The sequence below is a fragment of the Pseudopodoces humilis genome, chromosome 1 (genome assembly GCF_049639895.1).
Source record: "Pseudopodoces humilis isolate 2021_Gansu_Grassland_sample_001 chromosome 1, ASM4963989v1, whole genome shotgun sequence".
Classification (NCBI taxonomy): Eukaryota; Metazoa; Chordata; class Aves; order Passeriformes; family Paridae; genus Pseudopodoces; species Pseudopodoces humilis.
The window spans coordinates 95432406-95504494 of NC_142200.1; the positions used below are offsets into that span (position 1 = coordinate 95432406).

General features: G+C 38.7%; 1 protein-coding gene across 2 annotated transcripts; it reads left to right on the plus strand.

Moving 5' to 3' along the window:
• The first annotated feature begins 10220 nt into the window (after positions 1-10220).
• RAMP3 (receptor activity modifying protein 3) lies at positions 10221-50157 on the plus strand. 2 transcript variants are annotated; one of them, XM_005525224.3, is made up of 4 exons: positions 10221-10373; positions 27132-27161; positions 30018-30150; positions 48628-50157. In XM_005525224.3, exons 1-4 carry the CDS (start codon positions 10322-10324, stop codon positions 48881-48883), a joined length of 471 nt encoding a protein of 156 aa, XP_005525281.1. In that variant the 5' UTR covers positions 10221-10321; the 3' UTR covers positions 48884-50157. The 2 variants fall into 2 exon arrangements, with proteins under 2 accessions (XP_005525281.1, XP_087922461.1); XM_088066335.1 differs by lacking the exons at positions 10221-10373; positions 27132-27161 and adding an exon at positions 29440-29531.
• Positions 50158-72089: the final 21932 nt, after the last annotated feature.

Consider the following 72089-nt stretch of genomic DNA (forward strand, 5'->3'; position numbering starts at 1 on the left):
AATGTGGGTGGAATAATGCGTGAGGTTTTAGCATTGAAGCTCAGGAAGATGGTGGACATTTATTCCAAGCCAGTAACTTAAATGGGTCAGATGATTTTAAGTCAGTGGTGTTAATGGTCTTACCTGAAAGCACTACTATGTAGAACATAATGCAGCAGAGGCTGCTCAACCACATGCTTTGATCTGATTTTATTACACTACAGCTTACCTTCATGCTATTTATGTTCAGAAATACTCATTTAATGGAAAAATTTAAATACATACATTTCAGTTACTTTTCAGTTAACTTTTCAATACTTAGAGAATAAAATAAATAAAATAATAAATAAAAGAAATAATAAATTATAATAAACAAATACGTTTTATTATAGATAATATATTTTATTAAAACAAATAATAGTAAATAAAGTAAATAAATACAATAATTAAATAATAAATATGTGTTAAGTTTTTTTCTCTGTGTATTTCAGTTGCCATCAAATTGGTTTCAGCTGAGCCTAAGATTCAGTCCAGTGGAGCTCCCAATAGAAAGGCACATGTACTTGTCCTTGAGCCTGTTTCTGTGAACACAGTCCAGGTTAACCTCTCCTTCTCCTATCTCCATTAGATTAACCTATTTATGCTAAGCCCATTTTGATAAAACCAGGCAAGGGAGTGGCTGCATATTTAGCTGGCCTGGTAGATTTGGAAGAAAATGTAAACCAGTGTAATCTTTTTTTGCCTTCCCAGAGCTACAGGCACCATGCACAAGAAATGAAAACTCCTCAATCAGGGTTTATCTCCAGCACACATGGGAATCCGGAAACCCACTTTCCTCACCGTACTTTGACTGTATTAGAAAAACCACCTACCTTGCAGCAACCCTGCTTGATCCTCCTGTTCCTGGGGCATCTCTGAACACATGCAGAGGAAGAATCGAACAACACCTCTGCTCTGCTGAGGTCAGAACTTCTTTTGAGCAATTTGGCTGGGGCCCAGCTTCATTCTTAATTGCAGAGAGGGGCCAGTTAACATGCTGCCTCTTGGGGCATGTCTGCTGCATGGCCTCCCCTGGGTGGGAGAGCAGAGCAGAGGGGCTGAGGAGACCTCAACAGGCAGCTTGGGTATGTAATGACACCACACCTGACCAAAACTGCAGTGACTTCTGAGCTCTTTTGGCTCTTACAGTCAGGAAAGCCTTGATTTTTCTCCATATCCTTTGTTTGGGAATTAGGAGGCCTAATGTACAAATGTAAGTGTACAAAATTACCAGCAAAAGGCAGAGTCGTGAAGGGCTTTGAAGGATCTTTAAAGCGAAGAAAGAAATTTGAAAGAAACAACTGTAGGCAATGGGATTTTCTTAATGTGATGAGATGGTGGGGGTGCCTGGCACCGATGGCAAAAGTGTTTATGGTGAATTAATAGAGGATGTGACAGAATGAGAGCTCTAGCTGCATGGACAGTCACACCTCAGGGAAGGGGAGAGGAAGGCACGAAAAAGATCAACATTTTGATTTGTGAGCTTAAAGATGAGCTTAAATTTGTAAGTGGCATTTTGGAAACCGAAATTGCCACTTTTACATCAGATCTGTCCTGTTGTTACCTGTGTTATTAAAAGAGATGGCTTTATAAGTAATTGTTTAATCACTGTATATGATTAATTCTGCCATTTCTTTGCAGGCGACTGCAGGAATGGCATTTCAGGCTGTTGCCACGGGGTGTCTCTCCCTGGCAGAGCATGGCATCCTTTCTGCTCTGACCCACATCCTCTGCCCTCCGATAATTACTTTCTCTTATCTGATGAAGAAAATTCTCTTCAAAGGATTTCTTTGATTAAGGAAATTCATTAATATGATGTCTAGATAATATTAATGCTTTCCTGCTTAAGTCTCCTCACTTACTGTTTGAACAGCACACTATTCCATAGTTTCTTAAGGAAGATCAGCATCTTTGGAGTTTAATGGAAGCTCTACTATCAATCAATTAACATTTTTTAGGTTACAGGGAAAAAAAATATTTGAGAAAAGTAAATCTATGTGTTATTATTGCAGAAAACATCCCTGCCCATCTTTTACACGTGCAGATGTAATCCATGGGAGTGTTTACCTGAAGAACAATCTCCCACTTGGACTTTCTGGGCTCATCTCGCAAACTCTCATATTCGTACTCAGCAAAAAGGACAAATCGAAGAGATGTTCAGGAAATTAAGGTCCTCTAGACGCTACCAGCAGCAGCTAAAAGGTGTGATTGTGAGCATTTCCCACCAGATGGCTCCCGAGGTTCAGGGGTGATGCAGTGCCAAGCACACAAACAGGATGTGGTTCGTGACCAGCAATTCTATCGTGTCATAAACCACTCCTGCAATGAACAGCAGAGTTATAACTTCAGCCCAGACCCCACTGACGATCAGCACCACCACAGAGAGCATGTGCATGAAGAACAGTGTTCTGTAATGCGCCTGTGGGCACACATGCAGGGAACAAATGAAACTACATGGTGACCAGCAACAATTAAACCAGTTCAATGGTTCCTTAAAGTAATTTGTTTTAGCAAGCTCTGATCAAATCTGTTGTTATCTCAATCCTCCGGGCGCTAAATTGGGCACCAAAAATGCCTCTTGTGGTTTAACCCCCGTCAGCAAGTACGAGCCATGCAGCTGCTGCCTCGTTGCCCTCACCCAATGGAAAGAGAATTGCAAAGAAGAGGCAAAGCTCATGGGTTGAGATGAGAACAATTTAATAATTGAAACAAAATAAAATATACTACTGCTTCTACTGACAATTGTAATGGAAAAGAGAGACAAGGAGCAATAAAACCTAATTGAAACGAGTGATGCACAACACCATTGCTCACCACCTACTGACTGACTCCCAACCCCCCTCCCAGCAGCAATTGGCCCCTCCCAGCCAACTTCCCCCAGTTTAAAAACTGCACATGATGTTCTGTGGTCTGCAATATCCCTTTGGCCAGTTTGGGTCAGCTGTCCTGGCCATGCTCCCTCCCTTGTGCAGCTCCTCACTGGCAGAGCACAGGAAGCTGAAAAGCCCCTGGCTCAGGATAAGCAGTGCTGAGCAATGACTGAGCCATCGGTGGGTTATCCATATCAATCTTACATTCAATCCAAAGCACAGCACTGTAGCAGCTAAGAAGAAAATTAACTCTATCCCAGCTGAATCCAGGACAGATCCTTTTATTTATTTCTTCCAGAAAGGAAGAAATATGATAAGGAATCTGTTAAAGGAAATTTATTCATTTAAGAAATTAACTTTCTGTCTCAAACTATGAACCCAGCTTTCATCACAAACCCAGTCATAGGCTTTATTCATAAATAAATGGATCAGTCATAATTCTTTATTCAGAATTAGAATAGCAGTGTTCTGAAGAGTGGACAAAAAATTAACAGTGATGGTTCTGATAGAGGAAGAGTTGGGACATACAGATAGAAGACAGAGCACATTTGAAATACTAATACTTGGAGGTAGTACTATCTTTTAAAAGTAGTTGCCTAATTTACAGTGTAAACAGTTTTTTTGTTAAATATTTAGGATTATTTTTCCCCCCAACATGCACTTTAAGCACTTTTGGGGAATTTTAATTATGTAATATTAAAATTGTTTTTGTTCTGGGTTTTTCTGTTTGGAGTTGGTTTTGAAATTCACATTGAATTGAACCCTTAGTATATGATTAAGGTAAATGACACTCTTGCAACAGCAGAGCAAAAAACCCTACCTTTGATGTGTTCAACACTGACTTTACTGTGAACTTGAAATCTTGGTCTGACTTTTGGGCTGGGGGAGATTTCATATTTTCTGATAGGTCTCCCTTCCTCTAGTGCAGCATTGTACTATGCCTGTTAAGATCAAGCAGTAAATTCCACCTGAAATCACTGAGTTGCAACTCAGTAGCTGATACGGTAGTTGGAAATGGCAAGTGTGATGTGGGCCAGTGGTACAGTACCTGCTGTCCTGTCATCCACTTACATCCTTCCTCTGATTTAGAAATCTCTGGAGACAATGACAAAGATAGCTCACCTTTGGAATATTTTATATCTGCGTCTACCAACAAAATAGCTGTCTATGTCAGTTAATCTAGATTATTTAAAGCACTTTTGCTCATCTATATTATTTGTTCACTCCCCTTACATGGGAAGATTTAGTGTCTAGTAAATTTGTTATGGGAGCTGTTGTAATCTCATTTTTTTTGTTTTTGATCTTTTCTAAATATAAAGCAAAAAGAAATGACAGTAAGAAGAGATCCTGAGTAAGATTTAACTGATAATTCCATGAGATGGAGATCATTCTACTATTAGAGTCAAAAATAGTGAGAGATGTTCACAGAAAATCAATTAAATATGAAGGGCTATATATTCTGAAAAGTGAAATTTTTGATGAACAAAGCCTTTCATAAAAAGTAAACATTTGAAAAGATAATATTTCCTTTCTTCTATCATTTATACTTTCATTTGAGGATTGATATTATTTAATGTTAAGTAAGGCATAAACATATATACTTTACTTTTCTTAATAATAGGAATTTCCTTAAAATTCAAGTTGGTTCTCTGTGAATCAGAGATTGAGCACACCTGTCCCTGCAGCCTACACAACTGTTTGATATAGGGCAAAGATAGTGAGTGCTACCAGGATAAATCATCAACCCACTCTTCCCACCTGTGTCCTGTTATTATTTTTCTCCTTCCCCAGATTTTTGAGAAACATAATTTTTTTTTTCAAATGAGAGCTACAGTCACTTGTCACACTGAGATACTCCCTGTCATTTGAGGTCAGCAGAACCTAAGCAGATGCTCTCCTTTCTGCAAGTGCAATAAACTCAAATAAACCTTTAATTGATGCACTCGTAAATGCAAACAGTAGTTTCATTCCTTTGTGGGGGAAATAATTGCTCTCCTTTACTGAGATCATTTGAAGGGAATCCCAAGACATGAAAGTATGTGGTCAAACAGTGGGATAACCTTTGTGAATGGACACATTTGCAAACCCTGGATAGATTTATGAAAGAGACGGAAAACACAAGCAACGGTGTCTCTAAAACACCACCTTTCTTTCCTTCCTTCTCCTTTTTAAATGCCAGCGACAATCAGTGATCAGCTCTTCAGGCACACTGACAACAAATTATCTCCAGATTTCTCATTAATAAGTGAAAGTATTTACTGTGCATTTCTTCCCAGTCAGGAGTAAGGGAGGTAGTACTAATAAAGTGAATGCATGATCAATGGGGAGCTCTCTGGGTCTTCTCCTCAAGTAATGGAAGCTGAGGCTCTGCACCATGGCACTCCGAGGGAAATTGGTCTAGTGGAACTGCACGAGGCAATGTTTGTGCTTGCTTTCACATTTTATACAATTTGTAGCAAATGCTGTGAGATGTGTCAGTGAAAGAGGTGCGAGTGCTCTGTGCATGAGCTGGGGTTGCCTTGGGCCTGTAAAGATGACAAGATTAAAATAGGATGATTTGTTATGTTAGGAAGATGTGTGAATGCAATAGCAGGTTGAACTCAGCCTTAATGAAAACATGTTATGACTTATTTTTTATTTTAGATTTTACTTTAGAGGGACAACTATACTAAGAATTAGGACTGGATAATTAGAAACAAATGAATTAGCACTCAGTTTGTGCCACCAAATAACATTATATTTACCATAGTAATATCTTCCATTTTATATAATGCTGCATTTTTCCATGGAATGGAGATTTATGGAATTTCTCATTTAAGAAGTGTCCTAGGATCTGTCTTGCTCAGCCTTTGCTCAGTCATTCATGCACCTGGGAAGGACAATTAGTCTTTTTTCATGTTAGGAGATGCTGGTTCAGATCTGCACTGATCAGAGCCCACCTGTGGAATCAGATATCCTGTGCTCAGACTGAACTTGAAGAGGCTTTGCTGCTTTCTCTTGCAGTAGGTTTATGTTGCTATCTCACCAGTAAAGTGATCCTTGAATGTTCCTTCAGATATATGTCAGCCTTCAGCTCTGTATGATTTTGTATGCAAATAAATTCTAACAGTGTTATTATTTCTAAAAGGAAAAAAACCCCTCTAAAACCTAATGGTGTGTGTTTCCTCTTCTTTTCTTGTATCTTTCTCCCTGATTTCCCAAGCTGAGTTATTTCTCAGAGACACAACCATCTATGGGAGACAGTCTATATATTCTTTCCTGGCATTTTCCAAACTGCTCAGCCAGCCTGTCACGAAAAACAAAATTAATTTCTGAGTAGAAAATCAGGGCCGCTAGAACATAAATGACAGTGAGGTGCTTAAAATCCTTTAAATTAGTTTTGGCTTTATTTAGTCTTGAAGGAATAGAGCATTGTGTGCCTTTTGCTTATGTTTACATTCACATTAAAAATGAAGGCATGATTTGTTTCCCATTCCCATACCAAATTACAAAAATATTCTGTTATAACAAAGCTTCTGGCTGGTGTCGAAAAAGAATAGCTGTGCACAACAGGAAGAGAAGATTGCAGTGTGCATGACATACAGTCACCAGTGGTCTTGGGATACTCTTTTTGGTAAAAGAACAATGGATAAGAATGAGCTAGACATCCCAGTTCCTACAGATTTGCACTTGGTTCCTTTTATGGGAGCGTTTTGCAACGCTGGCTGTAAAACAAGGGGTGGGTGCTGTGGTGGAGGATCCATGACTGGGGAGCTTCTCTCCAGAGAGAGAGGGAAGAGGCATTTGCCATCACGCCATAAAACCTGTCTGCTTTCCCTTGCCATGCATCATGACACTTGTGAAATTTTCAATTTTGATTTGGTAGGTGTTGGTGTTGATGTCACAGGGTACAGAAGTTCCTTGTTTTTTGTTTTTTGTTTTTTTTTTGTTAATCATGCCAATTTACTGCACTAGAAACTAGTATGGAAACAAAGTAATTGAATATTCCACTTCCTTCAAACAAAGTCCACATGCTGTGCCGTGGGAAGGCTGTCATGTCAGAGCAAAATAAGAGGTGCTTAGAGGTCTTAGTGGTGCTAAATATTCACAGCTCAGCACTTTTGAAATAGAGTGCAATGTGGAACATGTTAACACTCCCTAGATGCTTTGCTCCGAACATGGAAACCCTGCTGAAATCACAGAGCGCATCCATACATGGCTTAAATTTTAAGCTTTAGAAGTCTGGCAAGATATTTGAGTGCTTCTGTATTCCATGAGTGTTGTTGTGTAAAAAAGTCTAAGATCTTTACATAAAAAAAATTGTTCTTTTTTCTCCTCCTTCTCATCAAGTAATATAGGCATAAAGAGTTTAAGCTCATCAGATCTGACTGATTTAAACTGAATTTGGGTATTATGTGCAGTCAATAAACCACAGTGGGGCCTTTAAGTCATAGGAAGAAGGTGTTTTTTAACTGGGGTGGGTGTGGTTTATCATGTTTTTACATTTCCCATATTGATGGTAAAAAGAGAGGAATTATTTTAATAACCTGCAGATCCTTTTTTATTTTTATTTTTTTAATATCTGGAGCAGGAATGGCATGCTTCTAGGAGCACTAAATAGGAAGGATGACCTACTTTAGTTTAAAACCACAGGCGAACTGAACCTACTTTTTCAAACCTCAGTACAGCAAGCAATCCCATTAAAACATGGTCTTGAAATCTTAATGTGTCTTTTATACAAAATTGCTGTGCTAGGAAGAGGTGAAGAAAGCTTTCATCTGACACTGGGCAAAGTCTCTCCATACAGGCAAGCAGCCTCTCTCTCTGGGCCAGTTCTTGAAGTGACAAGGAAAGACAATGTTGTTTTCCGTAGTGTAATGTCCTCAGCTTTTTCTTAATTTATTATTTTTTCAGTTTCTGTTGAATCAGTTGAACTCTGGAGCAGGAAAGTTTATTATCTTACCATTCTGAACACTTAATAATACCTGTCCTGGGCAGCTTGACTTCTTCCATCTCTTCTCACCATGGACTCCTCAGGAACTTTCCATACTGAAACAACTACCTACCTGTCTGTCACTATACTTTCTTTTACTCAGTGTCTTGTTAGCAGGCTTAATCATTTTAAAAAATACCTGAAGTAATGTGATTGCAGCACTGTCTTCAGGGTACCTGAGAAGGTGTCAGTGTGATCACTGGAGGTTGTATGTCTGAAAATTAAAACAGACTATGGTTCTGAAGTCACTGTTAGTGTGTGTGTTGGGGATTAGGACTCAGAGTTTTGTACAGCAAAGGGCATTTATAATTATTTCTTATTTGAAGGTGAATTGGATTTCTGTTGCTGGTGTAGGTACATGACGCTACTGAGGCAGACTTGCAGAACAAAAAGGTTGCTTACAGTCATTCTGGAGTGACTCTGTTTGCATTACTGCAATACAAGGGGGGTGGGGGGAGTGGGCAGTCTTACTGAAAAACTGCAAACAGCCTAAGTATTTGAACCATCTTCCTGTTAGTTCTAATAACATTTTGTTCAAATGTGAATCAGACTTACTCATTTTAGACCACATTGCTGAGGGTATCACCTAGCATAGCTGGCTTGTGATCCAATGCAAGATGCTGCATTACTGCATTTACCTATAAATTCTGTCTATTTGTTCTACCTGAGATATACTGCACCTTCAAACTATGTGCTGCAAGCACAAAATGGGAAGTGCTTGCTGAATCTTGAGACTTGGAAGAAGTAACATTCACTTTGCTAGTTTTTCATCCGAAACAGGCAAAGAAGACAAATTAATTGATGTAAAATACCTGTCAGCATTGTCTCCATGTGTGTTACAAAAAAAGCTGCCTTTATACTGTATAATATACAGTACTTTTAAAACATTCTGAACGTATAATATTGCACATAAAGCATGATACCTAACCTCCTGGAGATCAGTCTAAATTATTGAAAATACTAACTGTATTTTTAGATTTGCAAGAAACAGAATTTGTGATGGGAATCAAGATCTTACTCTTAGGAAGGATGCTATAGATGGTATAACAAGTCTGTGGTGTGTGTGTGCCTTCACGCTTGTCACTTCGCTGCAGTTCCTTCTGGCAGGGGCAGCTTGCAAACTCTCCTTACAAAGCAGAAATGGCAGCCCCTCTGCTGAAGGATGATCTCCCTGAGCTATGGTTTATTTATGGTTTATGGCATTTTACAAGATTTGCTTCCAGCTAAGTGGAAGAAGCGGCACACAAGTGATAGGAGGTTCATTCTAACTGACACACTCAAATGTCTGCAGAGCTGCTTCAGCACTGCATTCCCAGCCTTCTCTGTGGTTTCCAAAGTTTTCCATTTCCTCCAGCCTCCATAACAGCACAAATCAAAGGTTGTGTACTGAAAACAGTGGTTACAAAGGCACATGCAATGCATAATTCTGCTCCTGTGCTGGGGTCCCACTCTCCAAAAGTGTTTGGAAGCATACAAGCTAGACAAGTATACAATGTGAACAACCTGACTGATACCTAAGAATATCCTTTAATCTTGTGTGTGGCTTGAAAATCTCTTGAAATTTTATGGTATATTTGACCTTCAGTAATGGCAGTGATTTAATAGTCTACTAAAAGGCAGTTATTGGGGTGGTGTGTCTGTGTACTCAGAAGACTCTGGGTCTTTGTTACTGAGCAATACTATTATTTTTTTGGTAAGAAAAGTTGCCTTTAGCAGCTTCCCAGTCTGGTGTTTCTTGATGGAGATGCTAATTTCCTAGAGAGAGAGCTCCACGAAAACAGCCTTTAAATATTGATGAAAATCAGGAGCTGTACCATCTCTGAAAAGAGACAGGCAAAGATGAAATAGCAACATAAAAATACACTTAGCATCTGAGAACTCAGGCTGCTCTGGGTCCGTGTGGGGTCAGGCCAGCTCGCTGCCCATGTTCAGCTGTAAATATTGAGCACGCCAACACGCCGGTGCCCTGCAAGGGCTGCAGGTGGGCTAACACAGGTGGCCCTCCAGCTCCTCATGCCTTCACCCCCACCACCAGGATGTTGTGATAGGAGGGGAGAAGTTGCTCTCGTTCCCGGGGCAAGGGGTAAAGAGTCCCTGAATCCCTCGGACACTTAAGACTCGTGCAGGGTAGGTGCCCTCCCCCTCGGACGCCACACAGCCCGGCGGGCCGGCAGCGGCCCCGCTCCCGCCGCGGCTGCCGGAGGAGCGGGCGGCACGGCCGCGCACGGAGCGCTCTCACACGTGCCGGGCCCGGGTCCGCCCCTCCGGCGCTGGGAGCACCCGGGGGCGGGCGAGCTGCTCCCCTGCGCGCCCGCCCCCGCCGCTGGACGCCGAGGCATGAAGAGGAGCGTCCCCGGCGGGCGGGCTGAGGCGGCTTCGGGCCCTGTGCGGCTGCGGACCGGCCGCCCCATGCGGGCTCCGTCCCCCGCGGCCGCTCGCCGCCGCTGCCGCCCGCTCCGGGATGGAGGCGCAGGGCAGCCGCCGGCGGCAGCTCCCGGTCCTGCTGCTCTGGGGTAAGTGGCTGGCGGGGCTGGCCGGGGGCGTCCCGGCGGTGTGCGGTGGGGCTCGCCGCTACCGCCCCGGGACTGCTGCACCGGGAGCGGCCGAGCATCCTCCTGTGTGCGCCGTCCCCGAGGGCGCTGCTTTCTGCCGGGGCGTGGGGCCGAAGTTCGGGGAAGGTGGGAGCGCCCTCACTGTGAGCATCCCTTTGCGAGGGGGTCTCCGGGCGTCCCTTGCCGAGGGGTGACACAGCGGGGATCGCCTTCCCTCCGCGGCTCTCCATCCCGAGCAGAGAGGCGGCTTCGCAGCGGGAGCGTTCCGGGCGCGCCGGGCGGGCGCAGCCTCGGGGCGGCTGGTGGTGCCCTTCAGCACCCACATCGCCGAGGGGAGTCCCCGAACAGGGCGCCCAGGCCCCGGGAAAAACGATCTCAAACTTCTAGCGTTATGCAGGCTTTCCCTCTTGGATCCCGCATGGATTCTGGGGAGGTGTGTTTGGCTGTTGGGGAAGGTATTTTCCCTGCCGACTGAAAGGCTGATTACTGTTAGAGTAGTTGAGTTCCAAGCACGTAGTTATCAAGCACAGGTATCCTTCAGATCTTTCACTTAGAGTGCCTCGGCTGCTAGAAAAGCTGTTTTATTGTTCCTTGTCAGGTAGATTGTTTTAGGGCTCTCAGATTTAATGTGTTGCAGTCATCTAAAGTTGCCAGAGGTCGGCTCTGATCGTCTTCACTCAATAGTAAACTAAGAGATGTAGTTGATTTCTTTGTGAGTCACACTTAAGGGACAAAAATAAAGGCCTTTAGAAGATGTATCTGAGGACTTCAGAACTTTGTTTGCTATTTTAGACCCCTTCCAAAGTAAAAAGCTGGTAAACACTGCACTTATTCCTAGGGAAAGACCCACAAACAAATGGACAGTGTTCAGTAGCATCATCATTAGCTGGTCTGTCAAAAGAATGTCACAGGCACAAGCTTCTGATTCTCTGTGGCTTGTGGACTTCTAAAATTTTACCTCAGCTTCTCAGGTTTCTGTTATTCCTTAGCTGAAAAGGAATAAAAAGGTGGCCAACACTTGTCTTGACACATGAGAGATTTATGCAGTCTTGAACTTAGGGAACTAGACAATAATCTTTCTGTTTGGGAAGATATCTTAATGTTACTGTGATTTTTGCAAAGCAAAATTGCCCACTGGACATTTATTTTCAGGGATTTACTAGAGTGAAGGACAGTGTCCCTGTGGCTCAGGAAGCTACAGAAGGACATTTTTTACCAGAGAGGCACAGATAAATGAATTATGCTAGACATTTTAACTCTGCTAGTTCCCTTTCTAATAGAATAACACACAGACAAAGGTTTTAAGAATATCTGTTAACTGATAATGCATTACTTTTGCTTGGAATTGGAAAGGGTATAATCAAGAACTGATGAAATGAGACTGATTTCCTAGTAGAAAAACCATAGAGTTCTAGGATGTGAAATCAGTTTTTTTTAATAAGAAAAGCCTAAAGTGGTAGAAAACTATATTTGTTCTTTGGGAATACAAACACAGTTTAAAACCAGTTATTTTGGAAGAATTTTTTCTTTAATTGAACAGTCATTCCTAATGGCTTCTTTTGATTAGGCAGAGAGCTGTGACCTCTGTCATTAAGGTGAAACCACCAATCCTCATTGTTGAGCTCACTGAAGGCAGTGGGAAGCCCATCTGGGTGGGGTGTGGGACTGTACTTCTGTAACCTCAGACCACTCCTTTCTGTCTCTTTCTGCCTAGGACTCTTGACACACAGTTTCTATGCATAACTACCTGTTGTGTTGTCTTTAGTGAGGATGGCAAAAAAAGGCAGTGTGTTGACTAAGTGATTGTAGAAGAAGTTGGATTTGCCAAGTGTGGAGTGTATCACAGAGTGCATCAGCTGAGGTACTTGGTACACAAGCATGTGCTCATTGCTATGAAGTGCTGATAAGCATCCAGATGGGGAAGAGCGGGAAACACCAGCTGTCAGGTGAATCCCTCTGATTTGCTTAGCACAACTGTAGATACTTAGAAGACGCCGACTGTGGAATCAAAGCACCTAAGAAATAATCTAAGAAATAATGTTGTATTTACCGTCATGCTAAATTCTCTTACTCTAACTCTGTGTATGGAAACTGAGGTAAGAAGAAACGTTAGGGCCTGACCAAGACTTTTCAGCAGACAAAGTGGGTTTTTTACACAGGTCATTGTTTTGGAGTCTCTGCCCAAACGTTTCTCCTTCATTATTTACATAACACCTGCATTTCAGTGGTACTATTTATATTTGTGTTAAAAGATGCTACCAGAGTAAAGCTGGGTACTTTTAAATACCCATATCAAGAGAGATGGTGTGATCCTTATCTGGAGCAGCTCTTGTATGCAGATTTCAAAGATTGTTAGTAGGCTTTTGCATTTCATAATCTTGTTTTCACAGGGGTTGGCCAAGCTTAGTGCTTTGGTCAGACGTGAGCAGCTGGACAGTTGGAAACACCTGGGTCCCAATTATATTTTTACTTTCTGTTTTAAAGGCTGCAGCTCATCTGCAAACAATAATGAGAAAGCTGTGTATAAAAGTCCAAATTCTGTAAGGTCCTGAGCTCCCCTTGTGTGAAACATGGCCTATGTAAGTCCTGGAGAGTTTAGATTCCAATGATGGAAAAAAAAAAAAATACCCAACAGGAAACAATTTTAGCGGGTTAAAGTTTGAAAACCAAATCAAGGGTGGTTTTTTTTTTTTTTTTCATTATTTTCTTATGACTATCATGCTGTTCTGCAGCTGCAAAGGGTGGAACAAAGAAAGGGAATACTGTCGTAGGAGTTCTGAGTTTAATAGACCCAGGCGAGCGTGTGTGTATGTAAAACAAATAAACCTTTGCAAAACAGAACATCTTATTCTGAGACAGACCACAGAGTTCTAACTAAAACACTTCTCTACCAAAATGATGCCTCATTTTCTAAAGATTTTCCACACTAGGCAAGCGGGAAAACAGGCAGCAGACCCCACCAACATCCATTCTGAAAGCAAAGCATCTGGTATAAATGCAGCCTGTGTTCCCATTTGCTGTAGGATCCAGGCATTCTTCTCACCTCCCTTCACCCTGGTTGTGTCTCCTGATTCTTTTATTCGGGAAGGTGTCACTTCTTTCCTTTGATCTACACGTGCAACAGGGGACAGGTTCATGCCAGCTCCCTTGAGAGGGTGAATGGCAGGACTGTCCCTGTGGAGGCAAGTGGACTGCAGGTGGTAGCACAGAACATCGAATGTTTGGTCCCAGCCCTCAGGAGGAATGGCACTCCGTTCTTGAAGGTAGCTCCAGGCTGAAAGTATGGAGGAGAAAACGGGATTTTAAACCCTGATTTACAGCAATGAGATCTAACCCTGGAAAACATTTAGCTAGTAAACTCTTGCTTCTAAATTAGTAAGATCTCGCTATCTACATCCTGATTAAGGTTTTAAATACCTTCGGTGTCTCAGGGCTTTGCCTATAGGTTTATTTTGCCTGTGAGGCAAATCACAAGAGACTAGAAAGTGGAGACAGAATTTTACGTTGAGATAGACAGGTACTGCTGTAGGTGCAGATACACACAAACTGCATGATATGAAGGAAAGGGTCTTGAGCTGGGCTCAAGGGGAGCTATGGGAGGTTTTGTCAGTTGAGTTGTGTTTAAGCATTGCACCACCAGTAGCTTTTGTACCGTTTGTGTTTCAGTTTCTCCCACCTATCTGCTGGTAACTGAGATGATTCATGGCTTGAATTGCAGACAAATGAATCAATTTCCAGTTTGCCTTACCAAGGGGAAAAATGCAAGGAGTGGTCCCTTACAAAACACCATTTGCTACCATCTGTGTCTTGGCTATTGAAATTAGTACTTGAGAGACGCATGAAGAAAGCAAACTGTGCTTTCATTTAGGGCTCAGAGAGATTAATTTTCACAAGCATAATGAAACCTGTTTCAATTCGCACCCTTTTAGTTTAGTGAAAGCTGTCACATGAACCATTTTATTTCAGAACCGAATTTTAGAAGTGTATTATTTTGTGTTTTATGGAAACAGCCTGTCTTTTCTAAAATAAGAATCACTTCACAGTCAGGCTTGCATTGAGATAAACTGGAGAATATAAATGGAAAAAAAGTGACATTATTTTAATGTGAATATATATGTAGAGCAGCCTGAAAGCTGCTTGAAGGACTCTTAGGTCTTCTGTGGAAATGTGCAAGTATGAGGAAAGAAAGCAGAAGCAAAGTGGAATAGGAGAAAGGCATCCTTTCAGAAGTTTTTAGGCTTAATCTCCTTGCCTATGTTGGCTTCCTTGAAACCAGTCTGAAAAGAGAAAACAACTTTTTTTCCTTGCTAAAAACCTCAAAAGAAAATCCAGTGGCACTTTTAGAAATGATCCAAAGGATAGAGAGGATCCCTTGTTGTCTACAGAGCGGCTTAACATGATCTATCATATTGTCTTGGACAAGGGGCATGCCTGCATAACAGCCCTTGGCCTCAGTTTGTCTCCAGGAATACAGAATTTTGCCTGTATGGAGACAGATTGATGGCCTTCTGCAGATGGGGTGTCACTTTCTTCCCCATGCTCTGAGCCAGGGGGATTCTCACCTGAAGAGGAAGATGTGGTAGGCACTGCTGAGATCCTAGCAGAGCACCAGGCTGATGAAAGCACATCTATTTTGCATCTGACCAGATTAAGCTGGCTAAGCAAAGGACTGTGCAGAAGCACTGGGCCCTACAATAAAACATCTGTCTTAGGATTTTCACACTCTAATAAATGTGACTAATTTGCCTCTATATTGCAGAGCATTATCTGTGGGCAGTGTCAGAATAAGTAGTGTAATTAACACTGGCCTGTAATGACTGTCACTTATTGTGTGAAATTATTTTGTTTCCAAACATCACAACTGACAGATTCCTTTTGTGTCCAGAGATTCCTTTTGCATCCTTTTGTGTCTCATGCTAGAGACTCTAGTTGTTATGAAATACTATTGCATTGTTGTTGTCTCAAAATATGTAGTTTGAGATTTGGCAGGGTGTGCAGCCTTCTTCTGTAAGCAGAAAGGGGAAGAGATTTTACAGCTGCTATAAAATGTTTTGAAGAGATGGGGCGATACTGGAATAGGAAATGGAACCTTTTGAAAGTCGTTCAAGTGGTCATCAATAGGACACAAAGCTCAGGTTTCTTCTCAGACTTCAGCACTTGGACTTAAGCTTTGATCTGTAGTCATCTCTTTTGCTCGTGCTCTGTGACTGGAGAGTGTCCTCAGGGCTGTTCTCCTGATGAGGAGTGTGAAGGGCACTCGGGTGCTTGCACTTGGTGGTGTCTGAAGAGCTGTGGCTGTCTCTGGGATACCCAGACATGTCTTCTGTAGCTCTGGGGTGGAGGTGGCCCTTTGCTCGAAGGGGACCTCATCTTTCACATCAGGGCTTTGCTGTTTGGTAGCCACGTGGGGCTGTGGGAGAGATTTTCTCTTCATGATTGTTTTTGACAAATGGCTACAAGTGTCTTTCCACATGTCTTCAAGTTCATGAGCTGTTCCAGCTTTACTCCTCAAGGATCAACATGTACCAAGAACATGACATGTCCTATTTAATATTAGAAGAGGTTTCTCTAAATGTATTTAGCAATGTGCATTGTAAACTTAAAACGAAAAAGAATTAAGCTTATGTTTTCAAGAGAAATAGGAAAAGTAAATTTGTTTTGGCTTTCAGTGAAGAGATGCTCAAAGCCTTTATTTCCATGGAGTCATCAACTGTCACTCAATATGTGTGAAACCTCCTCTATTGCTGTTTTATATTTAGAAAGCAGATCAATATTTAGTTTTTTTATAAGCTATGTCTGTACTTCTACAATGCTAATGCAAAGTCAGAACTTATTGTATCGTGTTAAAAAATAATGTAAATCTCTTATTTTTGACCAGTAAACCTAGACAGATTTGCATTCAGGTGTGGTAACATTTGCCATTAGTAAATGTGGCTGCTGAACATACTTGCAGGGCTATGTTTGGGGTGGGAATTTTTTACCATGAAACAGTGATGCACAACAAAGTAGAGATAATATTGCTGGAATAGCCATTGGTTGAATTTCTATTTAACTGGCTCCAGTGTAAAACCAGAAGCAGCAAATAAACGAGAGCATTGCAAAGTAAAGGTCAAAAGAAAATTAAGCTCCTCAAAATACTTGTTTGTATTGTAAAATGTTTTCTTTCTGTATTTTAAGATTTTTGGAAGGAAATCTCTTTTCTTAGATTTAAATATTTTTCAAAATGGGGAGAGGAATCTCTGTGAAGTAATGTGACATTTTAGACTTCCTATTTTCCGTAAGTTTTAGTTAAAGTAGGTTCTAACTCCTCTTTGTCTTACCTTTCTGATGGAGCAGTACAGAACAGGTGGAATGTGCACTGCAACACCATAAGGGTGCTTGATGCTATATGGCTCATGCTGTTCCATGCCAAATATGCCTGTGCAAAATTCAGGTTTTCTTTTCCTTCCAGCTACTTCATACTTTATCGTGTAGTGATTTAGAAAACAAAAACTTGTCAAAGAAATAAAAAGTGCTGGTAGGAACAGTGTAAGAGAAACACCTCTTGTAGGAAATGGGGGATTCTTGCAGTCTTGAAATGTACACTGGAAATCTTTATGAAGAATATCTGTCTTGAGTAGATGTTCTAAGCTTGGTCCAGAAATTATTGTAAGACCTTCTTTACCTCATTTTACAAAAGATCTGGAAGATGTGAGGCATTCCTTCTGGTGTCAGTGTACCACTCCTCAGCTGTATACATAAATTAAACTCTTTGTAACTTCATGAGTAAAAGTATTGCTGACACATTTGCAAACTAGAGGGAAGGGAGTACTTCATTCTTATCTACTCTCCTCTCTACTTATTTCTTGCATGAGGATTTTCCTCATGCTTTAGGCAAAAAAGTTTCACTGCCATATGGGAGCAATGCCACAGAAAATACCAGCCTTAGAACATCTCTGAGCCTGTCAAAACAGGCAGATTTAGCTAACCTGCTTTGCAGGCCCGCTGATAGTGTTGGAGCTAAACAAACCCTGATCTGTAGATGAATAGAGAATAACCAATATTGTTCAATCTGCGGTTGGCCAAGGCCAGGCCCATCAGTGGCAGTGGGAACACTTTTGGGATTACATAGTTGAGATGAGGGAAAAAAACCTGCTGCAGAGCAGCAGCTGCAAGTATGGAGTGAGAACATGTGTGAGAAGCAGCTCTGGTGGGTGCAGAAGATGGGGGAGGAGGTGTTGCAGGAGCCAGAGTTGAAATTCCCCTGGCTGAGGACCAGGGTGAGGCAGCTGTGCCCCTGCAGCCCCTGGAGGACCATGTGATAGCAGAGATTCACCTACAGCCCCTGGAGGGCCCCATTCCTAAACATGTGGATGCCCAAAGGAGGCTGTGACCTTGTGGGAAGTTTGCAGGCTCCTGGCAGGACCTGAGGCCCAGTGGAAGCACCCACGCTGGTGCAGTTGATGAAGAGCTGCAGCCTGTGGGGATGACTCGTGTTGGAGAAGTTTGTGGAGGGCTGTGTCCTGTGGAAGGGATACAGCACTGGAGTAGGGGAAGAGTGTGAGGAGTCATCCTCTTGAGGAGGGAGGAGTGACAGAGACCATGTATGATGAACTGACTGCAGTGCCCATTCCCCATCCCCCTGAACTACTCCAGAAGGAGGAGGTAGAGAAATTAGAAATTAAATTAGGCTTGGGAAGAAGAAAGAGGTAGGGGAAAGGTATGTTAAAAATTGGTTTATTTCTCATTACCCTACTCTGATTTTTGTTGGCAGTAAATTAAATTAATTTTACCACGTTTAGGCTCAAAGCCCATGATGGGGACTGTTAAGTGATTTCTCCCTGTCCTTGACCCATGAGCTTTTCATTACGTTTTCTATCCTCCTTTCCAGCTGAGGAGGGCTGTAATAGAGTGGCTTGATAGGTACCTGGTGGAATGAATTAAGTAATTTCCTGTGTCAGAATCCATTGCTTTGCAGTTTCCTATATACACCTAGGAAAAATCATGATGTGCAGGGATCATGGTGCTATGTAAGGATCTGTTTTCAGTGTCTTATTCCTTGGAGCAAGGGTACTGTTGTAAAAAGCTGCTCACACCTACTGTGAGCAGGTACATATACAGCAGTGTAAGTAGACATGTGGAGCTTTGAAATTTTGTTAGTGTTTCGTTGTTCTTGTGAGTTTTTCATGCAACATGTAATTTAAAATATTCTGTGATCATGTAGGTAGAGTATCCAGGGCTCTGGAACCCTGGTAGTCAAGCTGGGATGCTGAAGAAAAACAACCCACATTTGGATGGTCAGGCCAACTTAATATTTCATAGTAGGCATAGAATTGAAAGAAAACATGACTTCAGTGGAATCCTATTGGTGTAATGCCTCCACATGGTATATAACAGCATTAGGAATCTGAGAGGAGTACATGCAGCATCAAGAGAAGGTGGATGTGCAGGATGGGAATTTTTGTCATCTGGTCAGAAAAAGAAAAAATAATTTTCCCAGGCCTTCTATGAGTGTAGTATCTTGATTTAAATGTTCTGCCTGTCAAGGGAAGAAGGAACTTGAAATGTCTTCGAGCATCCCATGGTTTTAAACACTTCCTCAGGAGGGAGTGTGCAGTGACCCTTGTCTGTGAAATCTTCATGGGTCATTTCCCCTTCCCAAGTTATTAAAAAAAAATAGAAAAGGAAAAAAAAAAAAGATTGCTTGGCTTCTGTTTCAGTCTACCTCACAGGAGCAAACTGGACCCTCTATTGGCCTTGAGGGACTGGTGTTTCACACTCTTTCACAGGTGGAATAAAGTCTGTATTGTGCTGACTTTTTTCCTTACTGTAGGAAACCTTACATGACATCAGATTTTGTGTTTTCCTGCCTTTTTGGCTAATGACAAGCATCTGGGTTGCAATAATGCAATTAGCCATTAGATCAAATATGTGCTTCCTGGTAATCAGGTGATACAGTGTCAAGCTGAGGACCTGGATGCAGATGGCCAACTTCAGGGGCTGTCACAGTTCTCATGTGGTCTGGGGTGTGTGTTTCTCAACAGTAGTTGCAAGCTATCTCACTGTTGAGGGCAGTGAATCAGAGTTATGTTGTTTCATTAGGTGATGTACCTTTCCCATATAAATTGCACAGCCAACACATTTCACAATTATCTTTTGGGCAGAGAGATTATGTTCCTCAGTTCCTTTGGTAACGTTTTTTGAGAGGAGATAGTGGTGAAATAGGTACTGGCACCAGAGTGCCGCTAGCTCACACTTTAGTTAAGACTTCTGCTGGTTTCTGCTTGTGACCTTAGACAGATTTCTTACGAGTTCTGTCATTATTTCCATAGTTCATGTTAAATGGAGACCTCAGTAGCAGTACCTCACAAGGCTGTAGTGAACCTAAAATAGAGATGTTTAGGGGGTGAAAAAAAGATTTTTCACTTCCATTTGCTTGAAGTGTATTTATCTGTAGTCATAAATCATGAAGAGCTATGGTCTGGTTGTTCTAGATCCTACACACTTCTGTGACAACTACTGTATGCAGAGGGTCAGAAGACCAGGTCTTGCAAGCAGAAGTTAGATGAAAACAAAGAGCACAAAGCCTTTGGCAGGCCCACAGATACATGGTCTTTGCCTTACATCCTAGGTAACACACACAGAAATTCAGTGAATTTGGGTTTGTTCGGAATGTTGTGCTTGCCTCTGCTGACCACAGGCACCTCCTGATGTGTGCAGTCATCTGGAACTCTCTTCCTTCCACCTTACATCCCAGAATAACCTGAGCTGGAAGGGACTCACAAGGATCGTTGAAGTCCAACTCCTGGCCTTGCATAGGACAGCCCCAAGAATCACACTGTGTACCTGAGGGTATTGTCCAAATGCTTATTGAACTCTTTTAGCCTTGATACTGTGACCACTTCCTGGGTGAGCCTGTTTCAGTGCCCAGCCATCCTCTAGGTAAAGAACCTTTTCCTAATAACCAACCTAAATCTTCCCTAACACAGCTTCAGGCCATTCCCTCAGGTCCTGTCACTGAGCACCGCAGAGAAGAGATCAGTGCCAGACCTTCCGTTTCCACTAATGAGGAAGTTGTAGACCACAGTGAGCTCTCTCCTCATTCTCCTCCAGGCTGAGCAAGCCAAGTGACCTAAGCAGCTCCTCGTGTGGCTTCACCTCACCATCTGGACTTCAGCAAAGCCTTTGACACTGACTCCCATAGCATGCTCCCAGAGAAGCTGGCAGCCCAAAGCTTGGACAGGACTACTCTTTGCTGGGTTAAGAATGGCTGGATGGCTGGGCCCAGAGAGTGGTGGTGAATAGTGTTGCAGCCAGTTGGTATCTGGTTCTAGTGGGATTCCCCAGGGATCAGTGTTTGTCCCAGTTTAATATCTCTAATGATGATCTGGATGAGGGGATCAAGTCCACACTTAGTGAATTTGTGGGACACCAAGTTGGGTGCAAATGTTGATCTGCTGGAGGACAGAAAGGCTCTGCAGAGGGATCTGGACTGGGTGGATCAATAAGTCTGAGGTTCAACAAGGCCAAGTGTCCTACACTTTGGCCATGACAATCTCATGCAGCACTGCAGGGTGGGGGCAGAGAGGCTGGTAAACTGCCTGGTGGAAAAGAACCCAGGGCTGCTGGTCAGCAGCTGAACATGAGCCAGAATGGCTGAGAAGGCCAGTAGCATTCTGGCCTTTATCAGAAGTGGTGTGGCCAGCAGGAGTAGGGAAACGATTCTCCCCCTGTATACAGCACTGTTGAGACCACACCTTGAGTGCTGTGTGCAGTTTTGGGCCTCTCACTTCAAGAAGGACATTGAAGTGCTAGAATGAGTCCAGAGGAGGGTAGTGGAGCTGATGAAGGGTCAGAGGGTAAGTCCTGGGTGGACTGGCTGAAGTTGCTGGGGTGTTGAGCCTTGAGAAAGGGAGGCTGAAGAGAGACCATACCACTCTCTGTAGCTGCCTGAAAGGAGGATGTAGCCAGGAGGGGCAGTCTCTTCTCCCAGGTAATCAGTGACAGGACAAGAGGACACAGTCTTCAGCTGCACTGGGGAGGCTGAGGTTGGATGTTAGGAAGAATTTCTTCACAGCAAGGGTGATTTGATATTGGAATGGGCTGCTCAGGGAGATGGTGGAGTCACCGTCTTCTGTCCCTGGAAGAGTTTGGGAAAAGACTGGACATGGCATTAAGTGCTCTGGTCTAGTTGACAAGGTCGTAGGTTGTACTCAATAATCTCAGAGGTCTTTTCCAATCTAACTGATTCTGTGATATCATATTGCAGCCTTTCTTTGGATGCTTTCTAATAGCTTAATGTATTTTTTATGTTGCGGCACTCAAAGCTACGCACAGGACTTGAGGTGAGGCCGCAGCAGCACAGAGTAGAGTGGAACAATCACCCCCCTGGACTGGCTGGTGATGCTATGCTTGTTGCTAAATATCATCTTTAAGCTGTTTCTAATGCCACAGATTTTTTTTCTAGCCTAGAAACAAATGTACTGCTCTTGCCCTTCATCGGTTTTACTTTCTGGAAGAATAGATCTCGAGTCAAGGATCACATTTGTGTATGCCACTTTTGTAAAAGTGCAAAAAAAGTTTTCTTCAAGCAATTCTGCTCTTGCAGTATTTAGTTTATTCACTGTCTGAAAGTCACTGGCTATAAAAAAAAAGTATTTTACATTTCAGTTACATACTGTTTTGTCAAAAATGTAACGGGACAGAAAAGGCTTGAAGAAAACACTTAAATTTCAGACTGAGTCATGCAAGTTCCAGTGCAGAACTTATTGTACAGCTGAGAAATCCCTTCACAAGTTAGTTGTTGAACTGGTATGTTTAATTATTTACTTTATAAATGATTAATTAATAATAAAGGAATATGATATTTAAAATACTGGTTATATATTTATTTAAATAGAGCATATCTGTTTCAAAGCAGTAGAAAACCCATCCAACACTTCTGGAAGTAGACAGACTGTTCAGGAATTCTGTTACATTATTAATATGCTGCCAGCAGTGATTTAAGAACTTCAAAAAATAATGTAAAGGAATTGTCCTTTACATTGTCCTATACAATTTTTATTGCTACTCTGAAAGATTCTTAGTTGAAGCATGAGTTCAGAATGATGGTCACATTTTCTTGCAGTCACTGAAAGCTGGGGAACTCTGTCTCTGCAGGAGGAAGATTCTAATGTCCAAAATAGTTAACAGTCTGAAATTACCTTCACAATTTAAAAACAATAGTGTAGTGTCTCAAACTGTGATAAGCATTGAGCTGACCTTTTAGTTTTAGGTATTATATTTCTATGACTATATATGCATCTTCCATACTATTGATACAGGGGGAGAAAAAGAACATTAAAAAAGATTCAGCATCAAAGCAGGAGATAGTGCAAAGCTGAGTTCCATGTTATGCTAGCTCTCAAGAAAACTTCTTGAACCCAGAGACAGATCAGTGCACCCTGCCAACAGGTTTACCTTGCTCCTGCCACTCCATATGCTGAGACACGTTTTTTTCTGGGCCAGTTTTGAATGCAAGTGTAACACTTCTTTCAAGTACTATATTTATTGCAAGCTTCTGTTTATTCCTGGCATCCTTCCTTTGTGCTGAGTTCCTGTCTCTGTGAACTTTAGTTGCCTCATTTCCTTGGTTGCCTTCACACTGTGTGATGTTGTTCTTGTGTCCTGTCCCGGTCCCCCTCTCCCCATCCCACTTCTCTTAAGAAGTGTCAAAAGGACAGCTGGTAGCCAAGAACAAAAGATGACCTTCTGAGCCATGTATATTGTGCAGAAGGTTATTTAAAGAGAGACAGGTGGTTTAGTTTTTGTACCAATAGCGTTATTTTTCCTTTCCTTCCACTTTTATAGTGGCCTCTGGGCTTTCCCATCAAGTTGTAGGATTTCTTAGCCTATTCAGTCGTGTTTTGGCCATGTACATTTGACTTGACCCCAGTAGGGGAGTTTTAGAAAAGGCTTTGGAAGGCAGCCATGTGATGCTTGTGTTAGCTCATCTTGTCCTTCTGTATTCAGACAGACCCTAGTGAAATGAATCTCTTAAAACTGTGAATGCCCAGGAAACAGATAATAAAGAAACTCTATGCCAATTGTTTGTTTTTTTTGATGTAGTAAGATGCCTCTTGACATTGTGTGAGAGCATGGGAGAAGTAATTTCCACAGAGAATTTCTTTTGCATTAGATACCCTGTAGTGTCTGCATTCCTGCTAGAGCCCCTGTAATGTATGACTTGGAGTTTGCATAAAAGATTGTTGAATTTAACATGATCTTTAACAGTACCTGTGCAACAAGTAGCTTTATTCAGCATCTAAATACCAGGAGAAACACTAGACTGCTGTAAGTTTGGCTTATTCAGTATTTAAAATCAGGTTTATAAAAAAATGTGGGTGTTGAGATTTGATCAGTATGACAAAATTATATAGCTATATATATAGATTATATTAATAATAGTGTATTTATCTCTCACCTGTGCACAAATCATATGTGCATGATTGCAGAGCAGCAGTTCCCATTTCAAACTCTTATTTTACTTGCTTTTTTGGACTATATAACTATATATATATATATAACTATATAACTGTCAGGACAGTTCTTGCACTGTAATGTGCTGCTGTCAGTGGAACTTCAAGTTCTGCATAAAGGCAGCTGTTTGTACATAACTTCCAGTGGAGATCTATCCTGATGTAGATAAAGATTAAATGATGGTAATTGGCAGGATTGCATTTAAAAAGAGATACAGAGGTAGGTTCTTTACATGAGGTTTAACTTGAGGTCCTTATATGTTCTTTTTGCTTTTGAAAATTATGATTGATACAAATGATGTTTTGAATAAACATCACAAATTTTGAAGAATATGCACAGTATTACATTGCTGTAATTGCTGGTTAAAAGGTGCATACAGCAGTTTTATCTGTTAAAATAATAATTATTCTGAGAAAGTATGGGAGCCACTCAAAATATCTTACTATACTATCAGTAATAGCATCTTGAAGAAACATTCAGACAAGAGAAAATTGTAACAGTTCACTCAAACATTTGCACAAGATTTTCAGAATCGTTCCTAAAACATGTTTGGAGAAAGGTGGAGTAGAGAGAACACATAGCAATTCATATGCCACTTCAGATTTATTGAAGTAGTTTCAAGACAGACATTTAGTGCTTCTTTTAAGCCTCTGTGAAAAATATCAGTGAATAATAACAGTATAGAAGGAAAATAAACATTGAGAAATATTTTTCCATTTCCCAGAGAAAGCTTATATACCTGACAAAATTACAGGACAGTTACCCTGTCATGTATCCCAGTTGTGAATTTACATATGGCTCTGAATCTCATTTTGAACTCTCTTCTTAGTGTCAGAATGCTGTCTTTTTGCAAAAGGAGAGTAGATAATGAGAGGTTATAGTGAAGGTCTAGGATGAGATTTTTCATATACAAAATCTTGAAGAAGATTGTGAATAAAAAAATTGAGTTTTTTCCTCAATTTCCTTATTTTCTATTACTTTCTCCTACTTTATATTCTCTTTTTCTTTCCAAAAGCTCTTCAGTGCTATTTTTCCTCATCCTTCATTTGATGATACTTTGTTTCACCTCTTGCTCTGGCTCTAACCTGGTTGTTCCCTTCCCATCTGATTCAGCTGACGCTAGGGATGATCACACATGCTGCTACTGTGTATGGAGACAAAAAAGTGAGCAGCTAGTTCAGGCAGCTAGTACAGTTAAGCTGAACCCCTTTTCTCTCCATAAATGTTAGCTGAGGTAGGAGGGTATGCCAACTGTTTTATTTTGGGGTCTTGGTAACACCTTTCAACACTGACCCATTTTGCTTCTTCTGTGAATCTTCTAATGAGAGGTGTCATTGCATCAGCCTTTCCAGAAAAAAAAGCTAAGCTTGCCCCATCTTACGAGAGCTACTGGAACATTTTTATGGAAACTATCATGGCCAGCATTCTGTAGTCTCCTGATTAAATCTTTGTTATGAGTTGAGTATCTCAGAGGAAAGAAAATAGTTGGGTGGTGTAGGGTAATCTGATTGGCTGTTTTACCCTTCTCTGAAGGTATGTGGGCTCTTTTGGTTGAGAATAGGTGAAAAACATCCTGTGTTACTTTGCTATGAGCAGATCAAAAATTGCAAAAAACACATTTTCTTGTGGGCAGGAGGATTTGTGAGGACTAACCTGTAAGCTTACGTTCAGTATTTGGCTTTTCACTGACTTCCTCACTGATACTTGGGGCAGTCTGGTTCTTTCTAGTTATAAACCCTGTATTTGTATTGCTGTGGTTTTGTGAGGATTACTGCAGCCAAAACTATGAAAGATTTAGAGCATAGTGATAGGAATTGATAGAATAAGAGCTGCAGGTGCAGTCTGTGATCTTCCAGGGTAGTACCTGGGGTAACTATGTGCGCCCTACACAGTTTACCCAGAATGGGTGGGTTTGGGTTCTTTTAATGTGATCTTCAGTCTTCTGCGGTCAGTAAGGCACATTTTCAAATGAGGATTCAAGAAAAACCTACCCAGGGAATCAAGTATATTTATTAGTCCATCTGCTAATAGCCTGGAAAGAAGAATGCTCTATTTGTGAAAGAGATTCAGCCATCATAGTGTGTTATGGAGTTTCATCTCTGTGTGTTTGGATGCAGGACAATTTTCCGATGTGTGGATTCCTGCTCTTCACAGTACATTCTGGCTCATTAGTAACTAAGACAGAGATTAATGCTTTTCTGGAAGAAAAATATGTTCCTTAGAAGTATCTAAATTCTTCTTGCATGCATGTACACAGTAATTTTCGGTTAACTCTGCTGACAGCTTGGTATATCCCAGTGACCGTGGTGTAGATTAATGACTGGCACTGATACTCTGCTATGTATATCTTGATTCATTTTGCTGGGGTGCCATGTATGAACAGGGAGGCACCCATCTGTGTGAAATCATTCATTTAATTTCTGATGTGAGGTTAACTCTATAAAGATTTGTCAGCAATTTTTATTTTTCAGTGAGACATCAAAAATAATTAAAGCCATGTCCCCGTTAGCTGTTAAAAAATCCTGGGTGGGGCTGGAGCTGTGCAAGCACAGTGGGCTTCTGTGAATTTCATCCATCTGAATATACTGCAAATCACTAATCAGAGGGCTTCTTCCGTTGGTATAGTCTGTTTCCATTTAGATGCTCTTCTGACATACCTGTGTTAGTGTAACTTCTGCATAAGAAGCTTATAGGTTTTGATTGTAATGTTTTTCAAAAATGTGTGACTTCACTGTGCAAAAGCTGGAGACTTAAACACAAATATACTTTTAATGAGGAGAGTACACACTTATTGTTGGATTTTTTTTCAATTGAAGGATTTTTTTTCTCTACTGTTAGAATGTACAGTACACCTATATTTTGAGTGTATGTGTTATCTGATTGAACTTTTTCAGCCTTAAGAAGCTTGAAGTAAAAAATTGCCTTGTCCCTAATCCTTAATATTAGAAATGAGAGGAAGGAGTGGTATATACAGACCCATAACAAGTCCCACTCAGCCATTTAAAGGATAGATAAAAAGGAATTTAAAAACAATGTTCTCTAAATGCTCATTATTTCATTCAGACACACTCTTTAAGAAAACTGGAACTAATGTTTGAATAAGCATTTTGAATATTCTGTTGAAACGTAGTTATCCTCTGCTTGGCTTGTAGTTGCACTAATCCTTTTATATAAGAGTGTGGAGGTATCTAATTAATCTCTTTTTTTTTTTTTCCCTCCTAGTTAATGGTCTAATGACACTTGGATTCGCAGGTGAGTTTTACTTCAAAAATTCAGACTTCTGTTTCTGTTTTGCTAATGGTTGGCATTTGAGAAACACTTCCATCCTATCTCATCTCATTTAGTCAACTGTCATGCATTTTTCTCAACTGGTTTTTGTCCTTGGCTGTATGCAAAGAGAGTGTTGTAATGTTTTGTAAAGGTTGTTCTCAATAGTGATGGTGAAACTGCAGAATTATCCATGATTTTGAACTCTTTTGGTCAGGGATTTAGACAGAAACTCTCATGTCATCAGATTGCGCTCAAGTGACTCTGATAGAAGTTTTTTTGATATGACCCTGCAAAACATTGAAGTTTTAAATACAGACAACCAAAAATACCGAGGGCGTGGAAAATCCGTTCAAACACGCTGCTGGAAAGGGGCTGGAGTAAATTGTCAGCACACGTGACGTAGTGGAAGAAAAACTTACACTCTGTTTGATTTGGTTATAAATCAAATGATGGCTGGCTGTTTAGAATACCCTGTCAGAAAAAACAGCTTTGTGTAACTTTTGTTAAAGCATCAGTGCAGGATTTAAGTTGCGAGCTAAGCAACTTTCATATCTGATTTTGAGTTCTGTGCAGCTTTAGCATTCATCTGCAGGTCTAGCTGTGGAATGTGTAACTGGTAACTACTGTAGCTGCCAGATGAATTGACAGAACACTTAACTAGGCAGGATCCATGTTACCATGTTAACTTCCCATGGATAAAATTATGCTGGTAATCTTCACCATTTCTATCACTGGTGATTAATTGTTGTTCTGCCTTTTTGCCAACATGGATGAAGGCTTCATGTCAGCTGTAAGACAACTGAGAGTCAGACACGATGAAGGAGCAAGGATTAGGTCCCAGTGAATGAGCCATACACCTGGAGAGGTTTGTGGTCTGTAGGAAGTTGTAAACTTATGGTTTCAGGTGCAGCATAGGCTGTCCCATTATGGCCCTGATGCTCTTGGGAAATATGTGAAAGCAAAGTGTTTATTTGGCCAAGATGAGATGGTTATTTGTCATACAGCATCGCAGAGAGAGTGACCACCAGCTAAGGAGTCAGTTGTGATGGCTGGAGTTAAATTACAAGGTGCTACTGCCCAGGCTCCAAAGGAGCCAGCTCCTTCCTGGGTGAAATGATCTTCACTCAAGCCTGTTTTACAATCACATGCCTTATTCCAAATGGAGATACTCAAACTTCTGAGTGATGGCTGGTTTATGAAGTGAAGCCTGAGACCAGTCAGCTTGCCTTAGAGTTTGGGTTTTCTTTACTAGATAGTACGAGATGGGGCCATAAGGACTTCTCTTCTTCCCAAGCAAAGTCCTGCACTATTTTGACCTCAGTTGGCCACGAGCAATGTGTTTGGCTGTCACCACATAAAATTAGAACCACCAGATCTTTTCAGCAGTGGTAGGATCCTGCTTTCAAAGTAACTAATAGAAGCAAAAGAAATACCTCCTCTTCCTGGTGTAAATATGTTCTCTGTGAATTTTTTTTTTAGAATTAAATTATCTGTTCTCCTTGGATTTATTCTTAAAAAAACTCTTCCTGTAGAGTTCTCGGGGGATTCCCTGATATACCAGTTTTATTAGGGTTGCAGTTTTGTTCAGGTAAATACATTTCTTGGATTTCGAGTTCTGTGAAGGGAAAAAAGGCCATAGTTTTTTTTTCTGATTAATTTAATTTCGGCATTTGTATTAAAGATGTTTATATACATATATTTACTGGTAATATTCAGTAATTTTTTTATACAGAAGAATGGTCAAAATAGTGGCATCTATAGAGGTAAAGCAAGAAATGTTTAATGGCTTGATCGAAACAAAATGTTTCAAGCTTATCAAAATCAATCACATTAGTCTGAAGAGAATTTTTTCAGAATTTCAGTTTTATAAGAAATATCAAAATATTATCTTTGTACTCCAACGCAGGCATGTGCTGGGTGGGAAAAACATTTGACTGACAAAATATACTGGAGTTGCCATTATAGGTTAAAAAGTTACAGGCTTGCTCAAGTCAAGGTTAACTCTTCTTTGCAAGTAGCTATACACTGTAATTTCAGTATCTGATAATTGTAGATAGTTCCACCCCTCTTGGTGAAGAAATTTTTCCCAATATCCAATCTAAACTTCAACTGGCTCTACAACTTTGAGCTCTTCTGTCGCTTGTTACTCGGGAGAAGAGACCGACCCCCACTACAGCCTCCGTTCAGGAAGTTCTAGAGAGCAATAAGGTCTCCCCTGAGCCTTCTTTTCTCCACACTAAACAACCCCAAGGTCCCTCAGCTGCTCCTCACAGGACCTGATCTCTGGACAATTCCTTTAGTGGCTATACTGAATGAAAAGCTGCAACTGTAGAAATCCACCCCCTTTAGCTGGTAAGACATACAAATACTTCCAATGTTAAAGTAGTTTCACAGTAGTATAATTAGTTGAATTATATTTATTATTGATATTATTATTGAATTAATTATATTAATTGTGATGTATCTGTGTAAGCATGAAAAGTGCTTTCTACACTGAAATGTGGGATTTGGAGATCCAGTTAGCTTTTAACTAAAAATGCAAATGGGTGGTAATGAGTTAGCATGAGTAAGATTAGAAAAGTGATTAAATAGGTTCCTCTATGCTAGGTTTAAAAGGCAGTACTATATATGGTAATCTTTAGTTTTTTATACCAAGTTATGTTTTTAACATAGTTATGTAAATACGCGTTTTGTCTGTTTTCTAAAGTTGCTTAGAAAATTAAATGCTAACCTTATGAGAATGTAAGTGGCAAGTTGGACTCTGTGAACAAATTTGAGTGATGTGTTTGTGCTTCTATTTCAGTGTTTGTGATTAAAGGTGGTTCTGACGTTTCCTAGGTGCACGTCAACAGACTGAGCTGTGCAATGAATCTCTCATGTTAGAAAAGTTGCCTGCCTGTGGAAAATCCTTTGAAGAGATGATGAAGAAAGTGGACTCAAGAAAGTGGTGCAACCTGACAGAATTTATCATGTAAGAGTTAGTTTTGGTTTTAACAGCTCTCCTATAATGCATAAAAATATTTCTGTTCCAGAAAATAAAAACCCTGTGTATTTTGTTGCCACTGGCAGAGGGCTAAGCTGTTAAGCCTTGCAGTAAGGCCATGTGCACACAGAGACACCCAGCTCTTAACTCAAGCAGCATGCAAAATAGTCCACTTTAATGAAAACTAACCAATGGGCTATTTAATACTAGCTGCTATTGTGTTACCTCAGACAGTTGTGTTTACATTTAATCTATATTTCTGTGCCTTTTAAGCAAATGTTCCCTAAGTAATTTATTTTTTTGTGAAGCCGCTAAAGCGATAATGCTTTCAGAGTCATGCTGTTCTCTCTCTTGACAGCAGTGCAGTTCTCTCCTCTGATTTCCTTCTCTTCAGTAAGATGACACTGTTTCAGAAATTCACCTCACGTGAAATCCAAATTTAAAGTGATTTGTCCTATTGAACCTGCTGTCATATGTTTCTTTGCCTGCCAGCTAGCATGGAGAGAGTGAGCACCACCCATTCTGCTTGGATGTCTAAAATATGGCAAGACTGACAGCAGTGAGGGTGTCATTATTATTCTTTAATCTCTTTTCCTGTTCTGTAGTTACTGGAGATATTTAAACATCTCTCTATAAAGCTGCACACTTCAAATTCTGATCTGGAGAAAACTCACAGGGTTTGTGAAATTGGTGGCATTTTTGGCTTTATGGAGCATCTGCTTCTTAAGACCATGTCTGCTCATGCATAATGCCTGGCTTTCGGAAGCGCTGAGTACCCTCTACATCAACTGAAATCAGAGGAAACTGCAGGTGTTCAGCACTTCAGGAAACAAGACTCAAGTGAGCTAGAGCTGGTATGGTACAAGCCAGCCTGAAGCAGAGCATCTTCCTGCATTTGAAACTGTGCTGGTGCTGTTTCTGGAGACTGCTGTGGAGGCAGAGTTAGCCCCAAGCCAGCTGTCACCACACCTGTTAAGTTATAGTGTCACTGAGCCCCAGGTATCTTCTCTTAGGATCATTGGTCTTGTGTCCTGTTTAGTGTTGTGTCATGTGATACAAGACTTTAACTAGCTCCTCACCAATGTTATCAGCAGATAATGGAATGCTGGACTGCAGTGCTGTGTTGCAGCTGTTCCCCATGACTCCCTTAGTGCCAACAGCTGTGTTGAAATGCCCCGCCTTTTGATAATGTTTCGTAATCTGACAGCATGTTATCAATTTATTATTATTACTATTATTATTATTATTAACATTAATATTAATATTAATATTATTAGTAGTACTATGCTATTCCTTAGCGCATTTATTGGCAAACCTTGGTGACTTTAAAAGCATCCAGTCTGTTAAAAGGTAGATGCTTAAATCTTATGGCACTGGAGTGAAAGATGCACTCATGCAGCTCTCTCCAGCTGTGGGGAAGAGCAAGAGAAGGCTAGCTCTCCTAAACCAGCTTGCAGAAATTGTAGTCAAATCTGACAGGGAAACACTTCTGTATACACTTTGTGTATACAAAGAAAAAATCTTTGCAGTGCTGGTACTGCTGAATTTAACAAATACCTGTACGTTATGGAGCAATAAATTTAATTTTATAACTCATCTAGGTACAAGATGTTCTATTTTTTTTTAACAAAATACTGTATTTTTTTCTCTATTTTATCTTCATTACAATTGTTTTAGAATTATAAGATTTCTTTGCTGATAGCTGGTTTGAATTGATAAGTGACCTCTACTAATGGGATTACTTGAAAAGTAAAGTGAAAAATACGTATAGAGGCCAAGGTAAAAGACTGTGCCTTTATTAATGCAGGTGAAAAAACAGGCAGCTTTTTGCAAGACCTTTTCCTGACTATTAATTAGAGTTAAGAATCCACTTTGATTTTATCCTTTCCGGTTGTGCACTTCATTTGGTTTAATTTTCATTCCCTGTACAAGACAATTTTTCTGAAAAAGTTGGTCAGTCTGAGGCTTTGCTCGTTTTTCCTCAAAAGCAGTACCAGAAGAATTCAAGGCTCTTACAGAAGAAAAATCTTCTACATTTTTACATAATACACATTTTCTAAAAAAAACCTTATTTTTTATGCATCAAGTTCTACTTCAGAAGAGAGTAGCAGGAGGAATTTGTTTTGAAATTTATCTCCTGAATCAAGGATTAATCAAGCATTAGATATCTGATTACAAACTTATTATAAGGGTTCATTGCACTGAAGAAGCAGCAAATAGCAAATGTGCATCTACCTTTAAGATTTTTACTCTTTTGAGAGTAGACATTGTTATTTGATGTCATGCATTCTGGGAGAAGCATATAGAATCACAGAATGTCCTGGGTTGGAAGTGGCTGTAAAGTTCCCCTAGTTCCAGCCCCCCTGCTGTGGTCAGGGACAAGTACAGGCTGATTTAGTCCAGCTCATTAGAGGAGCCCTGAGAGATGGGACAGAAACACTTACTTTGGAGTAATCTGACAAATTAATGAAAAACTGGCATATCTAGCCATGAGCACTTAAAATTCAGATGTTCAAACCTGGTAGTATTAGTTTGTGCTGCTTTTATATCTAGCCTCCAGCAGTAACAGTTAATCAGCCTGGATCAGATAGTGGGTTAAAACTGTGAGTTTTGCATGAAGGAAACTGTTTCTTCACGGAGTAACTTCTACATGGTGCTCTTAGAAATAAATCTTTGTAGTTTATATTGAAATGTAACACTTAATGGAAATCTGCTAATTTTCTAAATTCCTTGTTTCATGGAGGCATTTTAGCACTTCATTGTAATTGGCTGTCCTTTGGTTGTGGGATTGTAAATAGCAATTATCTGTAGTGCTTCACCATTTGGCTAGGCATTTGTGAGAGAATTTGCAGTGACTCCAATTTGCTGTAACCTAATTAAACCGAAAGATTTTCTGACATTGCTGATATTCTTAACAAACTTGTGTTCTTTAAAAAGCAGCCTTTTCACCGATTTTGAACAGACCAGCCTTCTGTGTGTGGCAGCTGGTTCTGCAAACCAATATGAGAGTTTTAGCCTCCACAGTCGATACTGTTCTTGCTGGGAATGTAAGAGGATCACATATAAACAGTAAATTTTCAGATGAAGTTTTAATGAAGTTTAATATTTTTTTAATAGAAGCACTATTAGATGAAAGTATAATTTTTGCATATTTCTGTGAGGATTCACTGTTAGTTAGGGTACAGGTACTCTGGGTCAAATTGTCCAAAGGTATTTGAAAGCTTAAATACGATGAGGGTTCATGTGGTGGGTTTCAGTGGTTCTAGCTTGGACATCAGAATATGAAGGCCAACCACAAACATCTTACAAGAAAGGCAAAACCTTCAGTATACAGACATGGGTATTCATTGACAGAAGAGCAGGAGTTTGCCTAGTCACAGTTTTGGTGAGGCCTTTAGATTATTAAGAGAGAGCTCTGAAGATGAAAATACGATGAGGTTGTTTAAAAGATTCAAAGTTATGGTACATGGCAAGTGATTAAGCAGAGACTAAAGTGTGGGTGAAAGCTATATGTGGAATTAACAAAAGCAAATATACTTTTCATCTGCCAGAAGACTGGAAATTGCAGGAAAGTTTTTATTTTTCTTGTAATATTTCTGTTATGTCTACTTATAGTAACATGTATGTTTATAGTGCTGCATTACATATAATAACTATGCATTATATTTCTGTATTATCTTCTTAATATTTAGCAACTAGAGCTGAATATGTAAAATCAACTACTGTCCACAAGCCAAAATTCATTATTAACAGTCAGACTTTTTTTTAGTGTGCTGTGATAAATCCTGATGTGGGACTGCAGTTGAGAGGCCAGGTATGACTAATTCCTGAAGCAAGTGGCCAGATGAAGATGGGAGTGCCCAGAGCTGTCTTACATGAACCTGGAAAAATGTTCTTTATTGTAATTGCTTAGATTACTTTCTATTCTTAGTTCATGAAACAGTTTTTCAAATACTTCTAACTGGATCCTGGAAACAATTTAGCTAGAACAAACAGTCTCTAAACAAATCTGTGTGTGTCTCCTAGGCCTAACCCCTATGGAAATGCGGGACCAAAATGTACTAAAGATGATTTTTAGTGTCTGGTTAAGCTTTTGGCCTGTTCCTAAGCACCAGTCTTCTCTCTTCTGCATCACCATTTTCCAAATATTTCTGAGTGTAGTTACCAGCATTTCAGTAGTTTTGAGGCCAGAGAGATGGCTGTGGCCATGTCTGCACTGTTGCACAGCACAGGCCATGCAATCTACCCAGTAGTCACTATTCTAAACCCTGTAAGAGTGAGTGAGTACATTATGGAAAGGCATCAAAACTTCATTTAAAAGATGGGTATTGATCCATCACGTCTATAAACAGATTGTGTCATCTGGTACAGGTGAGGCACTCTTACTTCAGGCCAATAGTAGTGTTGCAGCACTCGTCTCACAAGTGTCTAGGGTTGCATACTTGCTACTTTGGGAGCTCCCAGTCAGTCATTCTGTTTTTACTAGCCAGGGGATAGCTGTGGGTTAGAGTCCAAGGGTGAAATAGCAATTTATTTTGGAAGAGACTTCTAGCGAAGTAGTGCATTTAACACATGTCAGATCTGGATTTTCTGTTTGAGAAAAAGAACTGATTGTAACACACTTCTTCCTCCAATCCCAACATTTCTTTTACCTGTTTTCGCAGCTCTAGGAGTTCCTAATTTGCTGTGGGGCAGTGGCCGTGTGACATTGCTCTACGGCATCTGGAAGATGTTAAAAGTCTAAATTTTCAGATGCTTTAAATTTCAGTTCATAGCAGAATAGGAGAGGGCGAATTTTTTCTGTAACAGTACATCTGCAGCAGATGTAGGTTCATTGCAGGTATGTGTGTACCTGACAAAATTCCCTGCTTTGCTGTGTGCAAGGTCCAAGGTCTGTGTCCACTGTAAATAATAATTTTTTTTTCAGTTCAGCCTTAGTGTAGTTTTCCCATATCACTTTACATGAAATATTAATTCTATAAACAGTTTCAGTCCCATTGAAGATGATGAGGGAGTCCACCCATGTTCTGTACAGATGCTGAGAATTTGAAAAAAGTTTTAAAGAAAAATATCTGTATGACTAAATTTGATGTAATTTGGAAAAGTGACCCTGTTGCTCAATTTTAAAGTCAGTGGGAGTTTTGCCTGTTACAGTTTGGCCCAACTAAGCTAACTGTAAAAGTGCCTAGTTTTTAAAGAAACTTAGTAAAATATTACATAAAATAAAGCCAGATCACATTGAGATCAATGGGAAGGCAAACTCTGGAAGAAACCTGTGCAGCCCAAATTGAAATGATATGCCCACACTTGGTGAAGCTTGGAACTAAGAACCTCTGCTGGGTGAGTGGGCATTTAAGAACCCTCAAAAGGGAGTAATTTTCTTGGTTGGTTATCTAAGTTTTTTCATCTTCCCCACTGACTGCTGCAGGAAGCCTGATACAGACACGGATCAGTGATTGCTGACCAGCTGCTAATGACAAAACTTCTACAGAAGAGGAGTGAATTGTGAAAACATTAGAATTGCTGTGTGGTTTGGGTTGGAAGGGACCTTAAAGATCATTTGGTTCCAAGCTGTGGACAGGGATATCCTCTGCTAGACCAGATTCCTCAAAGCCTCATGCAACCTGTCCCTGAACACTTCCAGAGATGGGGCTTTTCTGGGAAACCTGTTTTAGGTAGTAAAAAATTTCTTTCCAATGTCTAATCCAAACCTTCTCTTTTTCAGTTTAGAGCCATTCCCCCTTGTTCTGTCACTACTGTCCCTCTCAGCACTCTTTAGTCCCCTTTAGGTACTGAAAGGTGCTGTAAGAACTTTACAAATTCTCTTCTACAGGCTTAACAACCCTAAATATCTTAGTCTGTCTTCAGAGGAGAGATGCTTCTTTTAATTTACCTTTTGCAAAATAGGGAATGTTCCTTTTGCAAAATAGGAAATGTTTGAGTGACCAGCACATGTAATTTTAGATCTAGAGCAGTACTGATCAAAGGGAGTCCCACCCTTCCTCATTTGTGTCATGTAGGAAGGGGGTATCTGTATTTGTGTTGGGATTCATATCCCTATAGACAGACTTGTACATTGGTTATGGTTTACCTTGGGCAAAGTCATGGTAAGAATGCTGCAAATCACAAATGTGTTTGCACAGTAAAAGGTCATTGTATTGCCTGGTCTTTGGGTAATTTTCTGCAGTGGTGTTGCCTGAAGTTCTGTATGCGTCTGAAGAGTAGTATCTTATTTTCCCTGAAGATCTAGATAAAAAGGGTGATAAAAATCCCACAGTTAGACAGCTGCAAGTCCTCCCAGTTTTGTTGGTACAGATTTTATAGAAGAAAATATTCTTTGTCAGTTTAGTGTCTCTGTGAAGGAAGGTTGAGTAAACCTGCACTTTGTGTTGCCTCATTGTGCCAGTGTAGCTGATTTACAGTTTAGTGTTCAGTGGGGTATAGAAAAAGGACTGATGTGGTAGATGCCAGCATTTGGTCTTCGTTGGTAGGATTGTCTTCTTTTGAGCTTCTCATACAGATACAGTTACTGCTTTTTGTTAAGCTCTGAGTGAAAGCTGAGAAGATGATGCTTATATTTAATCTTTTTTACCTGTATATTTCTTTCATCTCTTTACATATCGAAACTTACAGTAATTTTGTACTAAAAAAGCCATCTTAAAACTCCTAGAGGTCATGGCAGCAATGACAAAGCTAGGCTGGTAATTGTTACCCCAAGAACATACTATTTTCCTTCTGTGACTCATGGCTTTCTTTTCAAAAGCAAAGCAAAGCAGCCTATAAATCAGTTAGGTGTGAGGAAGTAAGACAATGGAAAAGAATGTTGTATTTGAGCACTTGCGTTGCCATCATGCTGGTAGCTGGCAATAGCAGTTTTTCATTGCAGAAATAATAATGCTTGCCATCTATTATTTAAAACATTGTGAATGAAAGAAATCTAAAATTTGTAAAATCTCATGGAGTAGCCAGGTACAGGGTTGTGCTGAATGTGTACAAATGTGCTGTTTTGGGATCAGCCATCCTAGTTGCTCTGAAGTTAATGCAGAGGCACAGTTGGTCCCTTAATGGGGCTATAGTAGAATATCTTCCATAGGATCTGTATTTCAGATCATACTTTCATATGAAATGTAGTGGCTTTATTTTTATATTGTGTAGATAAGAATATGTCCTGATGAATATAAATAAAGTGGTTTAGTTTAAAATCATACACCAGGGTTCTACATGAGGCAGGAATATTTCATTCTCTTATAACTGCTTTCCTTCTGATGGATGCAGAGGCTGAAATATGGTTCTTCAGTGCAGTTATAATTATCACCTTTACTATAAGGGAGAGGCACAGACATTTTATATAATACATGGCTGTGGAAATAAAGTCTATATTTGATAATTCCAAGTAAGGTATTGGAAATGCTTTGGATACCACTTTCTAATATTTTTTCTCTCTTGAGTGCAGAATTACAGAAATGCATTTTAAAACTGTTGGCTGTGGCTGTCTTACATGATGCAGAAGGGTGGTGAAAAACATTCATGAATGTTGAATTTTTAGTGAGTTACTCTGACTTCTGAATTGTAATGCTAAATTAAGAACATTGGCATTTATAAATTCTGTGATGGCCTGCAGACCACTTTGCTTATAAATGCAAAGCCATCAGTTTGTTGAGTTTGTTCTGCAGCATATAACACATAGCTATGCTACAAACTAGCAAAGCCTTATCAGTTTTTCATCTGATGAGATTTCTTGTGTTTTCATTTTAGACACTGAAAAATCTTGCTTTTTACAATGAAATCTTGAAGAGCTCACTTGACCCTGGTAAATGGGTTTATTGTAGTGGATTAGGAGAAATTTGCCAATATTTTGGGAGGCTGCTGAATTATGTATACTGATTACCAAGGACTCAGATTTGATGAACTAAAACTATGTTATTTATACCACAAAACATGTTGTAATTACTCTCTATGAGAGCCACCATTCAGGGATACCAGTGCATTGGAATAGGAAGAAGATAAGACAACAATAATTTATTTGTCATGGGTAACTATTTCTTTCTTTGTTAAGCCACAGGAGACATTGGGTTTTCCCACAGAAAATGTATCATGACCATATCATGCCAGAATAATGTGTTTTTTCAACCTATTATCCATCTTTTCAAGATTTTTAAGAGATCAAATCTTTCTGTTCTTCAATTTATCAATAATTTTGCAAATCTTTGTGGAAGTTCTCTTAGTATGAAAAAGGAGAAGGATCTTCAGTGCCTGCTGCTAAGTAGGAAGAGATTCATTATCAAGACCTGAAAACTTTTCAGTTTTTAATGTCAGATTTCAGCCTCTCAAGTGCTTTTTTTGGGAAGTTTTAGCACATTTTTTACATGTTACATTTATTTGTCCTGAGTCTTTTTTTTTTTCTTTTTCTTTCCCCCCCCCCAAAAGGAGTGAAATCTGGAATTTACCAAGAGGTCACTGATATAAAAATCAGTATTTCCTTAAAAGTTCTGAAAGACTTTTCAACATTGGTGAGGTTGATGCCACCTGAAGACCCCAGGAACAGTGTTTTAGCAAGGGTGCTGTGAGTCAAATTGATGTGTACTTCAGTAGATGCCTTGGACTAATGGTGGTAGCTTACACTCACAAGGTGGCATCAGTATGTCAGTGCTCATATTTCCAAGTCAACTAAAAAATAGTTAAAGATATAAGAATATAATAATTCTAAGTCACTTGTGAAAAAAATAATGTAAGCAATTTAGAGGTGATGATAGAAAGTCTGCTGTTAAATCTCAGGACTGTCAGCTGATAAGCCTTTCAACACCTTTCATGACCTTTTTGGATTCTGTTGTGGTAAGATCAATATTTGAAAACAGTCTTCATGGAGCTTATAATTAAAGGCTGCATTTAAAAAAAACAAACCAACATTGCATAAGATTTCTGCGTAAAGTTGCTTGGTGTAACGTAAAGTGCTGTGGTATAACTTGGTAGACTGTTATGAATTATGCAATGAATATATAATGGACAGTAGAGAGGCATATATATGCAATGCATATATAATGGACATTTTTAGAGGCAGTGAAAATGAAAATATAAATGTATTATGAAAAGGAAAAGTTAATGCAAACTTTTCTGGTACTTCTGGTTTGCAAAACTGTTTCTACATTCTTGTTTTCTGAATGGATCAACCACGAACATAAAATAATGGAGATTAACTCAGCAGAGAAAATAAAATAGATTTTCTTGCTCCAGGCTACATGTGGTATTATTCATGTGGTTAATTGTTGGCAACACAATAGGTATGAATGAATACTAATATGCTTTGTACACAGGGTCTTGTTTCAATTACAGAAGTTTATTATGTAATAATACTTCAAAATAAAAAAAATTGTATTTTTCATGGTTAATTTCCAAGACTCTGGGATTTCCATTTATCTTTACAAAATAGTATATAATTCAGTGCTGGAAAGTAGTTCCAAGACAAGAAATGCAGTCTTCTGCACTCTTAAGCACCTTCTTCAGCCATTACATACTAGAGATATGGCAGCTTTGTAAAATTAAAAATTTTCTTTAAGATAAATGCTGAGTATAGAAGGAGTGGAATTCAGAGGTTGTCAAGGCATAGTGCCCTGATGCACAATTAGGAGCACAATTCTTCGCAGCTTTCAAGAAACTGATGCTTTGCCTTTCACTCAGATACACAAATATCTTTCATACGTTTCACTGACTGCTAAAATGTGCCATTTCATATTAAGGTATCATTATGAAATAAACATAGAAATGTTAAATTGGGTGTTGTGGCATCTAGAATTGGGTTCTATGTCTGCATGTGGGACTGGGAGTTACCAGCGAGTCTGATTTTTACCTGCAGGAAGGTAGCTTAAGAAGCACTATGTTATATATAATTTATCATGTTTCACTGTAATTTGCCATGGATTTTTGCTTCCTGTTACTGGGAAGTATAAATATCTGTCTAGGTTGATTTGTATTATGCAGGGGTAAGATATTACTATTAGCATTACTACTTATAAAAATTGCCATTGCAAAAATGTGAGGTTCTTTCTGCTGTTGGCTATTTCTATGCAGGGAAACAGATTTGTTTTTAACCATCATTGTGAAAATAAGTCTTGTTTTCATCAGCCAAAGAGGAATTTGATAAAGATTCATAAAATACCCTACTACTTGGCTACTCACAGTGCTTAAGTATTATCAGACATAATAGCTTTCCATAACAGCTTTCTTATGTCAAGGGTTTGTAACATTTTATGGGTGATGTGCCATGCTATATTGTCCCTCCTCAAACTTAGCTGGTCCCAAGCAGAAGATGAGTAAACTTAGCAGATCCAGGAGCTGAGAAGCAGCTACCTTTCCCAGGTGACAGTCTCAGGATGCTGGGTCCCTCTGCTTCTGATCTGCAGACAGTTTGCTGGACATTGTCCAAAATCCCCTGACACAGTGCTGACAAGCACCTGCTTGGGAGGTTGCTAGCTCACCCTTAATCAGCTTCAGGGAGTGTTGGAACACTCAAGTCTTTCACACACAGTTGTGGATAAGGAGTAAGGCCCTTTGGATCCACCATTTGCTTCTGTTTGTGTGTAGGAGGAGTTGGAACAGTCTTGGGAAGCCATGAAGCAGAACAAGACGTTACATAAGGAGAGGGAATGTGTCTTTTCCACCACAAGTAAGAGAACACATAAGAAAGGAAAAAACCCCACGTTCAATGGTGAACATGCTGTGCTGTCAAAGTCATGCTGAAACATAATCATGTACTTGAATAGTAGATAAGCAGAATGTTTCTATATCAGGCTTCTTCCCTAACCATCTTTATGCTTAATTTTAAACCAAAAAATTTAAATCTAAGTTTGTTACTGTTCCCTCTGATTTTATGGTTATTTTTTCATCAATTTTGGTCTTGTTTGTGAACTGTCCATGCCTAGATTGAAATTTAATATAATTTATTTATTATGCAAGACTGCAAAAAGGATTTATTCTTTAACTAATCCAGTAGCTGACATAATCTGAAGTTTAAGATCTGTAATTAGTCGACTGATTTGTGACTCACACTATTTGCGCTCTGCTTGGAGCAGAACACAACAGCCACTCTCCTCCACTAAAAAAGCAAGTGGCTTTTTTAATTACAGGAATATTTTAAAGTTCATGTAAAACCCATTTTCCATAAATAATCAGGGAAAGTGTACATTCTTTACATGTTCATAAAAATGGTATGAGGGTTATGAAGATGATGGTGATGAAAATTTCAACTTAGAAGCAGATTATTTGTTGGGTTTGGGGTTTTTTAAATTTTTCAATCTGTGGAGATGCTACAGTGGGTGTTTCTCGAAGTGTAAGCCTGATAGACTGATGATTTCTATTTCACAGCTGCTTATTAGTAGATATTTCTCTCCCTTCTTTCCACTTGAAGAAATAGTGCTGTGGTATTATAGAAGGCTTGTGCTACTTCGGACTAAGTGGAATCTAATGACAGCTTCCACTCAGCAGGTGACACTTTGATACTCTTTAATATCCTCATAAAAATGGAATATGAAGCAGTTGTTTGTAGATGTCAGCTGGAATGGAGAAGGGCCCTCTGTTCTTTCATTTCCTGTGAGTCTTTGTCTGTTGGTCAGAAAAATTATTATCTTCATGGTTGCATGTTTTGAGTGGCTATCTGGAGGCCCAGATGTGGAGGACCAGTCTGAATTTGAGCCACATTTTCTCTGTTCACCTGTCAGCTTAGTTTATTGAGATGGAAAGAAAAGTCTGAGCTCCTGAAATGTGGCATGAGCTCAGAATGGTTCTTAGCCCGCACCTTCCCTCCTGACTCTGGCTCCTCCCCAGGTGTTGGAAGATTGGATTGAAGCTGGCAGAGCATTTAATTTTGGAAGCAGTGGTGGAATGATGGTTTTATCATGGAGTTGGAACATTCTGCGAAGAGTGGAGACAAATAAGCTGTTATTTGTAGCAAACTTCACAAGGTGAATGAAAAGGTGACTGATGTATTTGGGAGAAAGCAGAACCACCTCAACAGGTGGCTGTGTCAGTGTCTGAGCCAAATGCCTGCATGCACCACGAGCACTTGCACTCTCACTGACTGGAGAGAGAATTGTGCATATCCACGGTGACTCAGGTGGAAATGCTTTTGGGAGGGGGTCAAGCTGAGATAGGTACAAGGACAGTGTACTGCTCGCATGTTTCTCCATCACTGCTGTGGCAGATTTGAGTGTAATGCTCTACTAGCTTCCTTTTTTTGTGATGCATTTTTTTGTTTGCTGGGTAGAAGGGTGTGGGACTCGTCTGTACAAGGTACTAGTTGTTCTGGACTCCCTTCCTTGGCAGGGGAATCTCGAAGGAAGCTGTCTTGTGCATCGTGCCCAACAATTACTCCAGTGTTTCCACTGACTGTTCCTAAGTATGGAGAACTTTGATTGATCTTTGATGACCATAAATAATAGGAATATTCTTTCAAAGGATGTTACTGGCTTTTCAGGGCTCTCATTTCTCTCATGCTTAGCCTTTGAAGGAGGATATGCACCAGAAAATGCTAATGGTTTTCCTGATGACACTGAGGGGAGATGCACAGCTGATGGGAAAGAAAAAAATCCATATCTTAGTCAGGTATTGCCTTTGCCCTGTCATTGTGAAATAATCTGAATTGAGCAGAGAAATAACTGACTATAATAGAAAAAGCAGATGAGGTAGCAGATGTGCATCTGCCAATTTCAGCACTGAGAAGTGTTTACTGAAAATCAAAAGATGGTCTTACAATTTGAATTTGAATTTTGGAATGCTTCTTGCTTCCCTTCACAAGTTATAGTACAAGGTTTAAAATTTTACTTGTGAAATTTCAAATATTGATGTCCACAAAAACATGTGGCATGTTTCAATGCTTGCTCCCAGAAGCATGCTGTCTCCTTTGGTGAGAAGCCTAAGAAAATGAAGGGCTCTCACTAGCTGACCAACTTGACAAAAGCTTCAAAACCTGAAGAGGTTTTAAGATTTGCATTTCCCTGACAGAATCACAAGCCTGATGTGTTTGACTGTGTAAAGGATAGGTGTGTAATGATTCTATTCATGCTATTAAGGACATCTTCCACACATTGTCAGTGATGGCTACTTATGAGATACTGTGCTTATAAGCAGTTGGATATGTACGCTTATGTGTTCGTGGGCTTAGGATTTGCCTTCACTTACTCTTTTGATTTTTGTCTAATTCAAGGGTGTTACAGGATTGGCTTCTGAAGACAAGATGTAGTGATGGCTTCAGAGACACTACTTCCCTTCTTACTAGGTGTTCTCAAAAAATGGGCCGAGTGTACAACTAAATAGTCATTAAAATCTGGGTCAGGAGTGGTGAAAGGAAAAGCCTGCTTGCCAGTCGTCTGGCTTGGTAAAATTCTGGTGCTACTAAATATTTGATTTTAATGATGTAGTACCTGATGTCAGGCTATGTTTACCTCCTTGTTCTACATTTGCATAATGTAGTGGTTTCTGCTGCTCATTAGACGTGGATATTAAGTGTATAAAGTAACTGCTACAGTTGCTCTTTATATTTATATTTTCTGGTGGTATCTTTAGGGAATTAACAACAATGTAGTAATAGTTATGCATTACTGGGTATTTACTTAGGTTTATTCAAACATTTTGCATTTTCCAGACAGCTGTTGATGTGAAATTAAGGGTGGAGATCTGTAATTACTTCAAAGGATACCAGAATCTGTTTATTATTTTCTACCCAAGTGAGTATATCTGTCACAATGTCCATTATTTAGTGGCATGAGAGTAAACTATACTTCATAATTTTGTCATTAAACCAGTTTCCCCCATCCCCCATTAATTTCCTTCCTTATGTTTTTTGTAGCACATTATTTTCTTGAGGCTGAATTCTGTATCGGACCTGCACAGCAGTAGAGCTGATCTGATTAGGGAGGTAAAAATGTGACTGTGAGAATACTCATCTTGTCAGAAGATACGTGATTAAAGGAATGGCGAGACACAGACACAAATCTGTTTGGAGAGATGTTGAGTGAGAAAATCTCAGAAATATTCCACCATATTTATAGGCTCCTACAAACTATGAAATTAAAGCTGTCCTTTTAACATAGTGGTGAAACATCAGGAAATAATCATCTTAAGGTTTGGATCCTTACTTGAAGTTCATCCAGGCTGTTGCACCCTGAAGTCTGGCTGCATCTCACGTAAGAATAGGCTTTTTATTTTTGTGAGGTTTTTTTGCTACGTCCTGCCTCCACTTCATCTGGAAATGCTGTAAGAAAACCCTTTCTCATCATGTGGGACTTCTTGTTAATATTTTTACATTTCAGCATTTCATATTCTAGTCTGGGTGGAGGTTACAAGGATGATAATTCAATTTAATATGTGACTGTGTATGAAGAAATTTTTGGTTTAATAATCTTGGGGAAAGCAAATAGTTTTAAAGCATCTTTATTAAAATACACCACATGACTTGTACTTTCCTGGAACAGTGTCTCTAGATTTCTGTCTGGGATTGTAGAGCAGCAAGGGTGAGTGTCCCTAGTGTATCTATTACCTAGTTTGCATCAAGACTCAGTTATGCTAGAGAGATTTTTCACTGTGTTCTGAGTATTTAGTGGACTTAAAATAACAAAAATTACAGTGTATTATATGTATCTTATACTACCCTTCTATAATTGTATCAGTAATCACGAAACTGATTTATTTAAAATGGGGTAGTGAAAGTTCGGTTTTTAATTCCTGGCTCTCCTCATTAAGCAATTGCAAAACATTCCTGACTGCTTATGTGCTGTGAGTGTCTCTGTGGTGGTCTGTCCATGAGTGCTGGAGAGGTGGAAAGATTCTCCTTTTGGAACTGACAGTGGGTCTACTGGCTGCAGACAGAAAATGCCCTCAAATGTTTGTCTTAGGTAGCATATGTATGGTATTAGGCTTTCTGAGAATTGTTTGGGATTTTCCTGAGTCTGCTACTCAAACTATGCTTAGATTTTTAAATTTTTTTTTCCTATTGGACTACTTAGCTGAGTTGAAACTCTTAATAATTTTTTGGCCCATTTGTCACAAAGCTTGCAACCTGACTCGCGGTGAATATCCCTTTCCTGAGTACTACCTAGGGCCCTTGTAGCTAGTCTGAAAGAGATGAAAATGTGTCTCAGCACAAAGAATAAGAATGTTCCCGCACCCCTTTATAATCTGAGAGGTGAAAGAGCTTGAGCTCCAATGTGCTCTCCAGTTATTTGTTCTGGGAATAAGTAGAAACTATAATTTCTTATTCTTTCCTTTCACAAGTTGTTTAACTTTAATTGACTTCTCTTGAAGTATCTCCAGCCAGAGGCCAGGACATCTTTGTCAGAGCCATTTTATTATACAGAGTGAAAAGGTTTGCTATTCCAGCCTTTACCATTCAAATAAAGAGAATTACATAAGGCATAAAAGAACTAAGCATAGGAAAATTGAACTGGAATTAAATATCTATTAACCCCCATCTCCCTCTTAGAAAAACCCAACAACTTGCAAGCCAATTGATCAGCTGCAAAAACATCCATGCTGTAGAAATGAGGATGCAGTTGCTCCCATCTGAGGCAGCTGTTCCACAATGCCATGCAGAGGATCTTTTTTTTGTTATGTGAACTTTCTGTTGCAGTTAAAACTCTAAATTACTAAACTACATAAATATTTAAGTGAATTCAGCTTTACTGGCAGACATGCAATTCTCCAGCAGCTGAGATTTTCCTTTATGTACCTTCTCAAATTGTGTGAACTAAAACTATAGCGCAGGTAGCAATTTTTTCCCTTTTTTTTAATGAGAGAAGGTTTTAAGGAAAAATTGTAAGTCATTCCAACAATTAAAGATAACATTTTTATTCTACTTTGGCTCTTAGGGATTTAGTATTTCAAATACATTGTATGTCATAAATTATTTTTATCTGGCCTTTTGACAACACTTAACCAGCTTTTTCTAGCTATGTTGTATTTGCAATCAAAAATCAGTGGGAAATATTTTTGTTCACACCATCTAACATTTAAGAAAAATATCTACAGAATTCTTGGTGTAATGCTGAATTTTCTATAGGATTTTAAACATAGAGGGGGAAAAAATTATATCATCAAATCTTTGAACTTAGGGAATTTTCATGCAGAAATCACCTGGATTTGTTGTCGGTTTTCTTATTGAGGTGGCTGTAACAGCAGCTATTGATGGCACAAGGGTGCCCATGAGAGCATGGCCCAGAGCAGGCTGGAGCAGAGTGCAGCATTCTGGAGCCTGTGCCAGGTGGAGCACTGACCTGTCTGGGCAGCTGGGTGCTCCTCCATCTCTGCATTGTAGCCTGCTGAACCTTATAGCCTTGCCTTCAGATGTGTTGCCCTTCAGGTCCTCTGAGACTGTATCTCCCACATTCAACTAGACATCTCCAGCTTCTAATTTAGTCCAAGGACATAAAGACTGGATGCCATCAGGTCACACAGAAGAATGACACTATTAAAATAGCAAACAGCTGATAGTTGTATTTTATTTTTAGCTTATTTCCTGTTGTTTTCCTGCGGTTGCTGTTGTCACAAAAGCTTCCTTTCTAGTTGCTTTGCTTAAAACACACATACATTGTGCATGTATGCATCTTCATGGCAGAATTTGGTGTTAGATTGTGCATGTGTTTGCTTACTGGCTCAAATTCCTTGGGAATGAGAACTGCAAGGAACTTGCAGAAGGGTCTTTCTGTCAGGCTTTTTCTTCTTCTGTGAGCACAGCTTTGAGAATTTAGATGCTCAGCAGGCTGTGTTGCCAGCCTCTGTCCCTGTTGCAGACATTCCCCCTGACAGACAGACAGACAGCAGACAGTAGACTTCAGTCTTGGCCCAAACACTGAATGTCTCATCTCCTTTACTTTAACAGTAAAGGATTGAGTAAACATTATTCCCTTCAGGGACTTAGTGTCAGAACGAGTCATCCATCAGGAGCTACCATATTTTCATGGACTGTAAGGAAGAGCAGGGTCTTCAGATACTATAATAGGATGCTGTCCCTGGAGGTGTCGTGTGGATTTTTTCTCTCCTTTCTATTTTTAATTCTCCTTTGAAGTGAGTTTATTGAGTCACGCAGGACTAAAATCAACACAACAGACAATAATTCAGCTTCCTTTTTTCTTGCCCTATTTATGCACTGACCAGACACTCTTCACCTTCCTAATTTTCAATCTCCTCCCTCATATCCATTCACTTCCTGAATTTCTTTGGCTTATTCTAACACCAGAAAACACATATGATTACTCATTTAGGCTTATTGTTTCATTTTTTTTTCTTGAAGGGTAGCCAGTTCTCACAAATATAAGCTATTCCTGGACAGGTAAATTTTAGCACATGCAGAATTGAAATCACATGTTGGGTATTACAAGAAATTCCCAGCATTTCATAAGCAAACATGTAATTAGAAATTATTTATTTATTCCTTGCTGGGCATTTGCTGGAGTTGGAGAGAAGAGGAATTTTGTCAAAAGCTAACTTCCTGTGTGTTTATTTTCTCATTATTTTCTTACTGCATGGGAGTGCAAGAGAACCAAAGTTTTTACACAGTTCTGCATGTTGTGGTTCAGTCCTAGTGCCACGTCATATATTCCCCACAACATCATGTCTAGTGGCAGTTGAGGCATGAGGTATCCATACTTTATTCAAAATATCCTGTTCTTGGCACATTTTTGTGTCGCGATTCGGTGTTTGCGACATCAGGACCAGAGCAGTTGGGAGTTGCATGGCAAAATTAAAATGGGGTTGCTCGGAAAATAAAGACTTTAATAATGGAACAAAAATAATGAAGGGGTAAAAGCCATATGTGGTATGGGGTGATCCTCAAAGACTCCGAAATGGGAGAAACATAATATATAACCTTTGTAACAGAACCATGAACCAATGAACAACTACATTATAATATATGTAGAACATTACCAACCAGTCAGAAACAAGAACTAGAAACATTGCTTAATATGGAACAACAACATTAGCATAATAACTCCCATGATCCTGTTCTTCTCACTGTAACCTAGCTAGATGTTTTCCCTCTTGGCATCCTGCTTCCCACGCCCTAAGATGTCTCCCGTGTGATCAGTTGAGGCCAGCCCTCTGTCCATCCCAGCCTGCCCAGCTCCCACATTTGTGTGTGTGTGTTTCTTAAAGAATCTGTAGATTTCTCTAGTGAGGGAGTTCTGTTTGTATTTAAGTGGCATTAGGAGGTCCTGGCTGTAGTCAGGTTTGACTATTGTCCATCTGGGATCTCAGAACTTCACACGATGTCGCTCAGTTGCCTCAGTACAAGTGAGTCAGTTCTCCTTCTGCCTCACTGTGTAGTGAGTAGCCACAGCTTCCATTAGGGGTTCTTCAGCGGAGTATCTACATGATAGATGCACTCTTAGAGATTTCATATGGCACCCTCTGTAGCTTTCTCTAAGTGTAATATGCTTATACATTCTATTTCAACTTCTCTTAATTTTCTTCTACTCCCAGGTATTATGACAACTTTACCCAGTGCACAGAACGTGAAGCCAACAATGCAAGTTGCTTTTGGCCAAACCCCCTCGCAGAAGGCTTTATCACTGGAATTCATAAACAATTCTTTTCAAACTGTACTTCAGAAAAGGTTCACTGGGAAGATCCACCGGATGAAATTCTCATAACACTGATCTTGATCCCAGTCATGTTGACATGTGCCATGATAACACTGGTAGTATGGTGCAGCAAAAGAAGTGATATCCTGGTGTAAGTTCTTCCTCTGGGCTTTCTTTTTTTTCATTTCTTTCTTCCCTAAACACTAAGAAAGGAGGACAAAGAGAGGAACGTGGCATAAAAATTTCAGATCTGCTGAAATGGAACCAGTGAGATACTGAGATGCTCCTGTGAATGAAGAGCTGCCTGCTGCTGCTGCAAGTCACTGCTTCTGTCTTGACCATGAGCCTTGCTGGTGGAAAACTGTACTTCCAGTGAACCTCATCAGCATGGAATTCACAGGCAACTCCCAGAAACAAGAGAGTTCCCATGCAAATGGACCCCTTGTCTGCAAAAGGGATAAAGTAACTTTCCTGTGGGTAAAGGTGGTTGGTAAAGTTTTGCAAAGCTGTGGTAATATTGTGGATAATATTGACTGAGGGGGAAGTGATACCTCTTGAGGTTTTCTGCAGGACACTCAAGGCTTTCATCTGTTAACCCTGTGACTTGGAGAGATCACTGGCAAAGGAACTGATTACGTATGTAACCAGGTGGCAGCTTTTCCTAGAAGCTAATCAAAATCATCATTATCAAAACTGGGAAGTATTTTTCTGGCAAAGAAGCAATTTGTGTGTCCACAAATTTGTACAGGGGAATTATCATGCCACGTTATAAAATAGTTTATAAAATTCCTTTTAGCATTGCTGCTTGGAATTGTATGTCTTACAAACAAACTCTGGGAGGATGTACAGGTCTTACTTTACAGAGCTGGAAAATGTGAGAGGAAATTGGTTGATTATAAATATACTACGGAGTAATGAAGAAACTTTCATATGCCAGACTCTTTATTTTTCCTCTTTTATAATTACTATTCTTGATGACTTGTGTTCACTGTATATTCCCCACTCTCACTTCGATTTGTGCAAGTGATATCCTACTAATAAATATAAAGGTGTCATGTTGATTGAGGTGCCTTTCAGAGTATTGTACATAAAAATAGTTCTTTGTCCTGTGAAGAGTGTGGGAAATAAAGTATGAGCATCAAAACTTGGAATAGAAGTAAGGAAGAAGAGGAAAGAGAAAAAATTCAACTCAGAAGTCTTACTCTATAAAGTTATGTAATAGTTGAAATAAAGATCATATGCTCAAAACAAAAGAACTTCTCTGTGTTGCAAGCCTTCCTTTCACAACATGCCTTTCAGTCCAATGCTCTTCTATGACAAGTGTGCAATGTCTGTTACAAGTGACTTTTTATTTTACCATACCTTATGCACACAAATAAAATACAGTTGAATGGAAAAGTAATTGTGTTTTATATATTTTATAGTTAGATTTTTCTCCTTTAAGATTCTGGCTCTGTGTCTGAGACTCAGGTCTGTGAATATGAGAAGCACTTCCATGCTTGAATCAAATTAGAAGTGCTCAATTTACTAGATTATTTATCTACATACATTGCATGTATATAGATAAATAAATAACCCCTATAAGATGTACTGGTTTATTTTCGCATCCGTTCACAAGGGTTGAAGGCACCAACTTTTTTTTTTCATTACTCTGATGTTGGAATGATTGAATTTCTAAAGTGTTTCCCGTGTGTTTTTCAAAAGATACTTTCTAATTCTCTATATGCTTGCCAAAATTGCTCTTTGTAAAAAAGGAGGATGAAATAATGTATTAAGCAATTCTGTTTAATTTTCTGTTTCAATCTTATTTTCCATATTAAAATGCATAGGACCACCAAAACTAGTGGTCAGTTAAAATGCCCCACCCATTCATTTTATTGAAAATATTGTTTGGTTAAGCATTTCATTTGGCCAATACCAAACAATCTTATATTCTACATGGAGTTTCATTTTGATCCTCATTGACTTAAACTTCAGCAAGCTTCAAGGCCAGTTTCAAAACTTTGGTTTGGAAACCACATAACAAAAATTCTGACTTTTAATAAAACACATTAATTTCAACATAATTGTCATGTTTGGGGGAAATTCTGGGCTGTTTCTGACTCATTTGAAATCATGTTCACCTAATGAACAGGTTGCCTAAGAGACACAAGTCAGCTTAATTCATAAGCTTAATTTATAAAATGGATTGGCCTGGGTAAGTAAAGAAGAAGAAAGCTTGATGACTTCATACCACCAGATGTGTATTATGGTCTTTAAAATGGATTGGCCTGGGTAAGTAAAGAAGAAGAAAGCTTGATGACTTCATACCACCAGATGTGTATTATGGTCTTTAAAAGAATGCCATGTTTAAAATCAGTAGTTCAAAGAGTCTTTAAAAATGTAAGATCCAAAGAAATAGAAATAGTAGATTTTACTTCATGTGCCATGGAGCAGGGGTAGAGGACTCTGATGCTAGTCTGTGCTTTGGAGGTGAAAATTTAATCATTGTTGTGTATGGTCCCTCATCCAAGTGTGATCTTCTATTACATTTTATATAGCTGAAGAAGGGCAGAGAGGTTGAAACATGGGAAACAACACTGATTATTTAATGAAGTCTCAGTGGTTTAAATCTGATAAATATTTATAGTATTTTTAGGAAAAAAGCAGCTGCAGTAGTAAGTTCTTAACTGTTACATACACTAATAGAGACCCAGAATGATAATTGTTGAATCTTTTGACATAGGTTTTACTATGTGTTGTTGAGAGTTAGTTGTTATTTTCTCCTGCATGGACCTTGCTATGTCTCCCCCAAAGTCTGTTTCCACTGGCAAGTAAATCACATTGGTACCAAGAATCTGGCTCATTTATTAATTGCAAATTAATTTGATATCACAACAGAGTCTCAGGAAAAAAGATATTCAAAAAGGAAGAAAACAATTCTGTTAAAATCCTTCCTAGAACTGGAACAGTGGCTGATCCTCAGCGATATTTAGGCCAAATGAGAAGTGACAGCTAGCTGACACTGCTGATTGCTGCGAGTTGTGGGATTTTTTGCATTCAGTATCTGTGGAAGTGTGTATTTCCATGAGGTATAAGAGCTTCAGCAACGAGTTAACAGAAGAAGATGATGACTAGCAGGACCAAGACAAAGGCAGAGAGGACTGTCATCTCTTTGAAGATAAATTTCAGGAGGCCAAAGGAGGGACAGAGCTCCTTCAGAGCAGGGACAAAGATGGTCAAGAACACAAAAAAATTCATTACTTTCTTCCAGGAGTATGACCTCACCATAAGCAGGTTGGTAGCAAATGTCCCTTGGGGCATTGGTAAGGAATGGGGAGGAAATCCTCTGTGATGTCTGCATCTGTCCATCGTTCATGTGGAGGCAATCAACAGCCTCTTTCATTTCTGGCATTCCCACAATTAAGTGAATGTATATGATGTAAATGCCCTTCTACATGGAGTGGGCATCCAGATGAATTTATAGGCATGCTCAACTGCTGTGCCCCTTTTTTGTCTGGTATAGGTGGTGTCTCTTCCTGTCTAAATGTCATGTGTGGATCCTGGAAGCAGGTGTCCACCTGCTTCAATGCATTGGCTCTTCTGGAAACTTAAGCAAAGTATGAATTTTGTAAGGCAGCAAGATGTAATGCTGCAGTGCTGGACATTATTTTGCTTAAGCCTTGATCATCAAAAGCATGAGGGCATTTCAGAAAATGAAAGGTCCTGAGCTGTATTTACAAAGTCTGAGTTCTGTAGGAGAAAAAGAAAACATTTTTTTAACTCATGGGTGGTTAGAAAGGGTAAGGACAATTGGTGACTGTCATTGCTTCTGAGTACAAGAAGAATGGAGCTCTCTATGTGCTTTGACAGAAATACCTACGAGCATGCAGTGGTGTTTTAATACTCAGAAGTGGATATAGAAAAAGCTATTGAGTTTTAGTGAAAGAGTCTGTTTCTGCTACTCTAACAGAATTTTGAAATAAGAAGCTGAGACCCTGAAATAGCTCTGTGGATTTGATAAGAAAAGCAAATTTTCTGCACAGTAGGAAACCTGAGGAGCATTGAGGCTGCTACCTTGTCTTTGGCTAAACTCTCAGCAGAACATTTTGAAAGGACACAGATAGTAATGGTGCATAATAGGCATAATCAACACCAACTGTGCCAAAACACTTGGGGGGTGGAGCCAGAGGCAGGTTGTCACAGAGAGTACAGAGGTACTGCCCTGGTTAGAGCTGGCTGTGAGAGCTGACTGTGCTTGGAAGTGTCTGGAGACACATCAACGTGGTGCCGTACTCGGCTTTGAGGGATGTGCCTCTTTTGCCTTAGGCAGAAACCATTGCTAATGTGGTGGCCTGACTGCTGGAGTGGAGACAGCTTCAAATGAGTTTGTAGAAGATGTGCCATTGTAGAGTTTCCTGGGAGTGTGTGTATACAGACAATATACCACGCTATTGGGGTTTTTTTTGGAACTTGCAGGGATGGCGGCAGCACAGCTGGAATTGCTCCTTAAGATTTGACATTCAGATATAACTGAGTTCTGTCTAAATCCTTCATGGTGGGATATCTTTTTAAGTATTCATATGTAGGGTGTAGATATCTCCATGAGAATAGGATCTCATTCTTCCTTTTCATCACATTCTAAGGGACATTCTTGGTTTTGGCGAGATTAATGGTCAGAAATGCTCTCAAAGAACCATCAAATGGATGCTAGTGACAGTTTCACTGTAGCCTCAACTACAATGTAGTAGACGTCTGAATTACAGAGGATGTTAATCATGCTCTCAAGTACCCTAGACCTTTGTGCCCTATCTGAGTGGGGAATAATCTTGGAAGGATGCTATGGGCATAAGAAAGTGATTGATTACCAGTTGCTTAAAGAATATTGAGTTGTAGAGCCATACTTAGAACAATCTAATTATTTGAAACCACAGCAATTAGAAAACCATTGGGAAATACATACAGGAAGAATTTTCCTGATTGAGTCCATTTGGCTAATTGTTTTTCTTGTTACTTTTTAAATTTGAAGTTATTTTTTAAAAAAAAAATAATGGGCTAGAAGGGGGAAATAAGGAGCCTGTGCCTTTTAAAACAGAGCCCTGTTTCTGAAAAGTGCCATTGTATTTCTCATCTGTGATTAACGTTAACATGGGTCTTTTGTCATCTTCATTCTCCTGCTGCTCAGAGCAGCAGGAGAATGCAATTTTTGCCTGACAGTTTCAATACCATTAAAGATTCAGGATGACAACAGTGGAAGCTATTTAGCACATAGCTGCTTAAGAGTGAAATATGTTGAGTGACTTGGAAACTAACTGAGCTATTCTTGGAGCGCACACCAGGGAACTGCATAGGTGTAGACCAGTGAGTGGGAACACAGATAATTCCACTGACACAAATCACTTTAGATCCTAGGAAATTTTGATAACATTTAATTGCTCACCTCATAAAAACAACCCTCGCTTGTAATTCAAAAACAACTGGAGAAACCCTGATTACACATGCAAATATGTACCTTTCTTCTCCCTGCTCTTCAATAAGACTGTAACATAACTGCAAGGGGAATGTGCTGCTATTTTCCAGCTAATAGTTGTTGTATACATTATGGAGACTCCATGACTGAGTGTGAGGGGTATATCTACTCAACATTTGATGCATAAAGAAATTCTATATAAACCAGAAAAAGTTATGTGGGTGCCTGTCACTGCAAAGAGGAAATCCCATTGGTTTACGTGCACGAGAAGCCATTGGAGTACACAAGAGCACAGAGCCAAATTTCATTTGAGCCAAGACACTTGGGGAGACCAGCTGATCATCACTTTTGGAGCGTGCCTGTGTCTGATCATACTCCTCTAACACCAAAGTATTCAGATTTTGATAGATAATATTGGTCAATTGTTGTAAAAGCAAAGATACGTATTTTACGAGAATTGAATAAAAAGGTTGTTTTGTTAGGAATTCGGATAGGAACTAGATTTGAACGCAATAGCACATTCAGTCATTCTTATTTCAAATGACTGTAATGTAGTAGAAATCAAACTAAGTGTTCATTTCTAGAAAAAACAATGCATGTGGAGTTACATTTTGATTTTTAAGTTGGTCTCTGCTCTTTGCATGAATTTTAACCTGAATGAGAGAGAAGGGTAAGGAAAAAAAATAAAAATGCCAAATTATTCTATGAAGTATCAAGAATTTTTCTAGTTTATTTAAATAAATTATTGTTTATTTCTGTGGTTTATTTTGAAATTTTGACTTTGTATAAAAGTACATTACTTTTATTAAGGTCAACATGGATACTTGTTCAAAGGCATGAAGGAATAAACACAGACAACTGGTGCTTTGCTTTGTGTTTTGTTTTTGATTAAAATATTGGACACAGTTGTGTCAGGATCACAATCTGAGCCAGCAGACCTGAAGAAATAGCCAAGTCAGATTATAAAGGAAACCTTCTTAGTCCTAGTGGGGCACTGCAGTAGAGTTCTTCAGACTGAAAAGCCTCACTTGGAAAGATTTGAGTTTGCTGTGTTTCGACAAAGGGAATAATTTTTATGTAGAACTATTAGTAATCGAGGTCACAGTTTATAGAAACTTTATAGAACCAGCATTGTAGAGACCTGTGTACTGGGATCCCCGTGCTGGGATTTGGAATGAACTCATTCCCACGAGTTTGAGTGTCTAAGGGAAGATATTTGCTTAGGGTATAACAATTATGAGGTGGTTGAAATTAATTCTTCTGTCAGCGGGGAGTGAATCCCAGTTCTCTTGGGCTGCCTAATTTATCCCAGTTTATTTAAAAGTGAAGAGCGCTGCCCTCAAATTTTATCCTTTTTAGGAATTAATCTGGGCATTAAAACTACTTTTAAAAACATTTGGAGAAACACCAGTATTTGACAATCATGTTGGCAGAATATCTGCAGACTATCTGGTTTTTTCTCTTTCAACAATTTGGTTTTGCTAGCAAAAATAATATTTTAGGAGTATTTTCTTGAACAAAGTGGCAGAACTGGCAGTCCTTTTTAATAACTAAAGCCTTAATACTTAATGCAAAATACTTGGATAAATCTACTACATGCACTTTGTTTTCCTGAAAAGAGCGTAAGAAAATCAAACCATTAAGCATAATTTCAGTACTTGAGATGTGGTGATTGATCACTGGATTCTCTTCATCTGCATGCTGTATATAATCTGAAATAATTATGAAATTATTTTTATTTAGCTGTAAAAAAAGTGAGGGAAAATGCTTCTGCCTCTGGCTGGATACTGTGGTAGATTATAAGACTGAAAGATACGGTGTTTTTTGTAATATGCAGTACTGTCAATGTATACTCTAGGGTAACAGTTTAGAAATACAAATCAAGGGCAGCAATAGGTCACAAATATTTGTAATACTGCAGAGGTGTAGTAGTGAAACAGGAGGGTTTTGCTGAGGAGAAATCAACATTATAGTATTTACTTACATAAAGGATGCAATATGATATAGTCCATGATGCCAGTTGAGGCTTTCATTAAAAAATGAAACCCAAACCCTGGTAAAGAGCAATTAGATAAATGCTTGGAAAGCAAATCTGGTATGCATCAGCTGCTGAAGTTTCCCAAATGTAAACAGTGTTTGATTTGTGCCTGTCAAATGTTTTTGCCCTGCTGTGGATTGCTATGATTAATTGTCCTGGGTTCCAGAAGTTTTAAAAACATTAAATTGAAGAGAGGAAACATAGCTAATAAGTAAAATTTATAAAACAGTGCAACTTAAATAATGTGCATTCCAGAGACTATAAGATAGTCAATTCTGTGTTGAAAAACCCACATTGCTTGTTGGTATTTTTTGGATTTTGTTTTTTTGGGGTCTTTTTTTAAAAAAAATTCTTTCTTTCTTTCTTTTATTTTTTTTTTTCCCAAATATTGCCAGTCACATTCTAGTGTTATCTATTGTAATACAGTTTTAACCACAGAATGTATATTGAATTGAAGTGAAATCTAAAGTCTAGAGTAATACAATTGAAAGATGATGCATTTTTGTGTCAGGAGCACAACACCATCAGCAGTTGAAGCAGAGGTTGGTTAAGAATTGCAGTTTCTTTGTACTTAAAAATCAAGTTACCTTTAACGTCTCACTTTAGGCTCGCAAATGTGAAAGTTTTGATTTCACTTGGTTAGAGGTGGGTTAATTGTATAGGTCCAAACTCTGCTTTACATTCTCTAATTGTAAGTAGTAATTGTGTAATATTTATAAAACATTATGAACATGATAATTTTCTGCCGGTGTGCTTTATGGTAGTAAATCAGAGTTGGACTCCCTGGCTCTCAGAGGAGTGACAAAAAAGGTCAGCTCTCTGTCTGGAGACACAAGGTGTCTTTTTTTGTGCAATTATTATCACTCCAGTCGCCAGATTGAGAAGTTCCAGGGGGAACTGTGGCAAGATATAGAGCAGTACATCCTTTCTGTTGGGCTCAAATTCCTTTGAGTCTAGTGACAAGGATGTGCTGCAGTCTGGAGAATTCAAAGAACAAGAACTCGCCTTTTGGACCACAGAATGTGCCTGTCTTAAGTCTCCTTTAATGAGGTTAACCTTCATTTTAGCTCAATGGCTTTAAACAAATGGCTGTCAAACATTATCTCCACCACTGCATTTCTTAATTCTCTTTAATTTTTTGAGCAGTCTACAGAGTCTTAAAAATTTTTGCCCTTCAGAAATACACCAAGCAGCATTTAAGGTTCCTTTAAAATGTTTCTGGTATTTATAAATGTTAGCAAATGAAAAATATTATCTATTCCCCTTTATCTTGACTTTACTTGATAGGTAAGAAAAATGTATGTAAGGAGAAGTAAAAAGTAACAGACATATTTTCTTGAGAAAAAAGGACAAAGTTTCCAGGTGATGTAACACTTGACAGACATTTTACAGTACTTGTAACAAGTGTGGCATCAAAAATAATACAATCATGTAAGTATTTATTTAAACTTTTATTATATTTGTGAAATTAATTTATACAAAAGTTATAGACTGATGTTTTCCCTTGGTTTCTAAATTTCTCTAGTGTATTAAAGTACACTGTATATTTTTACAGAGGTTTTGTAACAGAAGTCAGGACACGTAGGATCAATTTGTCATACTCATATTCTGTTGTGCCCAAAGCTATTATTAAAATCAAAGTGTTCAGAGAAGAAAGGCCAATGCAGTAACCAATTGGACCACCCAGCTCACAGACAAAAATAGAGCATAGTTCTCTTTGTTGAATATATGCTGTTCTAGCTCATGGGGATATGCAGTTGGAGGGAAAAATGTGGCTGTTGTTCTTCCAAATATTTGTTATAAATGGAATGCACCATTTACCCTTCTGTAAAGTACTATCCAAAGTAAAACCCTTGGAATAAAAAAAACTACAGTTCATGGTGTCTCTTTTGAAGCATTATTTCAGTGCTCAAGGATACAGGCAAGGGAATTGATGCCTAGCTGTCTGGTGGAATTTGAAAATGGCCAGACAATACAGTGTGATGAGCAACCAACAAAAGTTGGCTCTGTTTTGCACTTGTGCAATGCACTTTATTTATGGAGAATGAATCTGCTTCTTAGGGTAGATGATTATCACTTGAAATTCATGCACTAGGGCTTCCAAGTAATTTTTTAAAATATGACTTCTGGGGAGTATCACCTTTCACTGATAGCCAGGCTAGAGAATATACATCCTTGATAAAAACCAAGTATGACATTAAGAGTAAAGTTTTCTCTAGAAGGTCTTTCCTGCCACCGTAGCTTGCCAGCCAGGTCACATCCCAGGCATGTCCCTGCAGCCTGGCGGGTCCCTGCCACCACACCCTGTTATGTGCCACAGGGATGAGGGTGCACTGCCTTGCCCTTGCTCCCTGACACCTGGACACCAGAGAAACACTGATGAACTTATTATACACACTTTCATGCCTCAAAAGGGCATGATGACGTTCTCACAAGCCTGTGATTACCAACAACAGTGGGACGCTTCTGTCTCATTCCATTCCATGAAATAAACTCCTACAGATCTGAGTGAAAGAATGCATTAGCAGTGTGTAACATAAGAGCAGTCTCCAGGGCAAATGTCACTTAATGTTTATAAGTTAATGGTAATAAGAGCAGTAGAGCTGAATTGCCTGGTTAACCTGGGAGTGTTTTAATTGAATAGAAGCCAGAAAGCAAACTTGCATTAAAGCACAATCTATTACAATGCAATCCATCAGTCACTACTCTAGGCTGGCATATAATCCTTGACCTGGGAAGTTGTTTATTTTTGCTCACACTTTTAGCATCGCTGTTAGATTCAGTTACTTGTAAGCTTGTGCATTTCCATGGTTCTTTCCTGACTTGGTCTTAAATGACTTCAGAATCTACTTATCGACCAGTGAAGTCGGTTGAGTTGATCTGCTGACCTGCCTTTGGCTGGATCATACCAGAACTATGACATGTGTAGAGCAAAATTTGGATCCAGCTCTGAAACTGATGGAAGAGAAAGAGCAATGCCAAAACAAGGTTTGACTTTGACTGATATTGAATTTTTTGATTCAACATTAGTAACCCAGACTTGGTCTTTTGAGTGCCATCACAAATTCAGCCCCAACTATTGTGATGAATTTTTGCCCTTTTTGGTGACTGAAGGGAATTGCAAGGGAATATTTCCAGCTGCAGAAGAACTTTCAACCAGATACCTTCTTGCATTAGTCATCAGTCGCTGTGGAAATTATTAGTCTGTGTGCTGGTTGTCATTATGTAGACACTAACCTATTAAAAACTTGTTTTTGAAAGAAAAAATACATGAGATTTAAAGTCATAGAAAAAAAAAAAAGGGCTGAAAAAACCCCCTGAAATTATATTGTTCATTACAATATCTTGTCTTACAGCTTTGCAGATAGTAACAGAAAATACACCTGAAATCACAGAAACCTGTGTCAAACATTTCTCCCTTTTTTGAAAACTGAGTACAAGTTCCTGTTAAATTCTCCCACTAAACATGGTGTATCTGAGAGAGCCACAGGCCTTCCAAAATGGAAGATTTCTTGTAGTGATAAACCATATATCAGATCAGCAGCAGTAAATATGAGGCATGCTGCAAGCCACACATTTCCTGGGACCAAAAGTTAATGACTGCTGCTAATGTCACCAGTGCATACAGTTCCTTAGGATCCCACCAAAGACTATTCATATCAGAGCAATAATTTCAGTTCTCCCAGGATCATATGATCAGCTTCCTCAGTTTATTTCCACTCTCTGGGGTGAAAAAAGTGCCTGAGAAAAAGTGCCTGTGTTATGTGTTTGTCTCTTAAGAAACTGCAGGGTTCCTGGCTGCTGGAGTGGATCAGAAGTGTGGAGTAACTGCTCTCTATTTATAGTCCTCCTTTGAGACTGGGATAGATTGACAAGAAGTCAAGCATTTGACAAGGACAGTGCAGCTCATAAGAAACCTACATGATGGCATTGGGTCACTTTTACTGCAGCTGGTTTATAATTGTAATGCAGAAGAAAGTTAAGTCATTTTTATTTCAATCGGCTTATATTCTGGGGGAGATTTCAAAGAAGAAGAATCCCAGGCAAAGGTTGGTCTTACCATATCATACATAAGAGACTCCACTAATACTTAATGTGAAAGTCCTTCCTTGGTGTAGATTCTTTTCACTGATGTTTGAGTTCAAACCAGGCACTCCCCAGGTTTCCCATGCACCAGTTTGTCCATGTGGACTGGGTTGGGAATATTGGGCTGGTGGATATGTTTGGCCCTTAATTCACTGTGGAGCCTAAAAACTACTTTGCTTTAAGGTGTGTAATATAACTATTGAGGTCAGGGGAGTGGTTTGATCCTTTTCAATAAGGTACCCTGTTCTGGTATTCTGCCAATACAGTCAGTATCAAGGACATTAAGGGTCAACCCAGGTTATAAACTCATGTCAGATAAATAAAATAGAGGAGCCAGTTTCTATTGGCTTTATAGGTCTGGACAGTGGGAGTTCTGCAGCTGTACATATGTTGTAAGAGCCACACAAATTGTCTTATCGTTATCTCTGTGAAGATAACGAATTACATCCCTGGTTATATACTCTTCCAAAATTATTTCTTACATAAGGGAAAAAAAGAAAAGTGGCCATGGAACATTTCTCATGCTCACCTGCTTTCACATCATGCATGTAAACTGGTATGGCTACTGCAAATCATGAACTGCAATTATTTAGCTGAAAACCATGGTCAAAAAGTTGAGTAGTAGAGCCCTGGTGTCCTATATGTGTATGTGTATGAAACAATCTCACAGTTATGAATACTGGAGAATTTTGAGATGAACAAAGATGATCCATTAATGAAACACAGCTGTAAGGGGATGGAAATTTGCACCAAACCCCCTTAAATAATAAATTAATTATTTGTGTGCCTATGATAATTATTTTAAAATAAAAGTCTGCAGAAGTAAGTAATTTGCCGCTTACCAAATACATAAGCAGTTGTACCAGAGTGGAACAGTAGAATGAAAATAAAACAAAATTTTGTTTTTCTGGGGATTGTTTATTGGTAATGAAAAGATGAGAACTGCACAGTCGTAGTCTTTGGGAATTATTCTTTATGAATTATGGAGATGTTATAGATCAGTAACCTTAACTGAACAGAAACAAAACACACAGTAGACTTGGCAGTAATTAGTCATAATTTGCCTGATTTTGTTCAAAACGAAGTTATTTTCAGTTAGAAGGAAGTATATTCATGTTGCTGGTAGAAAAAAATCTCTTTTCATGTTTCTGCCCAAGTTTTCTTAAACCACTAATGTCAGAGTGGTGCCAAAGAATACATCATAATTTTATATGAAATACAGTAGATGCTGTGAAGAATCTTTGGTTTTCTGATTATTTTTTTTAATTAACCACACCATTTTCCCTGGTCTGTAACATCAGCTCTAGAAATATTAAGTAGATTTAATAGATACAAAATTCTAATCTAGTGGGCTTCTTCACACAAAATTTTGATGAATCTGTGGAACTTACTGGCTCAAGTGGAAATTATTGTTGATGTAGATAGCAGCAGCAAAAACCAAACTGGCTTACTGTATGGAAATCAAGAATATTAATTTTACCAAAGCATACAAGAGTCATTGATAATTTTGGAGTCCAAGTGGGTTTCTACCTCCAAAATCTAAATAAAAAAAAATTATGATGCAAAGTGGATTTGAAGTCAAAGTAAATAATTGTGTGAATGGTTCGTGTAATCAATTTATAACTTTCAACTTTCATTTGGTCTTTCTAATACACAATATATTTGGGTTTTTTACCTAGTCAAATAAATATATTCACTGCTGGTGATTGAGAAGGCATTTTAGGAGAAGTACTAGCTTTCCTGAGCATGACCTCAGAGAAGAAAATAATAAACTGTTATTTAGTCTAGAGAAAATTGTACCTGAAACAGAAGTGAAATTTTCCCTAAAAGAACTCCTTTAGCTCGTTGGCCATAGCAGATTTCTGTGGGTGTAAAAGGAAGGATTAGGGAAGGGGAAAAGAGTTCTTAACAAATACATTCTCAAACATTCCCCTGCTTTTCCAGAAGAAAAGCTACTGAGAGTAAAAAAAACAACAAAACCAAAAAGACATCTGGACACATCCAATCCTGGTCTGGCTGGGAAGTAGCTGGCTGAGGTATTTTAGTGTAAATCTGCTTTGCCAGACATTTAATGCTTATTCTTACAGAAGAAGCAGGTTACAAGTGAGCTAATTTCAAGAAATATTTTACATGTTTGCAGAGTATGTGAAGTATCCCTAGGATGGGGATGGAGTGGCTCTGCTGACCAGTAGCTACTGCTCACTTAGATCTGTAAATCTGAAGTATTTTCTGCATTAAGTAATATGCTTTGTTCTCTGCAAGCAAAATGTGTTTTGGCCTTTGAGAGGACTTGAAATTATATGTAGGGCAAGTGGGTTTAGATTGGATATAAGGAAGAAATTTTTTGTGGTGAGGGTGGTGGGACCCTGGAACAGGTTGTGCAGAGAAATTGTGCATCCCCATCACTGTAATTTTTCAATGTCTTGTTGAATGGGGCTTTGAGAAGCTGGATCTACGATGAGATACCCCTTCACCTGTCAGAGAAATGGGAATAGGTGATCTTTGGTTGTCCCTTCCAACCCAAACCATCCTGTGATTCTATGTTTCTATGTCTCTTCTGGCTTAATTTTTTTTTTTTTTTTTGTGTGTGTGTATCAAGTGGTTTGATGATTTCATCTTTGTGTTTCTGGACTGACTTGGTTTCAACAGACTCCCAAATTCTCCAAGATATTTATGCTGATACTCTGTTATGTAAAACAATGTTTACAAAGGTAACATGCTTACAATTTTAGAATAATGCAAACCCTGTATAACAGTGGGCCAGGTATTGACTTTCCTTTTAAGCTTTTTATTTACCATTTTCAAAACTCAGTAAGGCAACTGATTTTTTTTTTTTTTGTCATGAATTGTGAGGATTGTTTCTTTGTTGCCTGATCACAGGCTTGCTTACAGAACCTAATCTACAAGACCTTCATTTCCCAGTAGATTAATACCTGCCTAAATTTCCTTGTGATTTTTCTTCTAAATCATGCTACAAATTATAGAGAAACCAAGGTCACAAATTGATTGCTACAGTGATTTTGTAAGCAGGTGCCATTTCACTGGGCACAAATAACCTGAAATTATCAGAGACTAAGAGTTTGATTCATCATCACAATATGCCAATTTTATTCTTCACTGATTTGACTGAGCAGCTCTGAAATAAAAATAAGTGGTGGTGAATTATTGGTGGTTTTTTTTTATTTTTTTTTTTAATTTATTTTCAGAATATAAAAGTTTTATAGCAAATAAAGTTTGCTCTTCACAGAGTAGTTATGTGGGGAAATATGCCTTCCATGAATGTAAAAGATGCAAACCTGGCAGCAGTTAAAAGAAAAGCATTAGAGTGTAATGGGTTGGATTGGATAGCTCAGTGAATTATTCGCTTTGCAGTACTGCTGTTGATGTTCTTGCCTCTCTCTGGATCCCTTTGGAAATAAATGAATATATCTTTTGGGAAAGAGGTACATTTAATAAATTCAGAGCTGTATCTTTGGTATACTTTGTTCCCATAAGCAAAGAGGAAACTTCCAGAATCAACTGATGTGATCTGTGATTTCCTATTACCTTAAATTGACCAACTTCTCAGCTTCCTCTCTGAATTAGTTTTCAATTGGAAAACTAATTTTATTTTGCAAATAAACTTAAGACAATTGACTCTTGCTGATTTTGTGTTTTTAATAACTGAAACACTCATTTGGCTTCTACACTGCTTACCCAAAGAGCACACTGTAATTTTGTAGCCCTGTCTACTGAGGTGGTCCCCCAAATGAGGACAGCTGTATTTTACTAGTTGTCTGTATGGATTCAGTTATGTAAGGAACATAAAAAGTCCCTTGGACTGTTAACAAACTGTGCTACATTATTAAAAGAAAAAACAATAATATTTGCTTGGTTTTAACAAAACATTATCTTCTTTGCCATAGCCATGTATGAGGAAAAACTCTGTGATATGTCTTGTTTCACCAATGAAATCTGGGAATCAGTAAAGGTATGAAAACTTAAGTCAAGGTAATAGTGCCAGATAATTAATGATAAGTGTTGTGTACAGATAACAACAGTTGTAATGACTTGGATGGAAAATTCAATGGGTATTTTCTGTTGCTACAGACAGAACTGCTAACATCCACATTTATATTGCAAGCTGTACAGGGAAAATATTAGTGTCTTATGTCAAAAATTAAAAATGTGAGTCTTACAGGGAATATATCCTGTTTTTGTATTAATATTTAGATTAAAATATGTCCCCTTCTGTTGCATGCTGAAGATTTTTATGGGTTTGTTCATGTTCCAGTTCTTTATAGCATTTTAGTTACCTGTTGAGAAATCCATCCTTCAGCATTTTATACTTGTGTGTGGTGCAGAATCCTGATATTTACAGTTTGAAGTCAGTGGCAGAACTGAATTTTGTCTTCCCTGGGAGGCAGAGTTTTGGGTTGCAGTCCTTTTCCTGGCAGGGGCACAGAAATTGCCAGCTTCTACACCATGAAAGACATATAATCTCAAATTTATCTGGACTTTGGAAAAACGTGTTTGGCTTGATGCAAACTGTGACTTTTCCTTGCATCAGATTAACCCTGGGTAGGGAATTGAGAATATAGTATGCTGTGTACCGATGAGTTACTCCATGTCATAGTCTTCCATGTGCTCACTTCCTCTTGTATCAAAGTAAGGCAATAGACTTCCTTCAGTAAGGACATGTTGGGTCTACAAGATTCTGAGGTGAATTCTTTATGTGTATCTTCCTGGTCTATTTTTTTTTCCCTTGGAAAAGCTCATGAATGTGTCTTTGTTGCATACCTAGGGTGGTGCTTGAATTGTAACTGTGAGTAATTGTGTGGAAAAACATGTACTTGCTCCATTGCTGCAATAATCAAGAGAAGCTAAGTGACGAACAAAGAGCAGTGATATATACATTTGTTGAAATGTTGATTTAGCAGAGAAAAGTTGTTTGGAAACTTTGGAGATATAATACAACAACTGCTATTGAAAATGAGCTTATGGTTTGAGAAATTATAAAGAAAATAGTGAAGGAAAGTGAAGTTGTTGCCACTCATCATTGTTGGTATCAAAAGGAAGTAAGTTTGGGTATTCATGAGCAAAAGCATTTAAAGGACTTTGAATAAAGCAGATCTTTGCAGAGATCCGATTTATTCAAAGTCCTTTAAATGTTTTTGAAGGAAATCTTTGAAGGTCTTCCACATACAATAATCCTGACGTATTTTTGAGGCAAGTTTTTGACAACTTGATTGGGATTCTAGCACATGACTTGGCTGACTACTGTGACTGGGTGTGCACAATGACTTCTCCAGCAACAAAAGATGATTTTTCTGGATCTGTGAAGACAGCAATAGAGCAATCTTTTAAAAAAGATTCATTCCACATCTGAATTTTGATTAGTTAAAGGAAGCATATTATTTGGTATGTTCTAAGGATATCACATTAATAAAAAAATACTGCATTTGTTTTGTAAAATAGTAATTAGAACATCTCTGGAAAGTAATGGTTGCTTTATAACTTTGAATGAGTGTGAGAGAGAAACAGGAATGAAGGGAAAATCAATAATATCTTTGTTATTTCTTTTAGTTGCTCTTTTCATAAAAACCCCTCTCTGGACCACTTAGATCACATCTCATTGAGACATTTAGTTTCCATTTGCAAACTATCGTTTCCTATGGGATTTGTAATGGAAAAGCTGGATCCAAATGTAATTTGACTATATTTTACTGTTCTCAGGGAGTTTACTGTATCTTTGCTTTGGAACCCATTCTCTTTTAGAAAATGCTACAGAACAGCTGTTTTATTTTTTCAGTTCATAGTTGAGCAGAAGTAGCTGTAAAATGAGCTTTAAATCCTGTACTCTGCTGCATGGGGATAGAAAAACTGCTGTATAGATCAACTTCAATTTTGTCATAGAGTCTGCAAGGAACAACATTACGTTCTGGAAAGGTTTTCAGCAGCTTGCCCAGTATGTGGATCCAAGCATATGTTTGGCTTTGGGTTCTGTTCATTTGATGTGAGACTGAAGAGGCCAAGTATAGTTCTTAGCTATTACATGAGGAGTGGAAATGTTGCACTTTTGTTTGTGAATCACATCCTGATTTTCCAGAAACAGGAAAATATTTCAGTTTTAAAAATTCACAAACAAAGGCTGAATGCAGGAATCATATGTTTAGGGTAAGATCTGTCTTAAAGGTCAGTTCTGTGAACTAATGAGTTATCTCAATTTCATCTGGCCTTAGAAAAACATTCTACTATATGGCATCTACTAAAGCACAGCATTTTACAGGGTAAATTTGGGAAAAAGATATATTAGTAACTTCAAGCAATTGCAGGATTAAAATGTATCTGACTGTACCAGTCAATAAAAATCATTGAGTTTTCTTTGTTGAGTGATACTTAAGTGTTCTAGAATAATTTTTTGATTCTCATTGTATTACAACACCACTATCTAATCTTTAGGCAGGACAGTCTTCAGAATTGATTATGTCTGTGATTCCCTGAGGGGCAGATATTAAGTCAGAACAGATGTAGAGGCCACAGACATATGTACCCTTATCACGAATTCCTGTCTCTCTGCTTTAGAATAAACTTTTCTAATCAAAATCAAACGATTCAGCAACATATAAGGAATGGGGAATGTTTGGTTACATTGCAAATGTATAGGTATAAGTGATGACATTATCATAGTTAATACACATACAAAATACTGCCATATTCGAAGAGCAATGGAAACAGCCCAAGTTAAAAACAGAACAGAAACCAAAATCAAACCCATTGGATTATAGAGGTAATAAAGATCACAGTGCATGCCATCACATTATGGAGTATAAGACCATATGGCAAAAATGTAAAAGCAATAAAAAAATATAGTAAAAAGAAAGGGGAAGTATTGTAATTTATAGAATTTTGCAATGTCAATGAAATTAAAATTGGCTCAGTAGGTTGCAAGAAGATTATACAAAAGTTTCACAATGAATGAATGATCCTGAATAGGAAAGTTTCTGCTTTAGATTTCCCTTATCTAAGGGAAAAAAGTGTATTTAAATAACTGAAAAACTTGATTGTATGAAAATACTTTATGTTTACTGCATGATAAAGATGTTGTTCTGCTTATGTAGATATAAAGTGGTAACCTCTGATCCCTCTGAACTTGAGTCTTCTTGAGTTGTTTAGTTTTGTTCCCAAAAGGAGACATGCTCATACATTCATCCATTGTCAACCTTCCAGATTTTTTGCGTGCACTTAACTCCAGCACAGGAACAGACAGTATCCCATAGTTATTTAGTCACTTTAAGGACTGTGGGGGTTGACAACAAATGTTTATAACTGACCTATTAATCCCAGAAGTTCAGAACAATAGCACAGGAAAATTCTTATGTGTAGTGGTACAATAGCATTGCCAGAATAACATTTCCAATGGGTTTTATTAAAATGGGAAGTACAGCTTTGTGGTTGTAAGGAAACTTGTCAAAAAGAGAAGAAAATCAATACTTCTTAGACGACTAACAAACTTAGGTGTTCCCTTTTAGCACAAAGTTAGAAAAGAAATAAGGTCCCTATCTCAGTATGAAAACTAATTCCAAAGGGATTAAACCTTCTGCAAAATTGAATCATTTTAGTATCTTTGGTTTTACAGATAAGGATAGCAACATCCAGTTTGATTGAATCCCTGTCTGTAATACTCAGTTTTTCTGTGTGTCTGACAACATGGTGTCTCCAAAAAGCCAGACTTGCTGTTGGCACTGGAGCCTGTGCTAGGTTACTACTAGGGGAAGTTAGCAGGGAAGTAAGGAAACAAAAGAGCCATTATGTCAATATATTATCTCCTTCATCAGACTCAAACAACTACTTTCTTTTTTAGTGCTCCCTGCAGTATAACCAAGTTAGATAGATTGTGCATTACCTCCAAGACCATTGTTCTCTTGAACAAATGTTGCAAAGATAAGCAATTGCCATGCTGTTGTTCTGTTCAAAAAAACATGCAAACAAGAACAAATTCTTCTGACCTAAATCAATGTTTGATTCATAGAGTGGGAAAAATCATTCTTTATCAGACATCACTGGATATGGAATAATGAAATGATGTAATGACTTCAATTCTGTTGTAGCGTGTAACAGAGAATTGTAGTTATTGTTTTTACTGCTGGAAGCGAAGCAGTGCCAGACACATATGTATTCTGTGTCTCTCTTTTTCTTTAAATACACAACAAATCTCCTTGCAAAACAGGAGGTGAAAGTATGAATGGGAGAACTAGTGAAAGAAAATACTAATTGTAGGCAAGAGGGTGTTTTCTTTTTACTGAGTTTATTTGTAGGAGGTGATCAGCAAAGAAGAGTATGTAAAAGACCAAATTGCATTTTGATAATTTGGCCCAGCCCCTCAGAACAAGCTGATTTATTCCAAGTTAGGCGAAGGATAAGCTGTATAAGAAGATTCAATTCACTTTCTTACAATACAAACCCCTGCACTTTCAGCTACATCTCTAGAGGTTTCCATCCCGTTTCTTCCTAAGTAGCATGATTTCATATGGCTGCACTTGCAGTCTTTTTTATTTTTTTCCTTTTTCCAGTAGAGCTGTGACAACATTAAATTGTTCTGTTGTAGGTGAAAACAGATTTTACAGTAAATGTAGATGTTCCAGGTTATCATTAGACTCTGTAGTGGTTCCAACCTGATATAACTTTTATGCTGTGGTGGAAATCAGATTAGCCTTCTTTTAGCAGTATATGAAGTCAGCTCCCTGTATCAAAACATATAACACATTCAAAACAAGGCTTTTTTGAGGCCTTATTATTTAGATTCTACATATATTGGCTGTATAGATTGCCTGTATATCCTCATCTTAGATGGCTGTTACTACTTAAGATTAGTACAGAAATTAAACTGGAATAGGATGACTCCTTTTTTCCTAAGTAACAACAGATCCAAGTGTATGTTCTGTCTAAATTACATAGCCTCTCCTAATCAAGGAGTTGGCCAGATTTGTTGCATTTATTGTTTGTAGCTCCAGGTTTCCAGTCTTTAAAATTAGAAACAGTCTTCCTGCTCCTCCATGGCTGTATTGAACAGCTGCTGTAAGTAATGCTTGCTCTTTCAGTAGTGCATGGAGAGCTCTGTGCCCAAGTACAGCACTCCTGCTACTGCCATGGCCTGGGTATACGTGCTACAAAATACAGCACAGTCTCTGGGTTTTGATATGCAAAATGTTCATAAACGTGATCCACTTAAAGAGCAATACCTTATGGATTAATAGATTGATTTAGCCTATGGATTCTGTGGGGAGAATTACCTGTTACTTTGACTGTCAGCAAATATATGGGTGTGAATATAATAATCTGGCTATGGCTATGAAAATAAATACAGATTCTCTCCTGTTTGCAGCTTGAAGCTTGCCTTGTGTTTGGTAAAACAAAATCATGGGCACATTAAAAGCTGATTTTAATATGGAAACACATTTTAAAATGTAAGACATCTTGGCTATTTACTTTGTGCTTTCCAGTTAGTACTTCTTGAGCATTCATGTATTCCATGTAGCAACTGTGGTGATTATAAAAAGTAAAACAAATTCCTATTTTCAGTATCTATGTTTTAATTTCAGTATTATACTGTTTAGAAAGGATCAGCTTTTTATCTGTAAATTCTGATCTGTTGTTAAGCAAGATGTACAAGTAACTACAACTAAATAGTTATCAAACAATTTGATTATGTGCTTTGTCCTCAGTAACCTGGTGATTAAGTTTTGAACTAGAAGTTTAGACCAGAGGGTATCCAGAGGTACCTTCCAACCATGGTGATGCACTGATTCCTTGATTCTACTCCTCATTTCAACTGTAAGCTTTCACTTAAATTCAGATATATGCAAATGATATAGCTATCCCCAATTAGATTTGTTTAGGAAAAATCTGGAATAAATGAATTGGTTAATTTTATTTATCTTTTTTTCAGGCTTTTTTAATGGATCTATAAAAAAGAGAAATCATCAACAATGTAGGAAGGAAAGGTTATTTAGAAAAAGAAAACTTAAAATTATTAAATATTATCAAAGAAATTTGTGTTGGTATACAATACCTATGAAACTATTTCACATGTAGTGTGGTCACATTATACCTTTACCTACTTTTAAAATAGGTATGTTGTATAACTGAGAATTTTTTAGCTGCTTGACTCCTTTGTTACTTTCTAGAAATTACCTCTTTTCCTCTAGTAAGAAGACTTTTCATTAATATCTTCATCCTGGGTCACATCTATGGATGTTATTCAAGACACAATTTGATAAAGGCCAGAATTTCTATAATTTTCTATTATCTAGGAAGTGTTAGAATTGAGTGAAATATGCCCTGCAATTGCACACAAACCCAGAATCAGTCTTGTTAGAACAACGCAGTCAAATCAATAACATAACTACAAAATCTGTCTGATAATCAGAACACCACTTACATCTGTGCTGCATATTTCATATTTGAAGTTTAGCTTTAACTCCCTCTTTATGGTCTTGGTCCAATAAAATATTTTCTCTCAAAAAATCCAGATACAAAGGTAATGTGGTTATGTCCCTTTGAGTGTATTTAACATCTGGCTTGGTTCAAATACTTAAACTGCCAAAAGCTAAAACTTCAAAACATAAAAGGGAAACATTATTTCAATTTTAATGTTTTCAGGAGATATTCACAGTTAGAGTCCTTATAAAATCATGTTCACTCATGGACAGCAAATCCTTCTCAGGGATGGGGAGACATATTTCAGAGTCACCTGCCAGTCCCTGCGGACATGTGCCAGCGTAAGTCATTGCACCTATGGGTGTTGAGATATGATAGCAAATGTGGAAGAAAACTAAGGAGTTGAAAGGCTGGCAAAAATTTTCAGTGCTAGAAAATGCAAGTATTTCAGAGTGAAGACTGTTGGACTACAATGAGGCATGATTGCCCTTGTTACAGGCAAAGGATGAGCCAGAGCTGAAATGGAAACCTGTCCAAATGTCCTGAAGAGCTGAATGTGGTTTTTCTTACTACAATGGGGAGAAAAATTTGGTGTGGAGAAGTAACCACTGCTCTTGGAGTAGCAAGTGCTAAAATCTAAAGTACCTGTTCTCTTAAATATGCACATTCTTTTTGTGTTTTGTAAATGGCAAAATGAGCAGAAGAGCCACGCTGTGATCCTTCCCACCACATACAGAGCCTACCTGTCTCTCTAGCTATACTTAAGGGCAATTTACCTGAATATGAACCGTAATACAAATGCAAGTTATACTCATCAGATAAAATTTGGGCTTTACAATTACAGATTAATGCAAAATACTTTGTTTCTGTATCCATGATAGAGACCAGCAAGTATTTTTCAATAGCTGGAAAATAATTCTTGCATCTATTTTAATCAGAAACTTCTTGGAGAATTAGTCTTGACATTATAGAATATTTGTAACCTTTGAGATTCTAGGTAGCTCTTAGGGCCACAGAGTGTCAAGCAATGAAGCTGCAGAGTGTTAAGTACTGGTTCCTGTCTTGAAGAAGTTACAATCTTAAGTAGGCAAAAAACAGTGAGAGACAAAGAAAATTAAAGGACACAAAGAGCCACAGAAGGAAAATAAAAGAAAATTCATAGTAATGATGAAAATAGGAATAGTTTGGGGTTTTTTTTGCAACATATTGCAGCCTTATCCTCTCAAATTGCTCTACAGACATGAAGCAACTTAAGATGAAGAGGATCTTTTTTCAGAAAATGTGATTTATTTCTAAGTCTACAGCTACATCCAAATGAAACTTTCAACATCTATCTTGTTTGCAAATTCTCAGCTTTCTGCCCACAGAC

Bases quoted from the DNA above. Each gene is read 5' to 3' on its own strand.
- RAMP3 (XM_005525224.3), top strand. From the start codon at position 10,322: ATGGAGGCGCAGGGCAGCCGCCGGCGGCAGCTCCCGGTCCTGCTGCTC. The intron at 10,374-27,131 runs GTAAGTGGCTGG...TTTCCCTCCTAG, and splicing joins CCCGGTCCTGCTGCTCTGGG to TTAATGGTCTAATGACACTT. The intron at 30,151-48,627 runs GTAAGAGTTAGT...TTCTACTCCCAG, and splicing joins AACCTGACAGAATTTATCAT to GTATTATGACAACTTTACCC.